This window comes from Trichosurus vulpecula, chromosome 2, assembly GCF_011100635.1.
Source record: "Trichosurus vulpecula isolate mTriVul1 chromosome 2, mTriVul1.pri, whole genome shotgun sequence".
Lineage (NCBI taxonomy): Eukaryota > Metazoa > Chordata > Mammalia > Diprotodontia > Phalangeridae > Trichosurus > Trichosurus vulpecula.
Window position 1 is genome coordinate 30408656 of NC_050574.1, and position 70133 is coordinate 30478788.

The 70133-nt window shown below is 46.2% G+C and overlaps 3 protein-coding genes across 3 annotated transcripts in view; 2 read left to right on the top strand and 1 right to left on the bottom strand.

The window, feature by feature from the left end:
- Positions 1-5105: 5105 nt before the first annotated feature.
- LOC118840050 (transcription factor HES-5-like) lies at positions 5106-5956 on the top strand. Its single transcript, XM_036747553.1, has 3 exons — positions 5106-5159; positions 5278-5443; positions 5564-5956. The coding sequence occupies exons 1-3, from the start codon at positions 5106-5108 to the stop codon at positions 5830-5832; spliced, it is 489 nt and encodes a 162-aa protein (XP_036603448.1). The 3' UTR covers positions 5833-5956.
- A 6900-nt stretch (positions 5957-12856) lies between these two features.
- On the top strand, positions 12857-54862 carry PANK4 (pantothenate kinase 4 (inactive)). The gene is made up of 19 exons (XM_036746189.1): positions 12857-12998; positions 23659-23741; positions 24860-25074; positions 29568-29751; positions 30424-30516; positions 30964-31117; positions 31783-31964; positions 32859-32940; positions 34357-34457; positions 44158-44313; positions 46163-46275; positions 47511-47598; positions 49214-49365; positions 50646-50701; positions 51083-51132; positions 52448-52552; positions 53005-53105; positions 53342-53410; positions 54243-54862. Exons 1-19 carry the CDS (start codon positions 12875-12877, stop codon positions 54454-54456), a joined length of 2322 nt encoding a protein of 773 aa, XP_036602084.1. The 5' UTR covers positions 12857-12874; the 3' UTR covers positions 54457-54862.
- Positions 54863-68672: 13810 nt separating this feature from the next.
- PLCH2 (phospholipase C eta 2) overlaps positions 68673-70133 on the bottom strand; it is a 303179-nt gene continuing 301718 nt past the window's right edge. Inside the window, exon 23 of the mRNA XM_036747264.1 lies at positions 68673-70133. This exon is cut by the window's right edge and continues 622 nt beyond it. Within this exon, the coding sequence (XP_036603159.1) occupies positions 69140-70133 (994 nt within the window). The 3' untranslated portion in view covers positions 68673-69139.

The window sequence follows — 70133 nt, forward strand, 5'->3', positions numbered from 1 at the left end:
AGGGGGGAGGGCAGCAGTGGACCTGGGCTCCCATCCCAGCTCTGCCACTTGTGACCTTGGCCTAGTCTGTCACATCTCTGGGCCTCAGTTTCTTCATCTGTAAAATGAGGGGGATGGATTAGATGATCTCAAAGGGACCTTTTGGCTCTAAATTTATGACCTTATAACTCATGTTTTCACGAGCCTAAGCTCCCCATCGATGGAAATGGATAGAACCATAATGATGAAGCCTTTGGTGTTTTGCCCCAGGGTGAGAAAAATTTAGCTCTAGAGCTAGAAGGGACCCCTGAGGCATTTTAACACAGGTTTAATCCAGTGCTCTTAATTAGGGGTGGGGGGAAGGGAAAAAAATAAAGAGCTAAAAAAATTTTTAAATAAAATAGAAATTAAATCCAATGCTGCACTGTCTCCCAAGAACCTTAACAGTTACTTTTGCTTCTGTTTGCATTCACTCTGGGCTTCCTTGATAAGGTTTGGAAGAGGACCCACCCAGGCTTATCAGCAACACAGGGACAAATGATGAATTGTGGATGTGGGTGGGCACCCACTTTCTAACCTCATTACTAGATCACCACTGTTTCTTCCACTATAAAAAGTACTCCAAATATTATATATAGTATAGTATTATATATTGTATATGATAAGAGAATTGAGTTAAGGGTTCAAGGTAGGAATGCCAACTCTGCCATCTATTATTACCTGTGTGATCCCAGGCAAACCATTTGTCCTTTCTGAGACTCAGATTTTAATCTGGTGGGCCAATCTCTGATTTCCTTTCCAACTTAAAATTAAAAAAATCCTGTTATCCACTAGGATCCAAGAGCATGAGATTTGGCCTTGGAAGGCTTGGGTTTGAATGAACTATCCGTGTGACCTTGGTCAAGTTGAGATTCACTTCCAGGCTCAATTTCCTTCTTAATAAAATGAAGGGGTTGGATTCAAGTCCCTTCTGGCTCTAAGTCCAAGATCCTAAGTCCCATTGAAATCTGCCTTTGGTTCTGGTTCTTTCATCAAGCTTGAAAGGGGACAGGATTGGCTCTCACCTATCACCCCTCTCTGAGGGCAGCAATATGGTACCAATTTTGATGAATTACAAGGTAGCCCCAGTCCAGACTCTGGCAATCAGTATTTGGAATTCCATCTGGCTTTCCCCAGCCTTTGACCTCCAACGCTTATTCATGACTGACCACTCAATCAATTAACAAGCATTTATTAAGCAAAACCATCCCTGCCTTCAAGGAGTTCACATTCCAATGGAGAGTTGTGAATCTTTTCAGCTGTGTCAGACCCTTTGTGGCCCTATTTGGGGCTTTCTTGGCAGAGATACCTGAGTGGTTTGTCATTTCTTTCTCCAGCTCATTTTACAGACCAGGAAACTGAGGCAAATAGGGTGAAGTGATTTGCCAAGAGTCACACAGATAGTAAGTATCTGAGGCCGAATTTGATCTCAAGTCCTCCTGACTCCAGGCCCATGGCTTTATCCATTGTTCCATCTAGCTGCCCAGACTCCTTTCTACCAGCAGCAAAAATAAGTGATTTCCCCTTCCTTGAAGGTTTTCAAGCCCAAGCTGGGTTACCACTTGTTGGATATGGCACAGTGGAGATTCCTTTTGGATATGAGGAGGGCTAGGCCAGGTAGAGATTTGGGCCTAAATAATGAAAGACTTATGGCCTTGGACAAAGGCCAGATCTAGTGGGAAGATTCAAGGGGGTTTCCAGAGACTGTACCTTCATCATTCCCCCCTCAAACAAATAGGACCCAAATTCTTTTGGGGTCAGGAATGAAGGTCTCAGCTTCCAAAACTGCTTCCTGCTGGGAAGGGGTGTAGAGCTGTCCTTGTCTCGATGGGTCCCATTCAAGGGGTATATAGCTTGAGCAGTCATCTGGAAGTTGATGGCTTGAGGCCTGGAGGAGACAAACCTGGCAAGGGGGTTAAGCAAACAACCAAAGGGACAGTATAAGAATATAGAGAAAAGATGATTTCCCTGGTATAAAAGACAATTTCCCTAGAGGAAATTAAAGATGACTATTTTGTACTTAGCTCCCCTAGCCACTTGTTCTGTGTACCACACTGCTTCTGGGTTCAGAAGTGTGTAGCACACCAAAAAAATTACGCCAGGGGTTTCTAAGAGCAAGGCTTGATATTTGGTGGGCCTGTAGCTAGCCAGCTACTGGTGGCCCTCTGCTTCTAGGATGCTCTGAACTTGATGAAGTGTCAGAGATTCTAGGGGCTGGTCAAGTAGAGGTTTAGAAGCTTCCTCAATTAGAATGGCTGTAGCAGCCAGGGAGTCTAATTGTTTTGAAAAATAGGCAGCTGGCTTGGGGTCAGGTCCTGAGGACTGGATTGAGTCTGGCCCACTTATGAAAACAAGAGTCACAAAGGGTAAGATTTCTTGAGATGACCCATCATGGCGAATCTTTAATAAACTTTGCCTTTTTCCTTGGCTGAGAAGGCTTGACTCAAATTCTTTCGGCAGGACCTGGAGTTTCGGTGTTTGGGGTCTTGAGCACCCCTAAAAACCTATGGTTCCCTTATCATCATCATTTTTCTTTAACTTCATCAGCTCTGAAAAGGAAACACAGGGTCTGGTAGAGCACCTATAAGCTTCCAGGGGCTCCTCTTGGTTCTCTAGTCAGATCAGGCAGTAGCTGGAATTCCATCCCAGAGCTTAGGGGAGGGAGAGAAATGGGTGAAAAGAAAGAACCAGGAGCAAAGTATTGACTCTTTCTATTAGGCTTAGTCACAAGTAGCCTGTTACAACTTTCCCAAGAAAGCAGAGATAGCCAAGCTAGGGAAGATTTGCTGGTTTAATCCAATTCGGGAAGCATTTATTAAGCACCTAATGTGTGCCAGGCATTGTATTTGGCACAGAGCAAGACAAAAGCCACTACCTTGACAAAGCCTATATTCAACTGACGAAAGGGAAGAACATGCAATATTTAGAAAACAAATTCAAAGTAAAAGGATTTGTCCATCACTAATATCCTGGGGAACCAAGGAAGGCCTCCTGTTAGGGATGGTACTTGAATTAAGTGTTTAATCTTTAGACTCAAGGGATTCCAAGAGGAAGAGATGAATAGGGAGAGCATTCTAGGTGTGGCTCAGTGCGTAGAGTGCTGGGCCTTGAGTCAGAAAGACTCATCTTCATGACTTCAAATTTGGTCTCAGACACTAGCTGTGTGACCTTGGGCAAGTCACTGAAACTTGTTTACCTCAGTTTCCTCATCTGTAAAACGAGCAGGAGGAGGAAGTGGCAAACCACTCTAGTATCTTTGCCAAGAAAACTCCAAATGGGGTCACAAAGAGGAAGAGTCAGACAGGACTGAAAAAATGACTGAAATTCCAGGTGTGGGGACCAGTTTGTGCAAAGGCCCAGAGGTAGGAAATGATATGTCTTATACTAGGGCAGGTGGAAGGGCAGCAAATAGATCCTTTTGGCTGAAACATGGTACACATGAGGTAGAATAATATATAATTTCCTGGAAGAATTTTCCTTTACCAGATGGTAAAGGGTTTTGAGTACCAAATAGAGGTACTACGTATTTTATCCTAGAGGTAATGGGGAGCTACAGAAGTATTATCCACAAAGTTGGGCACCACAAAGTGAAGTTTATAGGACTACAGAAAGTCCAGGGTGAGAAGAGAGTGGGGGACAGTGGAAGAGTCCCCCACAGACTAGAACCTTCTCAAAATCAGAGAAGGCCCATTCTGCAGGGTAGGGGAAGGACAGCTTGAGGAGGGATTAGGTGACTTATGAATCACTATGGAAACTCTTCTTTAAAAGGTGGGGAGAGGTTTTTAATTAAGGATAAATTTCAGCAGATCTGTGAACTTGGATGGGGAAAAAATACATCTTTATTTTCACTAACCTCTACCTGAAATTGGACATTTCCTTCAATTATTTTAAAACATTATCCTAAGAGGCCCTAGGTGGCATAGCAGATAGAGCACTGGCTCTGGAGTTAGGAGGATCTGTGTTCAAATCCCCTCTCAGGTGCTTCAGGTGCTTACTAGCTGAGTGACAAGTCACTTAACCTTGATTGCCTCCAAAAAAAAAAAAAAAGGACAGTTAAAAATAAAAAAAAAATTATCTTGAGAAGAGATCCACAGGAGTTAAGTACCCCTATTCTGAAAGAATTGGAGAGGTTGCTTGCTATGGTAGAAAGAACCCTCGAACCTGAGATTGAATTGAAACCCTGCCACCTGTGTGAACTTAGACAAGTCACTTGTCTCTGGGATTCACTTTCCTCCTCTGTAAAATGAAGGGGTGGCTAGCCACCCTCTAGGGTTCCTTCCAGTTCTCAAATCCTATGATTTATAAAAGTGGGACCAACATCAATGAGTCCCTAGGGCAGATAAGGTCTGAAAAGGCAGCAACTTTTCCCTACCTCATCCTCTCTTGACTGCCCTCATCCCAAGTAATCAGAGAAGGGAAGCCCAGAGATAGTGCTGACAATCCATCTATTCAGGATTCCTGGGTTAATGTCAAAGAGTGTTTCATGTCCAAATGAAAGATGGATTTCTTCAGCTTAACCCTCCCCCTCCCCCTCCATCCACACTTTTTTTTTCAAAGTAAGTGGGTGGCTAGGGAATTGAGGAGGGAGGAGGGGAGGGGGAAGCTACTCCTTCCTGCTCCCCCCTCCCACCTCCCCTCCCTTCAACCTTCTCCACCGCAGCTTCCCCAGGCCTGGGAAAAGGCGACATATTGAGATGTTCAGCTCCCAACTAGGGGCCCGGCGGTAATTAAAATGATGGCCCACGCTTTCCCACAGTCCCTGCCCATCCCGCCAAAGCTGAGTTCTATTGTCCAGCGGCCTCCCCAGTCCACCTGCTCCTCTGGGAGCAGTCATTACTCCCCAGGCAATTCACAACCAATTTACCATGCCGTAATAGATGCTCTCTCCTTTGTCCTTCTAAAGGCATGGATTGGCCAGGGAGTGTGGGAACCTCGGAAGATCTCTGGCCCCATGCATTTGTATGCAGCACTCGGGGTATAAATAGAGGAGACTCTTGCTCTGAGTTTGCATCCGAAAGGAGCCTAAGCTCAGAACTGAATTATTTTCTGCTGCTATTCCCGCTATTCCTGGCGTCCTTCCTCAAGCCATGGCCCCCAGTTCTATTTCCATGGATATCCTCACACCCAAAGAGAAAAACAGAGTAAGTACCTCCACCCACGGTGGCTGCCCTGTGGCATCTTTGGGGAAGAGGATGTTTGATTTCCCAAATTGTTGGATGGGAATGAGTTCACTTAAGTTTCTCTTTTTCCTCTCAACAGCTAAGGAAGCCAGTGGTGGAGAAGATGCGCCGGGACCGCATCAACAGCAGCATCGAGCAGCTAAAGCTCTTGCTAGAGAAGGAGTTCCAGAGACATCAGCCCAACTCGAAGCTGGAGAAGGCTGACATCCTGGAGATGACCGTCAGCTACCTGAAACACAGTAAAGGTGAGTTCTTGGTGTGAGAAAAATCTCCAAATTTCTGACCCTAAGAGCCCATGATTTCCTGATTCCATTTTGGGCTGTCTGTACCTCTAATCTAACTTCATGTTTTTTCCCCCGGCACAGCTTTTGCGTCCTGCCCCAAGAGCTTACAACAGGACTACAGTGAAGGCTACTCTTGGTGTCTCAAAGAAGCGGTCCAGTTCCTGACCTTGCACTCGGCCAACACAGATACCCAGATGAAGCTGCTTTATCATTTCCAGAGGCCGCAGGCATCTCTGACAGCTATTCAAGACTTGAAACCTCCTTCCTCCTCTCCGTTGTCCCCTGCTGCCTCGACCAAGCCAGCGCCTGGACAGTCACCTTCTGGCAGTAGTCTCTGGCGGCCCTGGTAGGACCAGGAGGACTCTGAATGCTGGGGACCCATGCTTATTTGATCCAGAGGAAAATCCGGACTTGCTTTCCAAGTCCCTGGCTCCTCTAGAATGTAGAGCAAAATGCTTTCTCCCTTTCCTTTACCGAGCACCAAGTGTTCCTTTTTTTTTTTTTAATCTATCCCTTCTCATTGAAGGATATTGATCCTCCTTGCCCAGTCTTATTGGGCGGGCCAGAGAGAGGGCCATTCTAAAAGAATGTAAAGTAATGTTCCTTGAGGGATGACTTGACTGTTGTTGGCCAATCTTCCATGAAGAGGGCTTAATATTATCTAACCTGATTAAGGTTGTAATGTGTTGGTCTGTGCCCCAGCAACAGTAACGTAAGCAGACTTGTCCACATTGTGGCACCCACGGGATCCTAGAATTTTTGTTATCACATGCCGGGGCTATGCTGAGAAAAGTGACTGTTCCCCCACAGGATCCGTTGTAGAGGGTATCCTTCGGGGCATGTGCCAATTTCAAGGAGAGTGTGCAGTGCTGTGGGCCAGATGGACCAGTGTTGATGCCTTTTATAAAGGGAATACCCAGTACATATCCTCATAGGAAAGAAAAGTAACAACTGGCGTTGCTTTTATGCTGGATGTACTTATTGGAAGCCTTTCCAGGAAAGGCCACTGTACAAATTATATTTCAGGGGTGGGGCTTTGTATATTGAGGGTGGGACAATTAAGGGAAGGGGAGGGGAAATTTTTGTTATGCTCCTAAAAGGATCCTGCTGTTGCTCAACTTGCTGGGCATAGAATTTGTAATCAGCGTTCAAAGCTGTCATTGGACAGCATGTAGAAATGGTCTGCATGCTGCAAATGCAAATAAATCTTTATGATCAACCTGTTCAGTGATTACTGGTTTGTTTCTGGTGTAGAAAACTGGGAGAGAGTAATCCTTCAGCTCTGAAACTCAAGCTACCTGGGGGCACTCTGACTTCAGAGTGGGAGTGGGGCCATTAACAAGGGGAGAGAAGAAACAATAAACCCTGTTAATCTGACACTTCGGGTTCTTTTATATGTGAGAACAAGGAAGTTAATCAGAAAAGGTGTAGCAGAAGATGCATGCAAAACAAACTGTCAGCCCCAAACCTGAATCCTGAGACCTGCAATCAGTGAACAGATCAGATCAGACATTCCCATCCCCTCCTTAGGAAGCCAAGAGCACTAGATTCAGCCCGAGAAGACCAATCTCCCAAAAGTTGTGGGAAAGGAAATAGCCTACAGGCTATCTCTTAATTTATTAGTGCCTTAAATTTGCAGAGTTCTCTGAGCAGATATCTGAACGAGGCAGGAGTTGAAACTAACTTTTCTTTTTGCCCTTTATATCTCCAGGGCTTTAGCACAGTAAGCTGTCCTACTGTACATAGTAGGAGCTTTGTAAGTGCTCATTATTGAGTTGACTTCAAGCCTGGGATTTGGCTAATATGCTACATTGGCTTTTGTTTTTGTTTTTGTTTTTCCTATAGCCAAGCTTAAGATTTCATTGATGTAGGGAACTCTCAGTGAGGGAACCAATCAATATAGGTCAGCACCTACTCTTCAGTCATTCAGAGTTTACTTATGACATTAAGAGGTTAAATTGTTTGTGATTAGGGCCAGGTAGGCAGTAGGTTTCAGAGCTCCCTGGTTCTATCCATTACACAGTGGTATCTATAATATTTATTGTTAATGATGATTAATAAAGGCTAAAAACAGCTGACCTAAACTTTGATTTTTAGAGTTGCAAATCATTTTCTTATTCTAAATCTCAGTTTACCCATTTGTAAAATGGAGTGGTTAGACTACAGCAGAGGTTCTTAAATCTTCAATATGTTCTGGACCCCTTGACAGCCATTAAAGGCTATGGACCTCTTCTTGGAATGTTTTTAAATGCATAAAATAGGGGAATTATAAAGGAAACCTATAATGAACTACAATTATCTTTGTTTTTTTTAATAAATTTTTAATATATTTTTAGTTTTCAACATTTACTTCCATAAGCTTTTAAGTTTTCAATTTTCTCCCCCTCCCCAAGACAGCGTGCAATCTGATAAAGGCTCTACATTCATATTAAACATTTTCAAATTAGTCATGTAAAGAAGTATTAGAACCAATGAGAGGAACCATGAGAAAGAAAAAATAAAACAAAAAACAAAGACAGCAAATAGTAGTTCTTTTTCTGGGTGTGGTCGGCATTTTCCATGTGAGTCTTTTGGAGTTCTCTTAGATCCTTGCATTGCTGAGAAGAGCCAAGTCTATGAAAGTGAGTCATTGCACAATGTGACTGTAACTGTGCACAATGTTCTGGTTCTGCTCACTTCACTCAGAATCAGTTCATGTGAGTCTTTCCAGGTTTCTCTAAAGTCCACCTGCTCATCATTTCTTATAGCACAATAGTATTCCATTACATTCCTATACCACATCTTGTTCAGCCATTCCCCAATTGATAGGCATCCCCTCAACTTCCAATTCTTGGCCACCACACAAAGAGCTGCTGTATATATTTTTGTACATGTGGGTCCTTTTCCCATTTTTCATGATCTCTTTGGGATACAGCCCTAGAAGTGGTATTGCTGGGTCAAAGGGTATGCACAGTTTTATAGCCCTCTGGGAATCAAACTACAATCATGGAAATATTTTTAAAAAACAAGTTCATGCACACGAAGTTAAGATACCCCTGCACCACAGCAAGATGTCTAAGCCTCCTTTGGAATCTCTGAGTCTGGGAAGCAGAAACAGTTGCTTATCCATTTTGTGTCCAGAAAAGGTTTGTACTCAGAACTGTCTCTTGAGTAGAAAAGACAGATTTTGTACTTAAAGTGTAATGCAGAGAAAAGTGTGTTGCCTATGGAATCAGAGGATTTCGGTTCAAATGCTACCTCTGACAATAACTACCTTGTGTGACTTTGCCTAAGTTGATTAACATTTTCATGCCTTTGTTTACCCATCTGTAAAGTGATAAGAGTTGAATTCGATGGTCTCCTTCCTTCCTCCCTTCCTTCCTTCTTTCCTTCCTTTGTGAGACTAGCAATCAATGTAGGAATTCAGAGTCAGCCACTAAAACCTGACGAGGAGTCAGCACTAAAACCTCCTTCAGCTGACTCCTAACCCGGTGCACTTTCCATTGCACCAGACTGCCTCACTTTGGATCTCTGTTTTCTCATCCATAAAATGGATGCAATAACACCTGCACTGTCTGCTTAACGAGGGATATTGTAAGAAAAATATAATGTAAATGTCAAAAGATGGGCTCCAGTATTCCCCTTGTTTTTACTCCCCCTTTCTGATCTTCTTCCAGCATTCAGCACAGACCTGGCCACGGGGCAGGTGCTCATACTTGTGGACATTAAATAAATGCTTGGTTATTGAGTGATTTTTTTTTTAAGAATGAATGGGAACTTTGCCTCCCTGTCAGAGTGTTGATTCAGATCCTGTTTACACTGGACATCAAGATATCCAATCAGCTGAAAAGAAAAACCCAGGCATTTCATTTTGGGAAGGAAGATTTGACTGAGTTTGATGTCAGGTCAACAGACTTGAGTGTATTAAAAAAAATTCCTATTCACTAGACTACTAGCTCAATATGTTAATCATATGATATACACAAAAGATAAAATAGAACATTACAATTAAATGAAGCTTTTGTATGAGCAATATACAACTAGGATTCTCAAAAGGGAAGTAGTTGATTGGAGGGGAAATCTCTGCACCAAAAATTTCTAGTAAGGGTTTTATATCCAACATGCAGAGGGAACTAAAAAAAAATATACAACCAATAATCATTGCTCATTGGATAAGGGCTCACAGGACATGAACAGACAGGTCTCAAAAGAATTATTGCACACTATTAACAACTATAAAAAAAAAGATTACTCCAAATCTTCAATAATAGACATGCAAATCAAAAGAAATCTGAGGCTTCACCTCAGACTCAGCAACCCTGGCAAAGATAACAAAAGAAGAGTTATTGTGGGAGGGGCTGGGAAAAAACAGGCATACAGATACACTGTTGGTAGAGCAATGGATTGGTACGAGGACTCTGGAAAGCAATTTGGAATTATTCTAAGAAAATGGCTAAGATGTCCAGAGATCCCACCATTGGGCATATCTACCACAGAGGTCAAAGATGTGGACCAAGCTGTTTATAGCAGCACTTTTTTGTCATAACAAAAAATTACAAACAAAGAAAAGCCAAACAAATTGTGATACATTCATATAATCAGATACTCTGTCACTGTTACAAATGATGCCTCTGAAGTGTAGAAAAAAGCCTGAGAAGACGTGTATGACTTGATGCAGAGGCAAGTGAGCAGAGCCAGAAAAGTAGCACCCAGATGACAGCAATGCAAACAGAAAATTCAGTAAGAAATGAAGTTGAATGCAATCCAATCATACAATCACCATGACTTACATAATGACAACATAAGGTTGAATGGAGTAGGAACTATACAAAGACACCTCCCTTAGTCCTCTGTCTCTTTAAGAAAGGGAGGTGCTCTTTTCATAAAGATGATACAGTCTCAAACTTGGTGGTTGCCTTGGTATGTTTTGCTGAATTGCTTTTTCTCCTTCAGTCTCTCTCTTTTAAAATTCATCATTATAAGTATATTACTCCCTCTGGGCTCATTCTCCCAGCTCCCACTGGCACTGACAGCTTGAGTCCCCAGAGTGTGGCTGACTACCTCTTCCCTGAGGGTTCGAGGAGTAAGCTTGAGAGCCTGACTTTTTCTAGGACTGTCACCCAGGAGCCCCCATATGGTGTGTTCACCATTGATTGCTAGCCTTAATTAGCTCCTAGAAAGTAGTATTTACTAAGCAGGTAGAACAGGTTTGTTTGCTATAAAATCAATCCCTCTACAAGTCTGAGACATTCTCTTAGAGCAATACCCAGGGTCCATAGTAAAAGCAGACTCAAGCTGAGAGAGGGTCCATGTGGCAAAGGGGTAACTCTCTTCTCCTAGATACTGAAATCTGATGAAGTTCCCCCTCAGTTAGTTGTCTGTTGAGCTCTGAGAGTCAATCATCTGTTGGAGTCCTTGAAGGCTGTCTTTCCTTGGTATCTCTAGTTTTCCCTGTTGTTTCTATGTACATGCTGCCATCATCCACAGATGCTCTGGGTTCACTGTGATATGCGCAAAATCCAAATTTTCTCAAATTTACCACTAAGCTGTTCTCTTCCTCCCACCCATCAAAGGGAAATTCTCTCAACTACTACACTGCCTTATTGCTAGAATGCTCTATCTCAACCGGTTTATTAGGACATAGAATATCTATACATGTATATGTGTATAGACTCAGAGGTGTATCTATTTTCTTTTGACTAATGGAAAAGTATTTCCTGTGTGGTGTGTCTGATTTTATCCAATGATCAAGGTCCTTCTCTCCTCCCATACTGATTAAGGACTTACTCACAGCTGTTTCACTCTTTCAATTGATTGATTCAATAGTTCTTGGGTAATTACATTAATTAAGGTAGGATAGTGTTCCACACACTCTTCCACACATTCTCCTACCCTCACATAAGGAAATGCTCTCTGATAGGAGAGAAGGAAAAATATATTTGGAAATGAAAGGGATATAAAAATAAAAGATAGTGACAAAATTCAATAAAAAATAGAACCAAAAAATGAATGCAATCTTGGTCTGCTTTGAAAAAGGTGTCATAACCAAGATGAGGGAGGGGCTAGTTATGTTACCCTTTCTCATGATTAGATCACATCTCCAGTACTAAGTTCAGTTGTAGGTGCTCAATTTTAGGATAAGCAGTGATAAACCGGGGAGACTCTAAGCAAAAAATTCTTAATGGTTGGTCATCTCAAAATGGAACGTGCTGCCTGGGAAAGTGGAAGGTACAAGCCTTAAGGATTCTGCAAAGAGGATTTTTGTGCAGGTACAAATGCTGAGCTCCCCCTTTCACCTCTCTAATTGACTTGACCTTGAGTTCTGGAACCATTGCATTGGACAAGTCACCTAACTTTGCTCTCTTCCGCCTTTCCCCATCTGCAATATGGGGGTAATTAAGGATGTTTGCCTCTACAGAGGCATGTTAGACCCTTAATGCTTGCTAATTGGTCAGTAGATGAGATAATGAATTTGGGAGCATTTTGTAAATTCTAAAGCTTTGTAAAGTCCTTAGACGTGTTCAAAAGTGGGGATAGGAAATCATGGGAAGTAGTGAGCTCCCCATCACTAGGCACCCTCAAGCAAAGGCCATTTTGTTGACTATTTGTCTGGGATGATGTAGAAGGGATTTTGCAAAGGTACTGGTTCTCCCAATAGAATGTAAATTCCTTGAGAGCAACAACAAACCACAAGCACTTGACCCATAGTAGGTACTTAGTGAATTAATGGAGTCATAGATATGATGACACTCAAAAGATCAGCTCATCCACTGCCTCCCTCATTTTACAGAGTAAGAAACTGAGGCTCAGAAGGGAAGGGTGACTTGCCCAAGGTCACAAAGGGAGTAAATGGTAAAGCTAGAATTTGACCTAAGGTCCTGATCAAGAGGGCTGGACAGTCACCCTAGGGACTGAGTGGAGAGGAAAGGAGACCATTTTAATCAGTAACAGAAACTCAGGTCAGGGGAACCTTAGCCAGAGGCGGCCTGCTACCATTTGTACAGTGACCAAGGTAAAGCAGCAATGTTATAGTGGAAAAACATTGGATTTGAGGACCCAGGTTCAAATCCCAGGTCTACTTAGCCCCTTCACTTCTCTCTGTGCCTCAGTTTCTCCCATTGTAAAATTCAGGGGTTTGATTGAATAGTTCCTCTTTGAGGGTCCTTCAACAGCTCTCAGTCTATAACTTCGATGTTTCTCCCCCCGCCCCCCCAAAAAAAACTCTCTCCCCGGGGCTGGTCAAAGTCAGGAGGAGTCGCCCTGGGCTTTAGGAAGCAGAAAGAACGGGGAGGTAGCGAGCCCGGCAGAGCGTCATTAGCATAAACTATTCGTCGAGGGGGTGGGAGTCTATTAACATTCAAATACATGCGCATATATCTGCATGGCTGATGAGGCTGGCCAGGCAGATTCAAAATGGCGGAGCGTGGAGCGAACGGCAGCGGCAGCAGCGGGGACAGCCTGGACAAGAGCATCACCCTCCCGCCCGACGAAATCTTCCGTAACCTGGAGAACGCCAAGCGCTTCGCCATAGACATAGGTAGCGGGGGAGCCGCGGGGCCCAACAGCGGGCCGGGGCTGTCTGTCCCCGGTACCGGTGAACTAAGGGGAGGTGGGGGACGGACGAAGGGCGGGGGGAGGAGGAGAGGCAGGGAAGGGGGGAGCACGGTAGGAGGGCAGCCGCAGGGCCTCATGGGATCTGTAGTTCTCCCGGCAGCTCCCGGGCCGGCTGTGGGTGAGCTACGGGACTGCCGATACCAGGAGGCCTCGCTGCGGGCTGGGAGAACGGGGCACGCCGGGAAATGGAGTCCTCGATCCCGCGCCCTCGGGGCCGGAGAGCGGCGGGAAGACTACAAACCCCGGGAGGCTGCGGGGCCTGGCCGGGCCTGGCCTGCCGTGCGGAACCGGGCTGGAGGGGGCTGTCCGAGTGAGGTGGGGGGGAGGGGAGAAGAGGTAAACAACAGTCCGCTGGAATCCCGGAGGGGGGCCTCCACCCCGACACCCCCTCCCCAGGGTCAGTCACCCCACCTCCCTCTGCCTCTCCTCCCCGGCCCCTCACACACACAGCTCTCCTTCACCGTCCCAGTCCCTCCCCCACTTCGTCCATCTGCCGTTCCCTCCAATCCTCCCATCATCCACCCCTCCCCCTTCCCCCCCCCCGGGCCCCCCACCCCATCCTTCACTCCGTTCGGTTCTCGCACAACTGGGGCCTTCAAACACCGCCCTCCCCCCCGCCCCCGCGCCATATATCCTCCCGCCAGGTCCTTCACATCGCGCCCCCCCAGCGTCCCTCACTCCCCCTTGGCCCCCCCAGCATCCTTTACCCCCTCCCCCCAGGGTCCTACCACTGCTCCCCACTTCACCCCCTTCCACATCACCGCCGCCCCCAATCCAGCCCAGATTCCCTCCCCCACCTCCTCCTCTGCTCCTCCACCCCTTTTTTCCTCCAGCTCTCCATTTAGCTACCGCTCCTTCCAGGCCTCAGACCCCAGCCCTTAGTCCTTCCTCCTTTCCCCCACTCCCCACCATAGCCTCCTTGACCCCCAGTATGCGGCTGCTTCCCAGCCCTTTAGTCCTCCTGCCTCCCTTCCCCCCCAGCAGCTGCTCCCTCCTTGCAGGCTGCCCCCCCCCCTCCCCGTCAGTGGGTTATCCCTGGGCTACAGAACATGGCCCCTGCCCTCAGGGGGCTCTCTTTCTAATCTGAGAGGGGCACGGGCTTCTTGGAAAAGCCTTCTGGAGAAGGAGGGGTTTGACTGACACCTGAAGGTGGGGGGGGGGGGGACAGATCGGGGAGGATGGAGAGCCTGGCCTCTGGGCCACAGTAGCCTCGTCCTAGATTGAAGAGGGGAACAGAGTAGAAGACTGGCAGGGCGGTTAGAGGCAGCCAGGGGAAGGACCTGGGGGCCATAGGGAGCCACTGCAGGTCATTGAGCCCCCTGAGTGACACAGCCAGACCTTAGAAAACCGCTGTGTGGTGGCTGGATTGAAGGGGGACTGATCTCCCACTGCCCCCTCACACCCTCAGCCACCGTGTCTCTTTATCCCTCCATCTCCCTGTCCAGCCACCCTTCATTACTCACTCCCTCCCCCATCCCATCCCCACATTCTTTGTCCTTCCTAGGATCTGGCCCCATTATCCCCGCCCCCACCTTCAGCTACCACCTTGGTCTTCCTCTCCTCTCATCCCCCCAGTATCCACTGGGGTTAAATCTTCTGCTTCTGCTAGTACTTCCTGTGTGACCTTGGGCAAGTCACTTAAAGGCCCTTGGCCTGGGTTTAGTCAAATTAAAATGAAAAGCTCGGTTAAGATAAGGCCTCAGGGCAACTTCTAGCTCTAGATCTGCAAGCCTGTGATCCTTCCCTGTGGCCCACACAGATCCTATGGGAGCAGCTCCCCAGAAAGCAGTGGGCTCCTTGTTGCCCCTGTGTCTATGCCTTCAAGGCTAGAAGTCCTTTGAGGAGAGCACCTCTATCACCTTCAGTCTGTCAGCTCTCCTTCCTTTGGGCTAGGGGAGGCAGGGGGTAAGGAGGACAGAGGTAGGGCACTCAGGGCCTCACAATTTCTGGACTCCACTCAGGGCCATTGGTGTTTATTAAGGGCCAGGTGCCAGGTGCTGGCTTCTGTTTGTTTAATTTATTTGGTTTCCTGGTTTTTTCCTCATGAAATTGTCAACAGCTAAAAAGAAGCAGGGAAGGGGAAAGTGCCCTCTCATATTTTTTGGTGGGGCTACCAGGTGGAGAAGGGGCTCAGGACTAAGACATCAGTGCCCCTGAGTGGCCTGGTTCGTTAATGGAGACTCTGAGTTTGTTGAGGGAGCAGAGAGGAGGGGTGACATTTTCTTGGTTTGGGCAGTTTGGCACTTGTTCCTAAAAGGGAAAGTCCAGACAGGCTCCTCACCTTTCCTCCTGCCGTTTTCTGGGGCAGACTTGTCTAGCTCAGAAAGAAGGGGAACAGGAAGGGTTCCCTGGGCCAGGAGGAATTCTGTCAGGAATCACCAGCATCTGGACACTTTGTCTGCCATCGCTGGTAACTGGAAGTCCTGCCTGGCCTCTCTGGGCTCCACAGCTTCCAAGTTGGTGCTGCCTTGGCCCTCCTCTTCACCCCACCCCCACCCCCACATTGTGGGGCTATTTCCTTTTCCAGATGCTTGTAACAGTCACAGAACAGCCAGGATTGTTATTCACTGCTGACTGGCACCAATTCTAATCTCTGACTTTCCTTTACAAACAACCCTCCCCATGCTCAGTAGAACAGTAGGCCTGGGGAGGAGGAGGAGACCTGAACTGACTTCAGCATCTGGAGCCTCTTTGGGAGGTGTGCAGTCACCCTGCCTTCTTTCTGGGGGCTTCACTAGAAAGCCAGCATAAAAAGAGGGCCTGCCTTGGACCATCCCAGTGGAATTTCAGAAGGGGATTTGTGTCAGAGCCTCCTTAGGAAGCAGAGTGAGGTTTGTTTGCTGTTTTTATGAACAGGAAGAAAAGTGGGTAAGCACAAATAAAAGCACCCATCAGCTTGCTTATGTTGTCTTTGGTTTAAAAAGAGTCCAGTGTCTCACCCCGAAAATACTATGTCTGAATGAGTAGCCAGACCTTTGGTGTTTCTGATTTCTAGCATTTGTAAGTGGCTCATAGTGATTGCAATCATGGGGCCCTGAGGAGGCTATTACTCCATGCCTAGATCTGGAGGTCCCTTGGGGACCGTCCAGGGGCATTTTCCCCATTTTCGATTGCCATGAGCACAGTGCCTTGTCATGTGGCTGGGGATTTAGGGCCACAGCCTTGGGAGCTGAAGGAGACCTTAGAGATGCTCTAGGCCAGCCAGCCTCTGTATCTCGCAGAGCAGGAAGGGACAATGGTTGGTGACATTCTGGGCTGGGGATACAAAGGTAGCAAAGAACAGCTGGGATTTTTGTGGACAGGATATTAATTCTAGAGCAAATGTTTGATGCGAAGAGATGAGCTAAAACCCAACAGGGTCACAGGATCCTTTTACCTTTTAAAAACTTAGAGGGAAGGTGACAGGCATTTCATCTAGGACCCAGAGGTTCTAAGAATTTATATAGGTGATTCCTTATAATTAAACATATCTCACCTTAAATGCTGAAGTTGGAAAGTCGGAGACATAGCTTGGATTTATATAGTACTCTAAGGTGTGCCATAGCTGTTTATAAACATTACCTTAATTGATCCTTATAACAACCTTGGGAGGTAGGGGCTGTTGTTCCCCTCAATTTACACATGAGGAAAATGAGGCACACAGAAGCTAAGAGACTTGTGCAGGTCACACAGAGTTAGGGTCTGAGGCCAGAGAAGAACTCGGGCCTCTTAACTCCCAAGTCTTGTGCTTAAACACTGTGGAGCCTAGCCAGGGGAGTTAGGAAAAAGAGCCTTCTTCTGAAGGAAGTTGGTGTTGAGGGGTAGAGCAGGACGTGTGTCTGTGGCCACCACAAGGAGGCCAGAGGTGGAGAAATTGTAGCAAAGGCCGTATAATTGAACTTTGAGCAACTTGTCCATTTAGTGGGTGGGGAAAATAAGGAGGAAGAATGTGAGGAAGCAGAGAGGAAATGTCCAGAAAGGTGGGGGTGGCGGGGGACAGTGTTGTGTAAGATTCCTGTTAAGGTAGGAGACGGATTGCTGAAAGGGAGTGCAGAATGGCTGGCTGCTTCAGGCCTGTGGGTTCTCCCTCCCTCATCACTGGAAGTGATCAAGCAGCCCCTCGCCCCCCTTTGCTCCTAGCCTCTGCTGATCGCTTTCGCATGGCAGTGGAGGGAAGGGCTTCTTAAACTTTTTCCACTCCCAACTCCTTCAGTGCTTCTTAAACTGCAGGCCAAGACCGTGCAGTTTAAAAAGCACTGTTAGATGACCCACGTGAAGTTGGATTTTATTAGGCCTAGGTGGTTGGTGACCTTTCAGGGCCCCATTTCAGTAGCATGGTGGGAGTTGAAGCTGGATTTCCAAGAACTAAGGGAATGGATAGATAGGTAATCCAGCCCTTTGGGTGGACAGTAAGTGTATTCTTAGAAGTTTGGTGGGAATAGTAAGTGTCTCTTTACTTCAGCCCACAAGAAGTGCTATTTTGTTTCCCCCAAGCTAGAAGGTTTTTCCTCTTGGTTTTCCTGACTTGGGGATGGCGGGAGTGGAGCTGATGTGTCATCTGACTTAACCCAGTGTTGGAGAAGAGAAATGATAGAAGCTGGAGAGGTGATGTGACTCTGGGCAGTGAGGGAATTGGAAAATGGAATTCAACAAGAAGCGTTTCAGCAGCAAGTATATGCACGTGTGCGAAAAGCTCAGAAGGAAAAAATGTTCCCATAGACATGGTGTCATCCCTCGAGGGGTTTCCTTTCCTAGCCACTTGGGCATTTGTAGCATTTTGGTGAGGGGAAGGTCATGGAGAGCCGTGGGTTTTAAAATTAGGCTTGTGGAGGCTGCAGAAATAGAATTCCTATTAATTATTGGAACCAGCTCTGGACTAGAGATCAGAAGATCTGGATACTCAGCTCGGTTCTGCTGCCAAGTGGGAAGGTTACCTCGGGCAAATTTGTTCCCCTCTCTGAGCCTTAATTACCTTACCTGTAAAATGAGAAATATAAAAAGTATTTAAAATATTATTGATATATTTTGGGGTTTTATATCATTTTCAGTTCTGAATCTGTCCAGCTCCCCTTACCTACCCAGTGAACCATCTCCTGAAGGAAAACAATTGCAACCCACTAAGGATAAGGGGGGAGGGGAGGCAGTTCAGCAAAACTAACACATCAGCAGTGGCTGACAGTATATGCAGTGTTCCCCCCCCCCCCCCCCCCGTAGTCCCTCCGCCTCTGCCAAAAAGAGAGGAGAGGTTCATTTTCTCTCTTTTTTTTTTTTTGGAGGGGGAAGGCAGGGTAATTGGGGTTAAGTGATTTGCCCAAGGTCACACAGCTAGTGTGTCAAGTGTCTGAGGCCATATTTGAACTCAGGTCCTCCTGACTGCAGGGCCAGTGCTCTACTCACTGCACCACCTAGCTGCCCCCAAGAGGTTCATTTTCTTATCTGTTTTGGGGGGACAAACTTGAAAACCCCTTCACCCTCTGTACTATGACGTACTAATAGATCGAAGGAATTTTGATTGCTAATACTAAGAGCAAAAATCGTGCAAGCTCATAAAATCACTGAGGAAGGGGCATCGGTTTATGCTGTGCCAGCTGGCTGCGCCAGGCTGAACAGTTGGGCACAGTGTTCTGGCTATTTGGGGTGTTCCGGTTGGCAATCTCTGATCTTTTGTTTTGAATAAGGAAGGAATACTGATCATTAATAGTAACTTGTGTTTCTCCAGTTAGTGCTGTCCAGAGTACAAAGTACTTTTTCACTGTAGCCAAGCCAGAGTCTAATTATTTGCCTTTTCAGATGAGGAAAAAAACTCCGAGCTGAAGGACCGCCGGTAGTCACCTGACGAGCAGTGAGAGAGCTGAGACTCTTAGCCAGGTTTTCCGATTCCCAGCCCAGAGGACTTTCCACTCTCTGCAGCCCTCCTAAGGCAGTCACAGTTCCTGCAGGACCCAGGGAAGCCCCCTCCTCAGGGAGTTATCTTTGGCCTTTTTTTGTAGCCCCAGAGCTTAGTGCCTGGTACACTGTAGGTGCTTAATAAATGCTTGTTGGCTGACTGACCCTTTGAGAAGCAGATCATCTGATCTCTGCCTTTAGAGGCCAAAGGTCTCAAATTCAGTACTTCGAAGTGATTGATAGAGGAGCTGAAAAGCCACCGAGGGCACCAGTTGGAATTAGGGCTTTCCCTTAATGTCAAAGTTGAAGTTCGGGGCTTTCAAAACAGATACACTCAAGGGTGTATTTTTAGTTCTGGTTTTTATTTCGTCTCTTAAAAAAAAAAGTCCTCCTTTCTCCTTATGTGTATTGTTCTCGAGCATGTTGCCAGGAGCAAGTGATTGTATTCGTTAAAGGAGCCCCTATGTGAGTTAAGAACTCAGAGCTGGGGACTTGAGAATTCTGGGGACCAGTGCAGCAGATGGGCTCACCAGCGCTGATTAGGATCTCATTCAAATTTGTTTCCACCATTCCCCGTACCAGGCTTTTTTTATGGGGTCAGAAAACAAATTCAGGTTAGGTAACCTGAATTAGCATCTCTAACTTTCTTGGCAAGACTTTTTAATTTTCTTAGACTGAGGCCAGCTGAGCTGATTCATCTCCTTGAAAAGAGAGAAAGATATTAGTCATTCTGTTTATCATAGTACTGACCTGGCTCAAAAGTAAGACAAAGGATTCAAAACCAAGGTTTTCTGACGGGCGACCTTCCTTGTGGCTTCTCTGAATCATCTAAACGTGCTAAGAAAGTCGTCAGTGGTGTCTGGGTGCTTTGTATTAGGCTTTACCCCTCCCTCTCTTCTCTGCCTTTGTAGACAGTGGGCAGACATTTCCAAGCAAAATTAGGCAAGAGGTAGATGAAGGCAAAGTGGATTTCTCTCTCCCCAGTCCAAGAAACTGGTCCCATGGGGTGCCTGGTCCTAGATATATGGGTCTTACCCGTGCCTGTGGTATTAATATCACAGTCATCCCTCCCCTCATCCACAGGGACTGGCGCGGGGGACTATGCTAAGGACCCCTGAACCTCAACTGGCTTTTGCACTCAAGGGCTGATCCCCAGCCAGATTTGTATGACTCCAGAGGTTGGAACTGGTCAGATCACGTCCAGAGTACCATGTTTATTTTTTATTTACTACGATACAGTAAGAGCATTTGGTACAAAACATGCCCACCAAACTAGGGAGGAGTACGCTCCCTTTCTACACATATGAGTCACATATGACCCATGATATTATGAGATATTCTGTGTGGTAAAGAAGTACCCCCTAGAGGCAGGCATCTGGGTAGGCCAGTGTGTAGAGTACTGGATCTGGTGTCAAGGAGGACCTGAGTTCAGACGTGACCTCAACCACTTACAAGCTGTGTGACCCTGAGTAAGTCACATCAGTCTGCCTCAGTTTCCTCACCTGTAAAGGGGGACGATAATAGCACCTACCTGCTGGGGTTGTTGGGTTCAAATTAGATATTTGTAAAGCACTTAGCACATACTTGGCACATAGTAGATGCTCAGTAAATACTCATTCCCTGCTCCTCTTCCTGCCACCTAGTCCTGGAAGGCCTTTTCTCCCTCCCGGCATCCTTTTAAAGGAGTCTTTCACTGTGTCACCTGGTGCTTGTGATAACAGTCTTCCTCTGCTGAAGCAGTGTCCTCAAAGAGGAGCTCCGAATTACAGAGGAAACTTCCTCTTAGTGACATTGATGTGGAGTGTGTCCGTGTCCAGGGTGACCGAGGCAGTCGGGATTGGAGGGGAGGCTGAAGTAAGTCACTTTATTTAGCCTGGAAGAGGAGAGGGGGTAGGGGGTGATAGCTGCCTTTAGGTGTGTGACAGGCTGTTTTGTGGAAGGAGAGTAGATTTCTCCTGCTTGGCCCCAGAGAGCTTTGATGTGAGGAAGCTATCCACAAGTATACTGGACTTGGTAGAGGGCCTGGTGGGGGCGAGATGGGGGGGAACCACACTACGTGACACCCTTTGCTTTATGGATGTGTTGTGCAAGAGACTTCTGTTGAGCTGTGAGTTGGATTTCATTCGTGCCACCTCTGAGATCCTTTCCAGCTCTGAGGTTCAGTGAGTCATCCCCCACCCCCTGAATTAAGAAGCAGCCGGAAGAGGCCCGCCCTCTTTGGGGATTTTCAGTGCCCATTTCATAGGGAAGATTTCTTTTGGTGCAGTAGCCCTGAGCTCTTCATTGTAAGAAGAAGCCCCCAATACAGCTGCTTCTCCATTGTTTTGGTTTCCTTGTTAACTGAAGGTGACAAACTTTCCCTAGTTTGACTTCTGGGACCAGTGAGTGTTGGAACCAGCATGTGCTATGTCATAGGATCACAGCTGGGAGATCCAGGGGTGTGATACAGTCCGTGTTGGCCCTCTGTGTTTGTTGAGTCACTGAAAATGTCTCTTACCTGCTTTGGTTAGCTCATCTCTGAAGAGCCCTGGTAATTTACAACACTGCATAGGACTCAGGAAGTGATCAGTTCTTAGAAATTCTTTTAATCAACCCAAGATTTGCCATCATTTGAGGCCTGGAAGAGGAAAGATACAAAGACCATCTCTTGTTTCCTTAAGATGCTTGAGGAGTGAGAGAGAGAGAGAGAGAGAGAGAGAGAGAGAGAGAGAGAGAGAGAGAGAGAGAGAGAGAGAGTGTGTGTGTGTGTGTGTGTGTGTGTGTGTGTGTGTCTGTGTGTGTGTCTGTGTGTGTGTCTGTGTGTGTGTGTGTGTGTGTGTGTGTGTGTGTGTGTGGTGGGGAGCAAAGAAGGAGAGATACGGGGCAGTAAATGACAAAGGAAAATGTGTGTTAGTGCATCTTTTTTGAGACTGAAATAGTATTCTAAGTGTGTAAGCTTTCTGAGTATATTTTAATCTATCCTAGATCATTTGGTGTCAAATTTTAATGTGTTCCTTTCCATTTTCTTTTTAAGTATTTAATCATTTGCAACACAAAAGTTTTAAAATGATTTCCGATGATTGCCAGTGTCTTCATAATCATTGTGTTTAAGCCTTTGAAGTATTTTTGTGGGAGAGGGATTAACTTTGCTCTGCTTGGCTCCAAGGTCTGAACTCAGAGCAGTGGGTTGGAATTACAGAGCAGAACTTTATGGCTTGATGTAAGGACAGACTCTCAAGCTGGGCTGGAGGGTAATTGGCCTCCTTGAGGGGGGAGGGGGCAACAACCCAAAAACCACTGCTAGGGGCCTTAGACAAGCTGACCCAGCCCCTTCTCTTCTGGAGAGTCTGTAAAGGATTGTTTCATTCTTTTCCTCCTATATCCTGGGCAAAAAAAAAAATAGCTTGCAAGTCATTTTGGAATGTTTAGGTTTTAGTTCATAGAATAATAGCTGAGAGGAAACTTCAGGATCACCTAGTACATCCCTTCATTCCCAGCTTCTGCTGGGTCATGCTGATGCCCCATTGAGGGACATTGTGGAAGAAATTCCTTTCTTTTTGTTTGCCATCATTTCTGAGGCCTACGAGTCCTTGCATGGACCTGCTTAGCCTTACACACACACACACACACACACACACACACACACACTCACTCACTCACTCACTCACTCTCTCTCTCTCTCTCTCTCTCTTCCCTGCCCTCCCCTTTTCCATCTCTCTCTCCCTCCCTCTCCTCTCCCTTTCCTTTCTCCCTCCCTATTTTGTCTCAAAGTAGAAGCCATTTATCCTTGAAAGCAGATGACTCCTCAGATAATCTCATTTGATCTCCACATTGTTTATTTCAGGAATAGCCTCCTTCTTCTTCCTAGTTTGCTGCCCATCAAGATTAAGTGCCAAAAATTTGCTGGGCAGTAGGATTTTTAAAGAAAGTTGACTTATTTTTGTCAGTGTAGGGAGTTGGGGCTTTGGAATCAACCACTGGGTTGCTTTTGATGATTCTGGGCTAGTGTTATCTTTCTCTAGAGTCAGTTAATCCATCCCCAAGCCTTTTCTGGAGATCCTGCTTTGGATTTGACAGGTCCTGTGTCCCCTAGGCTGGAGAAACAAGGCAATATAGGGAACAATCCCTAGCCTCATGGAGCTGCCATTCTTCCCTTGAAGGGTGATATTAAAACTGTTCATTGGGCTGAGCAGTTCTTTTGGAGTCATTAAAAACAACCTCTTTTCTTCAGCTGTGTATGTTGGGAAATTGTTTCCATTGGTAGCCAGGTCACTGAGAAACGTGGTCAATTAGGAAGCTTTTCAATGAAAACATAGGCATTATGAGCTCTCTCCTTCAAGGACCTAGAATCTAGGTCATCAGCAGGATTTGAGTCAGAGACTCATTTTCTTAGCTCTGAAGTGGAGTGATCTCCTGTGTCATCTCAGTTAAGTGACTTGTATTAGCAAGGGGACAGGAGACATGATGTGTCCTAGAGTCCTGGGTGGAAAGTAGACTTGAGATGGGCCCGTCATGCCTGCTTTTCTCTTTCTAGTTGCTGGGCCTGCATCTTGGAGTTACACCTGCTGCCATCCTGGGCCCAGGGCTTTAGATATGCATGAAGATTGAAACTCAGCCTACACATTTTTTTATTTGCAGCAGAATAGTTTGTTAGTGAAGTAAGGAGATACTAAGAATGGCTGAGAGACAGGTTATTTCCTGCCCTGGTTCTGAATTGTTTCTGATATTTTTATCCACAGGTGGATCATTAACCAAATTGGCTTATTATTCAACTGTACAGCACAAAGTAGCCAAAGTGAGATCTTTTGACCACTCAGGAAAGGTAAAAACTTCGAGTTGTGTTGGCCCCTGACAGTGTCCCCTGTGTCCTGTTTGGAAAGCAGTACTAGTCTGATGCTGGAGATCTTCCACACCTAGCTTGTAGCCCATGCGGAATGGCAGCCAGCCGTAGTTCATGGGCCTTTTTCCTTGGGCTTCCAAGGGAAGAATTAGAAGCAAGGAATTCCATGAAATTCCTTAAATATGCATTATATGCAAGGCAGTCTGCTAGATTCTGGGGAAAAAGAACCAGAAATGGCAGCACGTGCCCTCAAAGTGCTTGGAGTCAGGGAAGCCTTGACAGAAGGGGTGTCAGGGTGGAACTCTGAAGAAAGAGGATGGTTCTGGAGCCGAGAGGAAGAGGATGGCCTTTTCCAGTGTCTGGAGCCTGGAGCTGGAACGTGGGAGTCCTGCTGAGCCTACAGTCCATACTGGGGGCCGCCAGGGTCCCACCCCGTGCCCTGGGTCCCAGCTCAGCTCCTTCTCGGTCCACATGAGCCAGTGGGCTCAGGTGTGGGCCTCTCCTGACTCTTCTTTCCATCCCTCCTCCCTAGACTGAGTGCTTCTTTCCATATATTAGTTTCTAATCAGGCCTGGTTGCCTTTAGACACAAGCCCCTTCTACTTCCTGCCTCGGGCTTGGCGGTGGATTTAAAGGTCCTGCTTCTTTAGGAGTGTGCAGCTTAACAGAGAAAAAGAAAATGTGGAAGAAATGAATTTCTCAGATCCCCTTGCACAGCATAGGCAGGAAGGCCTGAGTTCGAATCCTGCCCCAGAAGCTTACTAGCTCTGTGACTGATCAGATCAATCATCTGTGCTTTAGTTTCTTTATCTGTAAAATAGGAGTGAGAATAATTCTAAGGCCTGTTTCTGAGGCTTGTTGAGAGACTCCTGTGAGATAATAACTGTCACTCTGATAATAGGAGCTGGCATTGACACATCTGTAAGATTCCCAAAGCCCTTTCCATGCGTGCGTTAGCTCATTTGACCCGCACAGCACTTCTGGGAGGTACTTGTGGTTATTGTCCCCATTTTACAGATGAGATAATGTGTAGATAGGACTATGCATAAGTCCTCATCTGCATCTTTTTTATTCCTAAAATGCCGCTGGTACTTTCTGCAGGATGCTGAACAGGAGCATGAGCCTCCCTATGAAATCTCAGTGCAAGAGGAGATCACTGCTCGGCTGCATTTTATTAAATTTGAGAACACATACATTGAAACCTGTCTGGACTTCATCAAAGACCATCTTGTCAACACAGAAACAAAGGTGATCCAGGCGACGGGAGGGGGTGCATATAAGTTCAAGGACCTCATCGAGCAGAAGCTGCGACTCAGGTGAGTGCACATGGATTGGAGTGAGACAAGCATTTGACTCTAGGAAATGGTCGGTGCAGTATTTACATTTGAAATCAAAAGCTTTAGTTACTGTGTTTTGCTTCCGCCCTTTAACATGGCTAGGTGAGTGTTGGGGATCTGGGAGTGTTGGCCCCACCAGCGAGGGATCTAGCTGAAGGATGTGGGGGAGATTTTTTTAAATATAATTTTATGAATTTTAAACTTAAGTACAAAATGGGAAAAGAAAAAAAATTGCCGTGAAGACAGCAGACAATAGGAGAGAATTCAGTATAAAAGAATAAATTTCCATTTCAAGAAAACCTATATGATAAGTACACATTGTTTTCAAAGCTGCCCAGCTTTGCTTCCTTGTTGGTTTTCTTTTGTTCTCTGCTGTGTATTTTTTAACTTTATTTTTTCTCCTCCCTCCCATCCTAAAGAAGGGCTACAATTAAGCATGAATACACACACACACACACACACACACACACACAGACCTATAAACATATGCATATATACATATATACACTCCTCCACATATATGTAAGACTGTACTGTGCTTATTTTCACTTACTGTCTCTTTCTCTGAAGGTGGATAGCATCTTTCCTCATAGGTCTGAGTCTTCCCATGTTTTTCTAAATCAACCAGCTCCTCATTTCCTACACCAGAGCAGCTTTCCAACCCAGTCACATCCCGTCGGAGAGATTGTCTATGTCAGTTTTCTGCATTCCTTCTATTCTTGGCTACATAGGTTTTATTTAAACAAAAAATTTTAATTTAAAATAATCAAAATTAGCCTTTTTATACTTCAACAGTGCTCTCCCTTATAATATAGTTTAAGGTCTGATACTGTTGAATCTACTTCCTTTATATCTTTTTTCCTACTTTCTTTGAAGTTCCTGACCTTTTGTTCTTCCAAAAGAATTTTGTTATTTTTCTAACTCAGTACATAAGTTTTTAGTAATTTAATTGGGATGACATTGAATAAATATATCAGTTAGGTAAAATTGTCATTTTTAAAATTATGTTAGCTTTACCCACCCATGAACAATAAATATTACTTCAGTTATTTAGATCCAAGTTTATTTGTATAAAAAGTGTTTTCTGTTTAATGTTCGCATAGTTCTTATGTCTGTTTTGGCAGCTATATACTGAGGGATTTTGTAGTGTCTAGGTATTTTAAATGGTCTAAAACTGTATTGAATAATATTGCTGACACATAGTGTAGTTTCTCTTTTTCACTTTTGAGTAAATCTATTTTAACTTTAACTTTGAGATCATGATTACTATCCCTGCTTTTTTTATATGCTAAATTCCATTTCTGCCCATTATTTTATCTTAGCGCGTAATTCTCATTTTTATAATGTTTCCTGAAAACAACGTATTGTCAAATTCAGATTTTTAATTTGCTCTCCATTTCCATTTTATGGGTAAATCCGTCCCATTCATATTGTAAGATACATTTACTTGTTGTGTATTTTCCTCCTTCCTATTTTTCCTCACTATCCTTCTCACCCTATTTACTCTCCTCACTCTCTCTGCTTTCTTTCTACCCATTACCTTGCACTTCTGTTCCTTGACTTGCCCACCCCTCTAAAAGCCCCTCCCTTATCCTTGCCCCCCACCCTATCCCTTGCTTTCTTATTTCTTTCTGAATTGAGAAGACTTTTAATACCCTTCTAGATATATATTAAAGGGAACTCTTTAACCTATTCCCGATGAGGGTAAGGTTCCAACACTATGTGTCCTCCCCCTTTAGCTTCTTCTGTATGAACCTTTCTATTTATGCCTCATGTTATGTGAGATAATTACTCCTTTTTATCTTTCCCTACAGTTTTATTTTTTTTAGAATCACTCCATCCCGCTCAGCTCATCCCAAGCCTTTCTTTCAAACTACCCAAATATAAATGACAGTCATAAAAGAACTGATAATATTTTCACGTATAAGAAGTAAACAATTTGACCTTATTGAGTCCCTTAGATTTTGTCTTTAATGTTTACCTTATATTTCTCCTGGATGTTAAATGTTGAATTTTCCCTTAAGTTCTGGGGTTTTTGTCACAAAAAAATGGACAAATGTCCATTTTTTTTCATTCAGAATTGTACTTAATTTTTGCTGGGTAGGTTACCCTTGGTTGTAACTCCAGTTCTTTTGCTCTACAGAATGTTGTTTTTGTTGTCTTTCATTCTCAAAGAGGACCATGACCATAGGAAGGTGATGCCATGACTTGCAAGTGAATTGGATTTAAGTGAGGAAGGACTGTGCAAAGCCACCAGCCTCACTTTCATCTTCAGAGCCATATGGATCCAGTGGCAAGATCTAGATCAGGATGAGGGGGGGGGCCCACTCTATGGAATGTAGTATTCGAAGACCTGTGGTCCTTCCATGTAGTAGGTGCTAGGTCTTGTGTAATCTTTATTGTATCTCCATGATACTTAAATTGGTTTTTTTTCTTGTTGCTTCTAGTATTTTCTTCTTAATCTGGGAGCTTTGAAATTTGGCTATGATATTCCTGTAAGTTTTCCGCCTGGGACTTCTTTCAGGTGGTGATTGGTGGATTTTTTCTATTTCTGCTTTGCCTTCTTATTCTAGAACTTGAGGGCCATTTTCCTTGATAATTTCTTGTAATATTGTATCAAGTTTTTTTATCATGTTTTTCATGTGGTCCAACGATCCTTGTATTATTTCTCCTTGATCTGTTCTCCAGGTCAGTTGTTTTCTAATGAGATGTTTCACTTTCTTTTCTATTTTTCATTCTTTTGATGTTGTTTTATGATTTCTTGTTGTCTTAGAGTGTTATTTGTTTCCCCTTACCCAGTGCTAGTTTTTAAGGAATTATTTTCTTTCTTAAGTTGTTGATTCTCTATTCTAAATTAGTTGACTTTTCATAATTTTCTTGATTTTCTTGGATTGCTCTTATTTTTTCTCATTTTTTCTCATTCTCTCTTAGTTGATTTCCAAAGTCCTTTTTTAGTTCTTCTAAGAGTTCTCTTTGTGCTGGGGACAATTTGACATTTCTCACTGAAAAAGGAGTGTCTTTTTTAGCTCCATTGCCTTCCTCTGAAGAGCTTCTCTGTCTCCATAGTTACTATCTATGGTTGGGTTCTTTCTCTTTTGCTTGATCATTTTTATTTATTTTTTGTTTTATTTTGTTTTTACCAGCTATTAGTGTAATCAAGTTGTAGTCCTGAGGAATGAGGAATGCTATCCCAAGCCTCAGGTCCTCACTGTTATTTTCTGAAGTCTGTCTTGGGGTCCAATCTTGGGCTGCTCTCCTCTCCAATCCTAAGCCATTGCTAGGGCCCCCTAGCCACACTGTCCCTCATGTGATCTTGCTTCCTGCCATCCCTCTGGTGTCTGAAAACTACCCCAGAACTGAAAACAAGCACTCTGCTCTCCTGCAAGTGCCCACAGCCAATAGGGTCCTTGGCACTTGCTGCTGCACTCACCACTCCTTGCAGCTACAGCCTGGGACTAGTCTGGTCAGCACAGTTGTGCTTGGTTTCTCTCAGCAGTGGAAAGTCCTTCAGTCTTCTCATACTCAGCCATCAGACACCCCCAACCCACTGTCTGCAAAATGAAAGTTTCTAAGGCTAAGCCTGCCTCTCAACTGAGCTGCCCTGAGGGTTTGTTGTTTCTTGATTCTGCAGAGTCTGCGTGGGGGTGTTTGTACTTCACTCATGCCTGGAACCTCAGCCTGTGGAGGTCAGGTCTTTCCTGGGGTCTTCTCAGATTGTCTTAGGAGGAGGAGGACCACTTTATCCCATGTTTATTTCTGCTGCTCTGAGGTGATACTCTGCTTTTCTCATGGAGGAAATTTGGAGAGCTGAAAGTTTTCTGACCTACTCTGCCATCTTCCCAGAATCCTCTCCCAGGAGATTTGAAAGAGCAGTTCTATTTGCAAACAAAATTTAGAAAAGATGAGAAATGGATTCTACTGTGTATGGAACTGAGTTTCCCTAGAAATGTCAGCCCTTGAGGCTGGGATCATTTATATTACCCATGCTTGAGTCAGTTATTGTATTGGAAAGCCTCCCGTATTGATGATGTAGCATCATGGAGAAGCAGAAGTACAAGTTTAAGCCACAGAACCAGGTTCTCAGAAACCTCTGTTTTGTTATCACTTGAGTGGGTCCCCCTTCAGAAATTTGCTCCCTAGGTCAGTGCTTGGGAGGATTTATTTAGAATGGCTGCCTTTTATATGTATGTCTGTCGATTGATTTACTATCTATTTATATTTCTCTGTTTACTATATATATTTATTTACTCTCTACTCATTCATCTACCTCTTTCTATGTCATCTGTTTATCTTTCTATGCATCATCTGTTGATCTATTTATCTGTCTACCAATCCATCCACCTATCTCTATCTTCTATCCATCTCTGTCTGTCCTACACACAGACACACACACACACAGACACACACACACACACACACACACATAAAGTTGAAGACTAACCTCTTGAAACAGTGCTTGATTTCCTTTTCAGAGTTGATAAGGAAGATGTGATGACTTGCCTGATAAAAGGGTGTAATTTTGTGCTAAAGAATATCCCCCATGAAGCATTCATGTACCAGAAAGATGCTGATCCCGAATTCCGGTTTCAGACCAACCACCCTAACATTTTCCCATACCTCCTTGTCAATATTGGCTCTGGAGTTTCCATAGTGAAGGTGAGTGGAGGAGTGCAGGAGGTACCACTGGTTCAGTAGGGAGGGGGCTAACTCATGGCTTAGTCATCTTCTGCATCTGGGTCCTAACATTGAGTTCAAAGGAGAAGCTGTTGACTGCTCTAGAGGGTCTTTATTTAGGGGCACTTTTCTTGGCACCGCTGCATCAGCCATGTGACCTCGAGCAGAACTGCCCTTCTGCTTCATCAGCTATGAAGTGAGAGGAATAACCTTTCTTCCCCCTTCTCTCCAGGGTTGTTGTGGAGCTCACACGAGCTGCTGTATGTAAAGGGCTGTTCTAACTGACATACAGAGGGAAGCCAGGCTCTCGTTTCTCCATGATGCCATGGCCTTCTTTGTGCTGTCATGACAGTAGATGCTTCGAATCTTGCCGAAGCTGAGTCCCTGTTTAGCTCTGAGATCCAGATTCATTGTCTCTGGAGAGCAGGGGCAGGGGTGAGGATGGTGGGGCACCCAGTAGGGTATCACTTCCTTAGCTGTCTGCCTTTTCCCTCCTAATGCAGAGCAGCTAATAGAGAAGCAGCCCCTCTGAGCCATTGCCCTCCAGCCCCCAGCCCCTGGCCCGTTCAGAGGAAGGCCCCATGCTCACAGTTCACTTATCGATCAGTTGAGTCATGTTGAACCACAGTGTTAACCAGACTACCCTGATTCTAGGTGGAGACGGAGGACAAATTTGAGTGGATTGGCGGGAGCTCGATTGGAGGAGGCACCTTCTGGGGGCTTGGCGCCCTGCTTACCAAGACAAAGGTATCAGAAGCCCTTTGTAGGGCTATGGTTTTTCTTTCCTGGTTCCTTGAAGGAAAGGGACATTATAAGTAAGACCTCTGCAGCTTGTGGTTTGAGGGTATCTCCCCACCCCCCCCATCCCAAAGGCCCTTTTCAGTAGCTTATGATATGGTCCTTATTATTTTCCAGGACCTACAAAGCCCCAGTTCTTTGTTGGGGAGGGTACTATTGCATGTTAAAGGCGCTTGGTTCCAACAGCAGGTTTATCAATATTAGCACTGTCCTGAGCTGGGCCACCCTTGTTGGTGTTGGCATCCCAGGATGTGAGTCTGGGAGGCGGGAGGTGAGGCCAAGCTCGTGGGGCCTTCACAGGCCTCGGCCATCACACCTTGGGCCTCCTTTCATCATATGATTTTTGGGTCCCGAAATCTAGCTAATCTCTTGATTTCCTCTGTTCTTTGCTTCCAGAAATTTGATGAGCTGCTACATCTTGCCTCAAAGGGCCAGCACACAAATGTGGATATGTTGGTGCGAGATATTTATGGTGGGGCCTACCAGACCCTGGGGCTCAGTGGCAATCTCATAGCCAGTAGCTTTGGAAAGTCTGCCACTGCCGATAAAGGTACCCCCATTGGATGCTCTCCTCTTCCAGAAATCCAGAGGCAGAGTCTGCACTGATTACAGCGAACAGAATGCTGATTCACGAGATTGTTAGCAGGGAATTATATACAGATGTCTGGGGCAATTTCCTTCCCATCTGCTGCTTACAGAATGCTCTGATTTATAAAAAGAAAAAACATTTTTGCTTGCAGCATTTCTACTTTAGTTACTAGGCGGAAATGGAAACCTGTTGGAATGAACCCACGTAACCTTTTCCTTCCTTAAATTGATGATTGTTTTCATTGTGAGAGTTGAACCTTGCTTGGGTGTGAGGCATTTGTGGTCAGAATTTTAGTTCCCCTGTGGGCAGATTAATGTCTGCCTGTGCTTTGTTGGGGGAAGAGGCAGTACAAGAGGCATGTGGGGAAGTCTCCGGGCTGACCTGGGAGGCAGAGAGAACTGGCTTTGAATCCCACCTCTTGACAGGTACTAGCTAGGTGACCCTGGACAAAGTCATTGAACTTCTCTGAGCCTCAGTTTCCCCATTTGCAAAATGGGGATTCCAGTAGCACCTACATCACAGTGTCATTAGAAGGATACGATGTCTATAAAATGCTTTGCAAACCCTTCAAGGTTAGTGCATCTCCTTTGTTGACCTGGCACCAAGATGTTTTTACTCTCTCCTAGAGTTCTCCAAAGAAGATATGTCCAAGAGCTTACTGCACATGATCAGCAATGACATTGGGCAGCTGGCTTGTCTCTACGCCAAAATCCACAACCTGGACAGAGTTTATTTTGGGGGCTTCTTCATTCGGGGCCATCCAGTTACCATGCGCACAATCACTTACAGCATTAACTTCTTCTCCAAGGTAATGAAGAGTGAAGCCCCTTTGTAATCTGGTGCCATGTTGCATTTGGGGATTCATTCTTTACTCTGTCCCTCTTCCCTTCCCTTAACCCAGAATCACTTCTCAGAGAGTTGAGTGTTTCTAAATATATGGAGGCAGCAGAGTAAGACTTCCTCTTTGCCTCTTTGGATTAGCTACAAGTTGGGGCCATCGAATTCTTCACCATGGCCTGAGCCCTGAGTGATTGAGTAGAGTTGGTTTGGAGAAACCTCAGGGAGCCCATGAAGCTGGGGAGCTACCCAGCACTTCTCCTTCTTTCTGGTTTGTTCACTTTGCAACAGTCCTCCAGGAGAAGGACGATGAGGATTCTTCCTCATGTATCTGTAACCCACATTGTGGAGAAGCCACCCATGCAGAGGACCAAAGGACTTGGGCAGTGACCCTTTGGTCCCTGTAGGTGACAGCGTTGATGTCAGCGTGCCCTATCTGGGAAGCGTCTGAGCATTCATTGCCTTCGCTTGCTGCCGTTCTGTGGCCCTTTTAGTGTCTTCCGATGCCCCCGTGTTTTGGTTAGCCTGGACAGGTGACCTTCCCCGTATTCCGAGTCTGGCTGTGTATACTGAGAGCTCCCAAATAGATACATGGGGTAATTCATGATTTTGTTTACAAACGGATCTTTGCCTGGCAGAAAGATGTACCTTGGAACTTCTGTAGCTAGCAAACTCCCCTATTGCAGTTCATATGCTCTTCAGCTGACAAAAGTCTATTATGCACAACTTTTCAGGAATGCATTGACTGTGTGAGGCGAGGTACCCACGTGTATTGTAATTGCCTTAAACCACCTAGTGAGCACAAAGTGCCCATGCTGGCTGGCCATCAGGGACCATCCCAATGCAATATTTCATCTTGTGGCAGGGAGAGGTTCAGGCATTGTTCCTGAGGCACGAAGGCTACCTGGGCGCCATCGGAGCATTCCTAAAAGGAGCAGAACAAGACAGTGAGTAGAGGGTTACTCTTTTTTTCCTAATGCACTGTTTGGAAATGTTGGTGGATACAGTGGGATGGCATGTGTTGATGAAGCGCTAGGGAGCAAGATAGGGTGGAGCAGGTCCTGGGTGGTGTAGGCCAGGGGCAGAAGATGCCATCAGCAGGGAATGGCTAGGCTGTTAACAGTTGTGATTTTATTGGGTTTTGAAAAACCAAACCCTTATCCTTTCCCATTTCCATTCTTTGAGTTAAGTGCAATTGGTAGAACTTGGCCATCTTATTTCTTGCCTCTGCCAATATTCTCTTCCTCTAGAGAATGGAAAAAGCAGGACCTTTGATTGTGATCATTCCAGAGAGGCCTAGATGTGAGAATTTGGCTGACACATTCCTATGTTTGGCTTCCCTGTGATTGCCGGGGGCTTCATGTAGTTGTATCTCTCTCTTTCTTTCTCTCTGTCTGTCTGTCTGTCTCTCTCTGTCTCTCTCTGTCCCTTTGTCTGTGTCTCTCTCTCTTTCTCTGTCATTCTCTCCCCTCCCTGACAAAAGAAACCATTAGTCAAGGTAAACAAGAATGACAGATATCTCAAATTCTACTAACTGCTTCTTTTCCTTTTTCCCATCATCAGTCTTGGGCCCTCAATTACCTTTTATCCTGTTTCTCTGTGTCTAATGACTGGTTTTTTCCTAAAGTCATAAACTGCTTCTTAAATGAGAAATATATTTTAAGTGATCCCAGCAGTGTCCCCTGCCTTACAAAAATTAGAGAACTTAGTTCTACCGTTGGGTATCTTATTTTCCCAGAAATTAAAAGAACTATTGTTCTCGGATCTTAAAGATAAACCTGGTGACCAACTTCTGTAATGTCTTCCCTGTAAGTTTCCTGATTTAAATACAACAGGAAGTTTTCTCTGGCCTTGCTTATTTTTCTAATAGCCTATCCCTAAAGAAATCTGGCTAATTTGACATTACCTAAACAGGGTTCAGGGACAACTAGGTGGTGAAGTACATAGAATGCTGGGCCTAGAGTTAAGAAAACTCATCTTTCTGCGTTCAAAGACACTCCTAGCTGTGTGACCCTGGGCAAGTCACTTCCCCCCTTTGCCTCAATTTCTTCATCTGTAAAAAGAGCTGGAGAATGAAACGGCAAACCACTCCAGTGTCTTTGCCAAGAAAACCCCAAATAGGGGCATGAGGAGTTGGACGTGACTGAAAAATGACTGAACGACAACAAAAGCAAGGCCCAGTCCCTTGTTTTTTTTTCCTTAGCAAGCAGAATTTGACTCCTTAGGTGTTTTTAGATAGTTTAAAGGATTCGAGTTTCAGATACTTGAGGCAGTCTTTCTGCTGGTCTTCTGTTCCCTGGATGTGTAGCATGTTTTAGAACCTTTTGTGTTTGAGGACTTATCACCTTCTCTTATTCTCCTAGATCCTAACCAGTACAGCTGGGGAGAGAATTACGCTGGAAGTTCTGGTCTGATGAGTACGTCCCCAGAACTGTATCCTATGCAGAGAGCTCGGAGTGGCACTGTGAGTCCCTTGGGGGATGCCCTGGTGGGAGGCAGCATCAGCGTTCCTGATGGGGCTCTAGGTGGGAAGGCCGGGTGCCAGCCTCATGTTCACTAGCTGTGTGACCTTTAGTGAGCTACTTCCTCTTTCTGGACTTCAGCTCCTCGATGATCCTGGCCATGTGGTCTCCGTTGATATTAATGTTAAGCCAGCATAGAATTTTCAGGCTCCTTCTCTCTTCAGGCTTTTACTGTGGTGGGTCACCCATTTGGAGGTGGGGTATATTACATGTTTTAAAATTATCTCAGCCTCCCTATTTTTAAGGCACTTTTCCTCGTCTGTCTCAGAAGCTAGCTGTAGCATGACAGTCCTTGGAATGAGTCAAGCTTACATGGAGAGGAGTTATGTCCCTGTCATCCTTGGTCTTAAGGTGGGGTTTGGGGTACAAGGTCTGTGCCTTCTAGAGTCACCTTGAGGGAAATAAACACACCCAGAACAGCTGGGGAGCAGTTTTAAAACACCCCCTACCCCTGTTTTCGATTACAGTATTTACATCTTTAGTAGGTTAAATGCCATATTGGGATGGGCGGGAAGGGTGAGCATATGTTTGGAATGGGGATCAAGGGTAGCCCTGGTAGGAGCTCTTGGGCTGGCTCTCCACCATTTTCTCAAGTGACTTTGAGCCACACCTTGACCTCCTATCATTATTTCTCCTCCCCTGACAGCTCACCTCTACGCAGAATGCTTAGAGCATTTCTCTGCGCTCTCAGAAGTCTCAGGTTCTCAGATTTAATAAAGCCTCTCTAGTAGCAATTGATTCCTCTATATAGGCCATAGGGAGGAAACATCAGCCTGGCCATCTAAACTTACTTGGAAAATTTTTTTAAATTAATTTTTTTTTCAGTTTGAAATTTTCTTCCTTCTCCATTCATTGAGAAGGCCAGAAAAACAAAACCTGTTTACACATATGTATAGTCATGCAAAACATTTCTGCCTTAGCCATATCTAGAAAAAAAATGAGAAAAGAAAAGAAAATATGCTTCAGTTTGTGCTCTGATTTCCATTAGTTCTCTCTCTGGAGATGGATAGTCAGTTTCATCATGAGTCCTTTGGAATTGTGGTGGGTCATTATGTTGATCACAGTTACTAAGTATTTCAGAGTTGTTTATCTTCATAATATTATTGTTAATGTTTAAATTATTCTCCTGTTTCTCCTCACAACTTCACAACAGTTCATACAAATCTTTTCAGGTTTCTCTGAAGCCATGCCCTTCATTAATTATTGGAGCACATAGTATTCCATCACCATCATACACCACAACTTCTTCAGCCATTCCTCAGTTGATGGACATCTCCTCAGTTTCCAGTTCTTTGCCACCACAAGAAGAGCTGCTATAAATATTTTTGTACATTTTTCTCTTTGAGATACAGACCTAGTACAATATTAAATAATAATGGTAATAATGGGTATCTTTGTTTTACCCCTGATCTTACTGGACAGGCTTTTAGTTTGTCTCTGTTACAGATATGTTTGCTCTTGGTTTTATATAGCTAATACTTGTCATTTTAAGAAAAGCTCCATTTATTCCTATTTTTTTTTTTGGAATGGGTATTATATTTTGTCATAAGCTTTTTTTTTTTGCATCTGTTGATATAATCATATAATTTTTATTGTTTTTGTTATTGATATGGTAAGAAATAGAATTTTTCCAGTATTGAACCAGTCCTGAATTTATGATATGAATTCAGCTTGGTCATAGTATATGAACTTTGTGATATATAGCTATAATCTTGCTAGTATTTTATTTAAATTTTTTTCATCAATATTCATTAGGGAAATTGCTCTATAGTTTTCTTTCTCTGTTTTTACTTTCTCTGATTCTATAGAAAGAATTTGATTGAACCCCTTCTTTACTCTTTTTCCCAACCAGTTTGTGTAGGGTAGGAATTAAATATTAACTATTTGGTAGAGTTCTCTTATAAATCTGTCTGGTATCATGGTTTTTCACTTAGGGAATTCATTTATGGCTTATTCAGTTTATTTTTCTAAGATAGGGTTATTAAAGTACTCTGTTGTTCTATTAATCTGGGCAATTTATGTTTTTGTAAATATTCATCCTTTTTGTTAAGCTTATCAAGGACAGCTAGATGGTTCAGGGGATAGAGCACTAGTCCTGGAGTCAGGAGGACCTGAGTTCAAATCTTACCTCAGACACTTGACACTTACTTGCTGTGTGATTCTTGGCAAGTCATTTAACCTTGATTGCCTGCCTCCCTCAAAAAAAAAACCTGTCAGTTTCATTCGAATATAGTTGGGAAAAGTAGCTCTTAATAATTGCTCCTTTTATGTCATCCTTATTGGTTGTGAAATCCCCTTTTTCAGTTTTTATACTGGTAATTTGATTTTCTTCCTTTTAAAAAATCAAATTAACCGATGGCTTGTCTATTTTTTAAACAGCTTCTAGTTTTATTAATTAGTTCAAAAATTTTGTTTTTTTTACTTTCAGTTTTGTTAGTCTTGCTTTTGATTTTCAGGATTTCCACTTTGGTGTTTAACTGGGGTTTTTTAATTTGTTTGTTTCCTTATTTTGTTAGTTATATGCCTTATTTGTTGAATAGCCCTTTTTTTCTTTTATTGATGTAAAGCATTTAGAGATAGAAATTTTCCCCTACATACTGCTTTGGCTATATCCCATAAGTTTTGGTATGTTGTCTTATTGTTATCATTAACTTTAATGAAATCATTGATAATTTCTATGGTTTTTTGACACACCCATTCTTTTGAATTGTGTTGTTTAGTTTACAGTTAATTTTTAATCTTTGTTTTTGAGACCCTTCATTGAACATTATTTTTATTGTATTGCATTCAGAAAGAGATGCATTTGATGTCTGCTTTTCTGCATTTGTTTGTAAAATTTTTATACCCTGATAAATGGTCATTTTTTTTTTTGAAGGTGCCATGCATAGCTGAGGAATAGGTATTATTCCCATTTAACATTCTCCAGAGGCCTATCTTATTTAATGCTTCTAAAATTCTATTCAGCTCCTTAACTTCTTTCTCATTTTATTGTAAGATTTATCTAGGTATAAAAGGTGTAAATTGCTGTACCCCACTATTACAGTTTTGCTGTATACTTGTAACTCATTTAATTTTCCTTTAAGAAATTAGATGTTATGCCATTTAGTGCATATGTGTTCAGCACTGGTATTAATTTATTGTCTATAGTATCTTTTAGTAAAATGTAGTTTACTTGTTTATTTCTTTTAATTAGTTCTAATTTTGCTTTGCTTTCCCCAAGATCATGATTTCCATCTCTGCTTTTTTTACTTCAGTTGAAGCATAATAGATTCTGCTCCAGCATCTTATTTTAACTCTGTATCTTTCTGTTTCAAGTGTGTTTCTTGGCAACAATGTACAGATTCTTATTTCTAATACATTCTGATATCCTCTTCCATTTTATGAATGAGTTCATCCTATTTACATTCACAGTGATGGTTGCTAACTGTATATTTCCCTCTGTCTTTTTTTAGTCTTTTATAATTTCTCACTCATTGACCTTTTTCTGCTTCTCTTGAATCTTGCGTTTGAATGTCAAATTTTCTATTCGGCTCTGATCTTTTCGTAGGGAATGCTTGATAGTCCTCTGTTACACTAAATATCTATTTTCCCCCATGTAGGATTATACTCATTTTTGCTGGGTAGGTTAATCTTGGTTGTAAGCCTAGATCTTTTGCCTTCCAGAATATCCCTGTTCCTTTATAGTGGTGGTTACTAGATCCTGTGTGATCTTGACTGTGGGTCCACAGTACTTGAATTCTTTCTTTCTGACTGCTTGTAGTATATTTTCTTCTTGACCTGGAAGTACTGGATTTTGGCTTCACTTATTCCTGGGAGTTTTAATTTTGAGGTTTCTTTCAGGAGATAACTGGTAGATTCTTTCAGTTTCTATTTTGCCCTCTGGTTCTTAAGATATCTAGGCATTTTTCCTTTATAATTTCTTGAAATATGATGATTAGGCCCTTTTTTTGTTCATAATTCTCAGGTAGTTCATTGATTCTTAAATTATCTCTCTTTGTTCTATTTTCTATGTAATTTTTCTTATGAAACATTTGACATTTTCTTGTATTTTTTTCAGTCTTGATTTTGTTTTATTGTTCCCTGATGTCTCATGGAATCATTAGCTTCCACTTGACTGATTCAAATTTTCTTTAAATTTATTTTTATTGTTTTTTTTTTTTTGGATTCAGATTTTTAAGGAATTATTTTCTTCATTTCATTGAGGTTTTGTGCTTCTTTTACAAAGTTGTTAATTTTGTTTTCATAATTTTCTTGCATTACTCTCATTTCTTTTCTAGATTTCCCTTCTATCTCTTACTTGGTTTTTTGAAGTCTTTTTTTTTCCTATTTTTAAAAATTTTCTTTCTTTAGCTCTCCTGGGAATTCTTGTTGGGCTTGTGTCCAATTTGCATTTTTTCCTTTGAGGCTTTGCTTGTAGATGTTTTCAAGTTATTGTTTTCTAAGTTTGTCTTGAGCTTCCTGTCACCATAGTAGCTCTTTAAGGTCAGGTTTTTTTTTTTTGTTTGTTTGCTAGTCTCCTTCTTGACTTTGGGCTTCATGTTGATGTTGAGCTCTGCTCACCTGGGAGGTAGGGGGGATGTTTTGCTTGAGCATATGTCCTTTGATATCCTGCTGCTGCTTTTGCAGTTCAGTCTGGGGGGCCCTTCAACTTTTCATTGTCTTCAGAGTGGTCTGACCATAGAGAGATCTGTTCACTGAGCTCTGCATGTTCCTCACCCAGGTTTGAGCATAGTTGAGTTTCTGTATACTTCAGTTGGGCTTGGTCGCTCAATGTTAGCCTGCTGGGAGGTTCTACAGGGTCAGAGTGACGGAATGGCTAGTTCCCCTTTGGTCTTGGTGCCCTGCCCTGGTTGCTCCATTGCAGGCTTTTATATGGCATATATGTAGGGCTAATGGCTAGAAATGAGTCATTGCAGTGCTCTAGGCCTGAGAACCACCCAGTGAAGTTTCTGGAACTTTTTCTTGCTCATTCTTCAGCTGGGCTCATGTGCTTGGTTGCCACCACTCTTTGCCCTGGATCTGTGACCTGGCTGCCAGATGGTCCCTGTTCCTACTCCCAGAACTTAGCAATTCCAGGACATTTCTTTCTCCTCGGTGATCCCTGCCTGTCGCTCTGCCTTGGTTCCTTTTCATCAATGGGCTCTGGAGCACTCTGCATTCTTGGCCAGCCCACACCCAGGAGTCCACTTACTGAGCCCTCTGTCTGTCTTCCTAAGCTGTCCAGGATTGGGCAAAGGACTCACTAACACTTTTTCTCAACTTTGCTGATCAGAATTTGGTCTGGTGTGTTTCTCAGTTGTTATGAAGGTGTGCAGGGAGAGGTAGGCAAAGATGCTGACTCTCAATCTGCCTTCTTGACTCTGCCTCCCCATTTTGTTTTCTTGAAAAGCCACGTCCAGGGCTGGTCCCTCCACTATGTCTCTCGCATTGCCCATCACTGACATTTCTGTACCAGGTTTGCAGAACTCTTGACACGTTACCCCATTTGATCCCCACAATGGCCCTGGGAGGCAGGTGCCGTTATTATTCCCACTCCACAGTGGAGGGAACAGAGGCAGACAGAAGTGAAATGACTAGTCTAGGGTCACACAGCTAGGACGTGTCTGAGGGAAGATTTGGATGTTCTGACTCTGTCATCCCCAGCCTTTGCTTTCCTTGGAGGGACGGCGTTAATGTCTGGCATAACCATTGAGCCACATGACTTAGCTTGCCAGGTTTTGCCACGGCCCCACCATCACCTTCTAGAGCCTGTAGAGACTCAGTGGCCCTGCTTGCTTGGTTGGCCGTCGAAGTCCAGTCGACATCCGAAGGATTAGATCTGCTGCCAGTGACCTTCTTACAGTGCCGTCCTTTCAAACCCATCCATGCCAGCTTGGGCCCACTTCCCCAGAGTCGGGGCCTTCCGTGTCCTCGTAAACAGACGGCTATTCTGAAACAGAGATGGTGTGAGGGCATAAGAAAGAAGCATAGGACGTGGGCTTTTTTATTTCCCTTTTAGTTCTCAGTCATCAGCCTTTCTGAAAATGACTGGGTTTAGAATCTGAAGCAGTCTTAGAGATTATCCAGTCTACCCCACCCCCCACCCCCCAGGTAATGAAAGCAAAGCCCATTGAAGTTACTTTGTCCCGGATCACATCATGGGCAGCTGAGTAGCCAGGTGGGTTGTGTCTGGACCAAGGAAGACTTGAGTTCAGATCCCAGCTCAGGCATATTAGCTGTATGATCCTGGGCAAGTAATTTCACCTCTGTTTACCTTAGTTTCCTCAACTGTAAAATGAGAGTAGTAATAGCACCTATATCCTAGAGTTGTTGTGAAGATCCAATGAGGTAATATATGGAAAGCACTCTGCAAACCCTGAAGCACTTTATTAATTCTAGTTACCATCGTCATCACATAGTGGGTTATTGGCTAGAACCCAGGTCTCCCTCCCTTTTGGTCCAGTACCTTCTTCCATGGAAGTATTTCTGTCCGTAGGGTTCATTTGTCCCCCATTTCATCCCTCCTGTGTTTCTTGTCTCTCTCCCAGCATCTCCACCCTGCCCATTTTTGCTGAGGCCCAGGGTGGACAGATAGTGGCACACAGGCCCGCGTTCAGAAGGAGGCCCAGCCCACTGGCCATGCCCAGACTCGGGCTGGACTCTGCTGGACTCCAAAGGCAGTCGGCTGCCAGGCATGCCTTAGCAGACCTGGAAGATGGCCACAGCAAATGAACAACAAGGGACAATGGTTTTTTTTGAACCTTCTCTCGGTGTCACCAGCTAGGATTGGGTGTTAATCAGTGACAAGATGGCTGATTTCACAGCTCTGTCATGGTGGAAATCACCGATTTCATGGGCTGTCACAGGTTTATTGAATAACCATTTCCAAAATGACACATTACTTTTGTGGCCAAGGAAGCTTAGCACAAGTGAACCCCATGCATTGAAAAACAAGAAAGGGATGGTTATAGCAGTTACGTTGTGAATTGAATATTAACATACCTGTGAAATAAAGGCCTTCCCACCAGGCTCACATGCCAAGATGGGAATGTGGCTGAAGCCAAATCCAACCCACATTAACCTAGAAATTGCTGAGGTTGCACGTGATAGTGCTCTAGCTTTCTTAACAAAGAAGCAGCTACTGAATGACTTGGGGCTGTCAGATGGCATTCTCAGGACTGACTAGATTAAGGACCTAAAGTAAATAAATTAATTAGTTCTGAGTTGGTGATTGATTTCACCACCCTGCGAAAGCCAGACTGAAGGACTCCCTCCAGCCCTGGGCTCTAACCCTTTTCTGTCATTGACCCCCCGCAGGCAGTGGGCAGTCTGGGGAAAATCTAGGGACCCCTGCTCAGGACCAGAACATGAGATAAAGAAAATTACCAAGGGAAACAAGAGAGAAGTATGGTGATCATACTCATAAACAATCAGGTTCTTACCCCCTATTCTGGATGTCAGCAGAAGACTTTCTTGAGCTCATGGACTGCTCACATCTAGTTGGGCCAGTCCTTGGGCCAAAAGGACCCAGTTTGTTTCTGGGCTTGTGCTGTGCTGGCAAAGCTATCCAGAGCCCTAGGCTCACCTTTGTTCTCCAGTGAAGCATCTTAGTGGGAGGAATTATTATAGACTTAAGTGTCAAGTAGATTTCTTGCTTGGTGGCATCAACATGGAGAAAGTCTTTGGAGAAACATAATGCAAAGTATATCCAGTCTTTCTTCTTTTATTCTGAACTTTTAAGAACTAAAACCAAGCATTTTTCATAACAACATAGGATAGGAAAAAAAAGATGAGTGCTCATAAAACTGCAAATCTATTGTGTACAACTTGCTATTTCTTTTAAATACATAATAAAGTTAGCATGTAACTTTTTTCCCCATTTTTTCCTCCTCTCCCCTCCCCACCCTAGAGATGGCTACCATTAGACACATTCATTTATATTTTTATATTTATGTAATTTTTTGTAATTATGGAAGTATGTAATTATGTAATATATTTATGTAAAATCATTCGATACATAATTCTGTTCATCAGTTCTTTCTCCGAATGCAGGTAGCTTCTCTACAGGTCCTTTGTAGTTCATTGGGGTATTTACAATAGTCAAAATGATTGAGTCACTCAGAGTCATTCCTAAAACACTATTGCTGTCACTGTATACAGTGTTCTCTTGGTTCTGCTCAAGCCTATCATCCAGCTCATCACTTCTCACAGCACAACAGCGTTCCATCACAATCATGCACCACAACTCGCTCAGCCATGCTCCCACTGATGGGCATCCCCTCAACTTCCAGTTCTTTGCCACTACAAAGAGAGCTGCTATAAGTATTTTAGAACATACAGGTTCTTTCCCTTTCCCCCTAGTTATCTTTGGAAATAGACCTAGTAATGGCATTCCTGGGTCAAAGGGTATAAGCAGTTGGGCATAATTCCAGATTGTTTTCCAAAATGGTTGGATCAGCTCATAATTCCACCAATAATGAATTAGTGTCCCAATCTTTTCACATCCCCTCCAACGTGTGTTGCATTCGCCTTCAATCATTTTAGAAATCTGGTAGGTGTAAAATGATATCTCAGCATTGTTTTAATTTCTGTTTTTCTACTCAATACTGATTTAGAGCATTTTTTTCCTAAGGCTATAAATTGTTTTGATTTCTTCATTGGAAAACTACCTCTTCACATCTTTCGACCATTTATCAGTTGGGAATTGACTTGTATTCTTATAGATTTGACAAAGTTCTTTACGTATTTGAGATATAAGACCTTTATCTGAGACTAAAATTTTCCCCCCCATTTTCTGCTTTTCTTCTGATCTTGGCTATATTTGTCCAAAAAACTTTTTTTTTGTTTTGTTTTTTTTTTGGCAGGGAGAGGAGGGTAGGGCAATTGGAGTTAAGTGACTTGCCCAAGGTCACACAGCTAGTAAGTCCAAAACACTTTTAATGTCATTGAAATGACCCATTTTACCCCTTCCACTGTCACATGCTTCAGCGCTTGCATGTTCCTCATGCAATTATTCTTTGTCATTGACTTGGAAGGCTAATGGCCCATTCCTCTGTTGGGCAGTCACATTTCCAAATTGGGGTATTTGAAAGCCAGACTCCTTCTTTGGGAAGTTATCATTGCTTCATCTTGCACTGGGCATTTGATCGACTTCCCTATATGCCAGGCAGAAGGAGAAGTAGGTTCTGTGTCTGCTCACTGGCCAGGAGCTCTAAGATGCAGGCTTCCCTGCCTGAGATCACTGCCTTCCTGGGAAACAGGCAGATGGGGACCCAGGAGTGAGTTCCAGTAAGAAAATACATCCCAGCTGCCCTTGGAGTGCCTCCTTTCCCTGGAACAAATCGGTTGTAGAAGGACAAAGAGAAAACCAATCCTGCCCTCAAGGATCTGACCCTCTAATAATAGAGGATACATGATAGAAATAAATAGATGCATAAAAAAATACATGAGAGGAGATGGAAGAAAACACTGGGTTAGTTAGTTAGTGGCAAGAAGTTAGAATATAATTTTTTCGCCATGGCACAAAATAAGAATATAAAATTCAACTTTCTTTTTTCTCTTTTGTGGAAGACTAATAATTTTAAAACAGTAAATGGGAGGTTTGGTTTTTTGACCAAAACATCTAAGTGACCTCTTTGGGGCTCCTCTTCTCTCTTTCCCCAGTTTGATTTGCTGGAAATGGATCGATTAGAAAGGCCATTGGTTGATCTGCCCCTCCTCCTAGACCCATCTTCCTATATCCCTGACACAGTTGACCTCACGGATGATGCCATGGCCCGGAAATACTGGCTTACCTGCTTTGAGGAAGCGCTTGATGGGGTAAGTGCTCCGAAAATGGAAAATATTAAATACATACTTTTGAGCTCTATTGCTTGTTGGGAGAGGAGAATGGAGATGCCAGTGACACTGAGAAAGTGGGTCCCTTGGGCCTCCATGCAGTTTCTCTTGTTTTCCAAAGCATCATTTCCTTGCCACGGGCCATTCCATTGGTTTGAACTCTTGCTATGTAACCTTCCTGACATGGTCAATAATAGAACCAAAAGGAGGTGCAAGCAAGATAGTGGTGTTTCTTGGTAACCATTCTACCTCTCAAATAAGGTTGGTTTCAACCTCTTGGATGAGAAAAGACTTCTAAAAGGAAGTGGATTCCATTGGTTAGTGCATGTCAGTAAAGCCAAAGTGGAGACCAAGCTCCAGGTAGCTTCCTGTTGGGTTCACTGTTCCCCACCCCTTGGTTGTGGGCCGTCCACTGCTAGCCAGCATCAGCCAACACTGGGCCTTGGGTCAGAAGGGGGAGCTGGTGAAAGTGTGTGAACATGTGGCCTTGGGTCAGCCAAGCAATCACCAAACATTGATCAAGCCAGTTCTGCGTGCCAGGCTCTGTGCTAGGGTTTGGGGATCCAGGGAAACAGAAGGAAGCAGCTCCTGCCCCAAGGAGTTTCCATTCCAGTAGTGGCAAGAGGTGATTCTGGGGAAATACTCAATTGTGCTCTGTATGTCCAAGATGGCCCCAGAGGTGGGCTTGGGTTTGGCCTCCTCTTTCTGTTCTGCAGGGAGCGGCTTCTGGGAATTCAGAATGACCTGCTTCTGCTCCTATTTGGCTACAGGCTTCCAGAGCCCATGTCGGAAGCGGATCACTTTAAATAAGGGAGGGGGGCAGGAAGGACATTCATTTGTACAGTCCCTACTATGTGCCAAGTGCTTTGATCTTACTTGATCCTCACAATAACCCCTTGAGGTAGGTGTTGTTATTGTCCCCATTTCGCAGTTGAACCTGAAAGTAGACAGAGGTTAAGTGATTTGCCCAGCACAGCTAGTCAGCGTCTGAGCTTAGATTTGAACTCGGATCTTAAATAAGTCATTGCAAGAATGGCTGGCAATTCAGCCTTAATTCTTTCTCTCATCGGGACGAGATGACACCTTTGACGAAAAGGAGACTTCAGGGAACCATACAGAGTCGCACAGTCCAGTTCCCTCATTTTACAGATGAGGATACTGAGGCTCAGAAAGGAGAAGGAAGTGAGGTCAGTTGGCAAGATGGTGCCTGAGCTAGGGCTAAAGCTGGGGAGGCCCAGCTTGGCATTCTTTCCTTAAGTCCATGTAATAAATAGTCCACAAGTTGTGTACTGTGGCCCTTCTTGGGTCCCAGCAGTCACACCTGCTGATTCTTTCAGGGCCATGGGTAGAGCCCACCCGGGCCAGGTGATTCCCAGCAAAGCTATCCAGGACATCCCCAAGTCCAGCCTTCCGCGTTCCACACCCATCATCCTTCTTGAGGCCAGCGGCCATTCTGATTTCCCTGCATTCATTCAGAATGTCATGACCCTTCTTTCTGTTTATATTATCGGCATCATGGGTTTCCTGACTCTGCCTACTTTACTTGGCATCAGTTCACACACCTTCTCCTGTGTAATATCCCAGTAACATGGCACAGTGATTCGTTCATGTCAGGCCAGCGTGCATCTGAAGGGTCTCGGGTTCTTTGTTGCTGTTCTGAGTATTTGGGGCCCAGGGGCCTTTCTTTCTGTTTTTGGCGCCCTTGGGGCACCTGCCTTGCAAGGAGATTTCTGGCCACCACCACCACTTGGAGTCCTCATGTAAGCAGTCTCTTTGGGTCCAGGGGCACCAAGCACACTTTCATTTTGAAATGACTTGATGCCTCTCCTAGGTTGTGAATCGGGCTATAGCCAGCCAGCCAGATTCCATCGATGCAGCTGAACGGGCTGAAAAGTTCCGACAGAAGTACTGGAATAAGCTTCAGACGCTAAGACATCAGCCATTGTAAGTTCCTGCATGGTTCCTCACATAACATGGCTTTCTCCGGCCCTAGGCAGGAGAAGAATAGGCTGTTCCTTCCTATTCTGTCCCTGCCCTAGTCATCCAGATGCCAGGCCCTCCAGTGCCTTCCTGGCTTGCTGACCCTTGGGGGCTGCTCAGCCCTGGGCCTTCGCAGGTCTCCATGATGTGGTGACCCCAGGCTGTTTTCCCTCCAGACAGAAATAGCCAGTCGGGTCTTAGAATATAGAGTTCTCACTTGGCAGATGGAATGCCACTCATAAATCATTTTCCTTTAAGGTGCATCACACGCTTATTAGACTCACTTCTCGCTGTCCCCCTCCTCCATGATAGCACTCGTTTCAGGAGACCTTCAAGGGTTCCTGGTTCTTTGTCAACACCCACCTTTGGAGCAAGAGGCACCTGTGTGCTTGTTGCCACTTTGTTATTCAGTCCCTACCCTGAGGCCACTGGGCATAGTGCACAGACTGTGCATCAGCAAGACCCATACTCAAATGAGGCCTTAGACACTGATCAGTCAGGTAACCTTGAGCAAGCCACTTAAACTTTTGCCTGCCTCAGTTTCCTAATCTGTAAAATGAGGTTAAAAGATACCTTGTTGTGAAGGTCAAATGAGGTAAACCTTAGAGTTCTATATAAATGGCAGCTACTGTGTGCCAGCCACTGCACTATGCTCCCAGGACTATAAATGCCGAAAGAAATGTAGTCCTTGCCTTCAGAGAGTTTTCATTCCAATAGGGGAGACACCATAGAGAGGAGAGGGGGTCAAAGAAGGGTATTTTATGTGGAAAGTAGAGCTGCAGGGGAGGAAATAGGCAGTAGCCCTGTTGGTCTGGTAATGGCTTAAGTACTGAATGGTACTGGGGTGATGAGGGCAGCTGGTAAGAAAATGAAGCATCCCTACAGTGTGCTTGGCTGGAGTGGGCTGTACTGAGGGGCTCTTATAGTCAGGCCAGTGGGACTCCAGGGGGGCCTGGGCCTGGGCCTGGGGTTCATGCGGCTGGGATGGGGTCACCCCTGGTGCTCTCTGTGGCTGTACCTCCTCAGACCACGTGATATCTTTGTGGTTTATGCCTGAAACAAGTGTTTGTTTTTATCCAAATTAAATCATTCCAACAGTTCCACCAAGGTTCCTGCTTACAGGAGGTAGCACACAAAGGTGCACACCTAGTGGCATTGGCTCCAAGTGTTCATCCATTCTCTCTCCGTCTTTTACTTAGTGCCTATGGAACCTTGACGGTGAGGAGCCTGTTAGAAACGAGGGAGCATTGTTTGAATGAATTCAACTTCCCAGACCCCTATTCAAAAGTAAGTCCTGCTTTCCTTACAGAGTGGACAGAAATGTAAGTCTGCAAACTTTTGCCTCGGTTTCCTGCAGTTTGCCTGATTTGAATTATGAAGGGAGCTGGGTCACTTTTGAGACTGGGAAAGGGCGAGAGACGAGGGGCCTTCTAGTCTGTCACCAGGTTCTGATCAGCTCCCTGATGACTGGCCCCAGTAACTAAGCAGCTGCTCATGAGGGTGTCCATACCCCTCCCCCCAAACTAAGTCGGCCCTCTCTGTTGGCAGTGTCTGCTGAAAGCCTGTGGATTGAAGGCGCCACGGTGATTTCCCCCATAGATCACATAGAGGTATCGTGTGGGGTACTCTTACACCCAAGATGACCAGGTAGGGGGGAGGAAGGAGGGCGGATAGAGAAAGGAGAGAGAGCCAGCTAGATCTCAGTAGGGATTCTTAGGGTGAAACAAAGCCTCTGGCTCTGTTGGGGGATATGGAGTTACCCAAGCACCCCCTTTTGATCCCCAAAACCAGCCAAGTGGAAGAAGGCATACTGTATCTCACAGAGAGAAATGCTGCTTCTCTTGCAATCGATTGGCCAGCAATGCCTTTAAAAAGACTGCTGTGACTGATGTGTGGGCTCTGTGCTAACCCCAGGCCTTTGGGGCTTCATCCTGGGACAGAAAGAAGCCAAGGTTAGATTCCCCAAGTGTTCCCCAGCTCCTGTCTGGGGAACTGGGCAGAATCCAGAAGTCTTCTCCTCATCCCCTAGTTTGTGGATGATTATGCCACTGGAAAGGTGTTTGGCATTGGAATGCCAAAGTGTATGCTTATCTGTATTTTAAAAGTTAAATGTATAGTGACTAATCATAGCAGCTGCTATTAGAACTCTTCCCACTAAATTATTAATAAATGGGATAAGTGGGGCATAGTCTTGGATGGGGGGTGGTCATCCATAGTATAGTCAGGAATGTTGGGTTTATGTGGCAGTTTCTTCTGCCTGAGAGGCTCAAGTTTGGCCCTCTTCTGAGAAACATGGCAGGTGAGACTCCCCCAACCCCTCAGGCAGGTTGAGAGAGAAGACCTGCCCATAACAGACTTTCCTGGCCAAGAGCAGAGCAGCCTGGGTGTGTAGGGAGAACTTTGCAGCCTGCCTTGTCTCCCTCCCCTCCCCTTCAGTGCTGTCATGCTGACCCACCCTGTGGGACTGCCCAAGTTCACGCACCCAACCGCAGGGGAGTCCAGTGGCCATCAGAAGCCCTGGGCTCCTGGGCTTAGCGTTTTTATGTTATTCCTGCTTTGATCTCTCATTTTGCAAACATGTGGTTTGTATGTTGGTATTTCCACCCGCCAGTGCCCTGGTGGTGGCAAAGGAGGGAAGACACCATTAGAACAGTGTCCCCTTGCTTAGAACGGCTTCAGCCCTGGTCACTGCTTGATGAGGCCCCAAAGAACAGTCGTTGTGTTTGTTTCCTTGCTTATGCTGAGCGCTGTACTGATAACGGTGACTTGCTGGTCCAGTAGAGGCCATGAACCTAGAGGACAATGCTTGAGTGCTTGGAAGTGGTCTTGGGGACTGAACGTCTGCAGCTGGGTAAGGATGATTTCTTCATCTGTATATCCAATGTCTCGTATCTTTCTACAGGTAAAGCAGAAAGAAAATGGCATAGCGTTAAAATGTTTTCAAAGAGTAATCCAATCTTTGGATTCATTAGGCTGGGAGGAGAGGCAGCTTGCTCTGGTGAAAGGACTTCTTGCGGGGAATGTCTTTGACTGGGGAGCAAAAGCAGTCTCAGAGTAGGTGTTTCACCCTTCACGGCACCGTTTCCAAGCACCTTCCTTCCCTCCCGCTTTGGTTTTTTTTTTGCCCAGCCCCAATTGAGTTGAATGGTGTGAATGTGACGTCCCCTCCCGCCCCTGTGCGCCCACTGATTCTAGGTCTAGAATGGTTGTTGAGGCCAAGGCCTGGGTCCATCCCTGCCCATGGGTGCGCCATGTGGAGAGCCAGCCAGCCTGACATGGAGCAGGCTAAGGGGCTGCTTTCAGCCTTTGTCCTGAACACCTGGCTGTGCTGAGCTGGAAGCTCACTTTTCATCTACACCCACAGGCCTCCACCAGTTGAATGAAACCCGCTATGATGTTGGGGAGGGGCACACACACTTTAAAAAACAATTAAGAATGAAATCTGTTCCACTGGTAAAGCCCTCACCTTCAGTGATTTTATTTTCTTTTTTAAAAAAGCACTCTAAAAATGTTCCCTAGGATTATATAATTGGTCACCCTGAGAAACCCATGTGAAATGCACTTATTTGTAGTTTCTGTCTAGTTTATGTTGTAATATTTTTATGTTTTTATTCCCCGACACCTTTTTAATTGTTAAAGCAACTTAGATTTGTACTGAACTACAACTCTTCCCATCAGTGTGTGTGCAAAGCTAGAGCAAAGCATCTGATTTAAGCTAATGACATTTCCTGTTGGTTTGAAATGACCCTGCCTTGCCGTCCTCTTCTAAATATGCTTTAGGGAGTGAGCTGAGCTTTATAACCCTTTTTCTTTCTTCTTTTGAAACTACTGTTGGGTTTAAAAGAAACCTAAAACCCAGCAGCGTTGGTGTGTGTTCTTCCCTTTTGGAGCTCTCTCCCCCCTTTCCCTTATCCTCTCACTGATGTTTGGAGTCCCTCTCTCTCTCCATCAGTGTGGGGGACAGGACACGAGGGCCAGCTGTGCCATTGGATTTTTCCACGTTCTCAACATGACCTGCATGTCATGGCCTATGATTGAGGATTGTGTAGGTCTTAGAGACACATGCCATTTAACCGCCATCTACTGCCCCCGGAATATGGAGTCCCTTGTTGCTAGAGACAGACTTCATTATCTCCCGTAGCCCCACACCTGTCTGGGGCAGGACCCTCTAGCACAGCCCCTGGAGATGGGCTTGGGCATCCCTTAGGCCCTCAGCCCCCCTGCCCAGAATCCAGGCCTTAGGAGGCTCCGCTGGTTCAGCTCTTAGGGTTTAATCTCATTCTCCATTCGAGCTAACAGGCTTTTTATTCATACCTTTTTTTCCTTTTGTGTAGTGTTCTGGAATCTGAGCCACAGTTTGGATTTGAAGAAGCCAAGAAGAAATTACAAGGTATGGATGCCCTAGGGCAGGTGGTTGGCACTGGGGCAAGAAGCCTGGGATAGCCTGCTGACTGACAGCCAGCACTGCCTGGGATAGCCTGCTGACCTATTGATTAATGGCTAGTGCTTCATGGGATAGCCCACTGACTTATCTTCTGTCCTGCCTGGAATAGCCCTCTGACTATGACTGACTGATAGCTGAAGCTGCTGGGAGGACTTTAGTAAACTGGAAAGCCTCTACATGGCTTAATTTCCCTTTTTCCTCATTAAAATGGACTAGTCACAGAGTCATAGAGACAACCCCCCCCCCCACCCCCAGCCTGGCCTGAGCTGTGGTTGCCCGGTGGGTGGCTGGGAAGATCTTGCTAATGGGGCTTTGTCTCTCCTCTAGAGCGTCCTTGGCTAGTGGACTCTTATGGAGAGTGGCTGCAGCGGCTGAAGGTATGTGTGTGGTACTGCAGACTGTCCAAGTGAGCGCTGGCCCAGTGCTGTCGGGATGGACCCAAGACGGGGCCAGGCTTCCTTGCCCTGAGCATGCTGCTCCACCCTGGGGATGGGCATCACCTAGACTGCTGTGCTTCTCTGACCCTCCTGTTCTTTTACCTCATTAATAGGGGATGAGGAAGGGCAGGGCCAGGCAGGCAGTGTGTGGCATCCTGGGAACATGGCCTGGGCTCCACCCTGGACACGGGGCACAGGGCATCTCCTTTTGGGCCTTGGCACATGAGGGAGTCTCTGAAAGGCCTCTTCCATTCTTCTGTTCTGGGCTCCTGTGTGGTAGGGAGGGAACGGCCCTGATCAGGACGGGAGGGTGTCTGTTAGACATAGCTGACTGTGCATGCAGGGGGCGGGGGGGAGAAGTGCGTGTGCATGCCTGTGAGCACATGTGCGCATGTGTATACACACACATACAGAGGTGTTTTTTAAAAATATTTTTAATTCTCCAGTAAAAGCTTGGACTCTAGTGATCATTAATTCCTTCAAGGATCAGTTTGCTCCCACCTTCTGCAGAGCCCTTTGCCAGTCCCCTCAGCTGCTGTTGCCCCTTTCAGATGACTTTTATCCACTCTGTGCTTCTCTATGTGCCTAATGATTCACATGTTTCTCCTGTCAGAATATTTACATCCCTCCTTTGCATTCCCAGCACTTAGCTGGCACATAGTAGGGATTTAACGAATACTTATTCCTTCTCCCCTTCTAGCCTCAGTCTCTGGTGTGCAGAGGCTATGTTTGTCTGAGTCTGCAGAAGAGTTAGAAATAATGGGGAACATTTGTGATGGCGGAGTTGGTATTAGAGACCATGCCGTCAGAAAACACTTGGGAGGAACTGGGGCCATTTAACCCAGAGAAAAGAAGCCTCAGGGCTGACTCTCTGTATGTCTTCAAGTCCTAGGCTGGGGGCAGGGGAGCAGTCATGTGTCAGGAGGAACAAACCTCACTCTGCTTGGCCTCTGAGGGTAGGGGCAGGGAGAGGGGGGACAGGACAGGCAGGCAGGAAAGATCCTGATGATTGGAGCGGCCCTATCCAGAGTGGGGGGGGCTGCCTTGGAGGGCTCGAGTTGGATCCCCCTCGCTAGAAATTTGTAGACTGAAGCCGGAGTGCTGCTTGAATGTGAGATTGGGAAGGAGCCTTGTATGGGTCAGACCATCAGGCTGCCAAGGTCCTTCCACCGTGGCCATTCTCTGCTTCTGTGATGATTATTTCTGAATTTAGAAACTCCTGTTCCAAACTGAACATCCTGGTTTTGTCTTGCAGGGTCCCCCTCATAAATGTGCCTTAATTTTCGCAGATAACAGTGGAATAGACATCATTTTGGGAGTCTTCCCCTTTGTCAGGGAGCTACTCTTTAGAGGAACAGAGGTGAGTGTGTGCCGTCCAGTAGTGGGGACCTTTTTCTTTGGCCAGAGCAGGGCATGTGTTCACTAGCTGCTAAAATTGTGAGGTGACCAGGGGTTCTGGCAAGAGTGAGTGGGAGTGGAGGCCCTCCAGACCTTGTCACGCTTTTGGCAGTGAGATTTTCCCATGTCCCAAAATTTAGGACATAGCTTGGGGGTTCTTAGAGATCACATTGGCTTTTTTGTTTTGTAGCAAGTTAAGGTGACTCTCTCAGGGCAGCCAGAGCTCCCAAGCCTTCTGTTCCTTAGTTTTAGACTTTGTGTTTGCTTAAGGACACTGGCTATTGTCTGTTCTTAGACTTGTCTTTAAATGCCAAGCAACCGAAACCCCCATTAAAGCCTAAGCGGAAGGCCTTATTAACCTTACCCTCAGTGCCAGTGGTTGCTTCCTTGCTGATATGGCCCTTTTTGCTCCAGGTCATATTAGCCTGTAATTCTGGACCCGCCCTCAACGACGTGACCTACAACGAGTCTCTCATTGTGGCGGAGCGGATAGCAGCGATGGACCCTCTCATACAGTGAGTGGCCTCCCAGCAGCCAGGTTTTGTCCAGCTGAGCCCCCTGGCAGGTGGGCGTGGGGCATCCCTCCTGTACCTGTGGGCGGGCTACCTGGCCTGGGAAAGCAGGAGACTGAGGCAATGCTGGGCTCGTATGTGTCTGTGTTTGTCTGAGTAGACATAGCTGCTGTGCCGCCCTGTGGGGCTTGTGTGTGTGCTCCCTTGTGGTATTCAAGGGCCTGTTTTGTCTCCTCTAGATCTGCATTGAAAGAGGACAAGCTGCTTTTGGTACAGACGGGCTCAAGTTCACCCTGCTTAGATCTCAGGTAATCCAGGAGCTTTGGCTGGCTCTGCATTGAGATGGGGAAGAGGCTGGAGACAGCTCACAAGCCTGGAGGGCCCTTATCGATCACCTAGTCCTCATTCTGTTACTGAGAGTAAGGTGCTGGGGCGTGTGTGTGTGTGTGTGTGTGAGAGAGAGAGAGAGAGAGAGAGAGAGAGAGAGAGAGAGAGAGAGGGAAGGGGGACTGTGGTGACGGAAGTCCTTGGGAGCCACTACGTAGCATCTGCTGACTTCAGTCTGGGAAAGGGAGCACCTGGCACTAACCATTGGGCAGAATTTTTTTCAGTAACTTTGAACGCATTATTGTTTTATAACCATGACCTACTGTGCTTGCACATCTGAGTGTGTCTTAGCAGTTTGTTAGCTGGTAACCTCAGCCTCTGCCACCCAAACATGTTATGTACATGGGATGGGAAGCAAGGAAGTGTGACCAAGCAGTTCCCCTCATCAAGGTGCTCAGCGGGCAGAAGATGCCAAGAGGCACATTAAGGCTTGAGGCCAGGAAGACCTTGTGGCAATAAGGGCTAGTCCACATTGGCCAATGGTCTTCCTTAGGAGGTAGTGGGCTTCCCTTTGAGGGAGGTCTTCAAACACAGGCCATCCAAGTACTTCTCAGGTATGTTGTAGGGGAAATCCTTTCCTAGACTGATAGAACACTTTAGAAAGGGAACATTTAGAATTTGGTACAGATTAACAAAAATGAAAAAATGGAGGTTCATGTCAGTTGCACAGGTGCCAGTGAATGACAGCTCGTCGTAAGCACACACGAGTCACGTCGGGTACCCAGCTCACCTTGTTCCTTTTTTCCCTTGCAGCCGTCTGGACAAAGGGCTGGCAGTGCTGGTTCGGGAGCGCAGCACAGACCTGGTGATCATTGAGGGCATGGGCCGTGCCATCCATACCAACTACTATGCAGCCCTGCGCTGCGAGAGCCTCAAACTCGCCGTCATCAAGAACTCTTGGCTGGCCGACCGGCTTGGGGGCCGGCTGTTCAGTGTCATTTTCAAGTATGAAGTCCCAGCCAAGTGAGCAGCCCCTCGGGGGCTGGGAAGGGGGGCCGCCTGCCCTACACTTGCACTAGCTTTATTGTCAGTGGTAAAGAATGTATTTTTATTACAACAGGGGAAATGGAATTCCAATCAGATTGTGTATTTATATTGTGCTTTTGTGACTCAAAGCAACAATATGACTAACTTGATAGACTATACCCACAAACGTATATATATATGTATATCACTCATATTGTTTATTTTGGTGTTTATTTTAATGCTGCAGTATTTGTGATGGAAAGACTTGACTTTTTTGTTCTGTGAGACATTCATATTGAAATATATTTAAATGTTAAAGAGACTTTTTAAAATATATATCTATCTTTGACTAAACTCCGCCAGCAGTCGAATGGCCCGTACCAAATAGAGTTTTTAAAGTGTTCAGAGTTGCTTTTGCGTGTTCGCCCGCTCCTTTAGACAAGGCTAGTTCTTCAGGCCTTTCTCAGCCTACAGAGCCTAGTTTCCAGGCTCCATTCTCTTTCATGTCATCCTGGGCTTCCCTGAGGACCCAAGACCCTTTAGGGAAAGAGCTCCAGGATGCTGGCAGTGAGTTGGCATAACAAAACATGGCTGCCCTTAGTTTCCAGGGCCCTGAAGCAGGGTGTTCATGGTGCCACCCGCAGGGAGAGCCTGGACAGGCCGGGAGCACTCAATGCCCCTTTCAATAAGCTTGGCCAGCAGCAGGGGCCATGCACAGGGAATCTTGGTTCTTTTCCTTGTGGGCTTTCCAAACCGAAGGCCCATTCTTACGTATTGTCCAAACTGGACTGCCAAACTCCAGCTGAAAGGGAGGAGGAATGGGGCAGGGTGGGCAGCATGACTTTGAAACAAAGCATCTCCTTGCAGGCAGGAACTGTGAGTCTTGCACACATATCTTATAGACACTCGATAGATGTTTGTGGACTGCTTGATAGCCCTTCAGAGTCAGGAGTGGTGTCTGAATGAAGAATGAGGAGGTAGCTCTTCACACTCAGCCCTGGAGCAAGCCAGATATTCTCTCTCTCTTATTCTCTCTCTCTCTCTCTCTCTCTCACACTCTCTCTTTCTGAGGAGTGATGATAAATCAGCCTAGGAAGGGGTAGAGGGAGACTGTGAAACACTTTAAAGGACTAATGGGATTGTTGGAGGCAGTGGGCAGCCAAGGAGGCTTCCTCAGCAGGATAGCAACTGGCATTTTTAGGGAATTCAGGCTGGTCTCTGGGTAAAAGAAGGGTTTGTGGTGGAGGGAAGTGTGTGAGAGGGTTAGAGACGAGGAAGCCTGTTATGAGGCAGTGGTGACCATTCGGGTAAGAGGCAAGCGGAAAGGACCATCTTGTGGGATGTTGAGTTAGAGTGGGCAGGCCCTGCTGCTGTGCTTCGGTGAGTGGGAGTATGGCACTTCTCTAGACAGGAATCAGGAAGCTGGGAGTACCTGGAGGAGTTCTGATGTGGACATGTAGAGTTTCCCCTCAGGAGATATCCTACCAGAATTGGAATGAGACTAGACCTAGACCCATCAGGGCTCTTACAGTTCTAAATTGTTTGCTCCTAAGCTGTCATAAACACAACTTTGCAGTTATAGCCTAGAATCCAGTATATTGTGACTAGTTACCAGCCTGCTGGCTGCTTCAGTGAACACAGGATTTGGAGTCGAGGAACTGGTTTTGAATTCTAGTCCCGCTGTTCTCAGTTTCTTCCTCTGTAAAATGAGGGGATTAGTCCCAAGAGACTCTGAAGTCTCCAGCTCTGAGATCTAGAGTCAGCTCAAGCAAGTCATAACCCACTCTGTGGGGCTTGGCTCCCCACTTTGTAAAATGAGGAGGTTGGATCCAGTGGCCTCCCGAGGTCCTGGCCAGCTGTAAATCTACAAAATTCCTCCCCATCCAGTAAATGGCACAGAGTTTCTTCCTTGGAGCCTTCTATTTGTGGGGATACAGTCTCCAAGGGGTTTGTTAGCCAGGGCCAGTAGGCAGGATTTCTGAAAAGCCTAGACATTGTTGGTTTTTATAAGTTTTCTATGGCCAGCCTTAGTTTGCCTGTGGAGCCAGGTGTCCACTGCCTGGGAAAGTGCATTGCCCCAAGAAAGCAGTATGGAACTTGGGTTAGAATGAGAGAGGGATGGCGTGGGATTTAATTAGTGTCAGGAGCTCCCGGTGAGTAACTTCCTTTACCGATGTTCATTGGGGCTTGCCAGTCTTTTGTGAGTGAAGTGAGCCTTAGGAAGCATTGCTAACGGGAAGCCTAGTGGAGGTGATGGAATTGCAGCTGAGCTGTTTAAAATCCTAAAAGATGATACTGTTAAAGTGCTGCACTCAGTATGCCAGCAAATTTGGAAAACTCAACAGCATCTGCTGGATTGGAAAAGATCAGTTTACATCCCAAACCTAAGGGAGGGCAATGCCAAGGAATGTTCAAATCAAACAGTTGTACTCATTTCATATGATAGTGAGGTTATTCTTAAGATTCTGCAAGCCAGGCTTCAGTAACATATGAACCGAGAATTACCAGAAGAGCAGGCTGGTTTTCAAAAAGGCAAAGGAACTAGAGACCAAATTGCCAACATTTGCTGGACTACAGAGAAAGCAAGGCAGTTCCAGAAAAACCTCTATTTCTGCTTCATTGACTTCGGTAAATCCTGTGAATGTGTGGCTCACAACAAAATGTGGCAAGGCCTCAAAACAATGGGAGAACTATATCATCTTGTCTCCTGAAGAACCTATGTGAAGGCCAAGAAGCAACAGTTAGAATCAGGCATGGAACAACTGATTGGTTTGAGATTGGAAAAGGAATTAGACAAGACTGTATATTGTCTTATAGGTATATTACATGCAGAGTACATCATAGGAAATGCCAAGCTGGATGAATAAAAAGTCAGAATCAGGGTTGCTGGGAGAATTATCAACAATCCCAGTGAAGAAGAATTAAAAGCCTCTTGATGAGGGTGAGAGAGGAGAGTGTAAAAGCTGGCTTAAATTTTTTTTTTAATTTAAATTTATTTATTTAACATATTTGGTTTTCAGCATTGATTTTCACAACAGTTTGAATTACAAATTTTCTCCCCATTTCTACCCTCCCCCCCACTCCAAGATGGCATATATTCTGGTTGCCCTGTTCCCCAGTCAGCCCTCCCCTCTATCACCCCCCTCCCCTCTCATCCCCTTTTCCCTTCCTTTCTTGTAGGGCAAGATAAATTTCTACTCCCCATTGCCTGTGTATCTTATTTTTTAGTTGCATGCAAAAACTTTTTTTTTGTTGTTGTTTTTGAACATATGTTTTTAAAACTTTGAGTTCCAAATTCTCTTCCCTCTTCCCTTCCCACCCACCCTCCCTAAGAAGTCAAGCAATTCAACCTAGGCCACACATGTATCATTATGTATAACCCTTCCACAGTACTCATGTTGTGAAAGACTAACTACATTTTGCTCCTTCCCAACCCATCCCGCTTTATTGAATTTTCTTCCTTGACCCTGTCCCCTTTCCAAAGTGTTTTTTTGATTACCTCCACCCCCATCTGCCCTCCCCTCCATCATCCCCCCCCTCTTTTATTTATTTTTTTATCTTCCTCCCTCTTCTTTCCTGTGGGGTAAGATACCCAACTGAGTATGTATGGTATTCCCTCCTCAGGCCAAATCTGATGAGAGCAAGGTTCACTCATTCCCCCCTCACCTGCCCTCTCCCCTCCTCCCACAGAACTTCTTCCTCTTGCCACCTTTATGCGAGATAATCCACCCCATTCTATCTCTCCCTATCTCCCTCTCTCAGTATGTTGCTCTCTCATCCCTTAATTTCATTTTATTTCTTTTAGATATCTTCCCTTCATCTTCAGCTCACCCTGTGTCTGCTCTCTCTCTTTTACATACACACACACACACACACACACACACACACACACATATATATACACATACATACACATACATACATATACACATAGATATATACATACATACACATTCACTTCTATATATACATAAACATATATATATATATATATATATATATATATATATATGCATATTCCCTTCAGCTACCCTAATACTGAGGTCTCATGAATCATACACATCATCTTTCCATGTAGGAATGTAAACAAAACAGTTCAACTTTAGTAAGTCCCTTGCAATTTCTGTTTCTTGATTACCTTTTCATGCTTCTCTTGATTCTTGTGTTTGAAAGTCAAATTTTCTATTCAGTTCTGGTCTTTTCACTGAGAAAGCTTGAAAGTCCTCTATTTTATTGAAAGTCCATATTTTGCCTTGGAACATGATACTCAGTTTTGCTGGGTAGGTGATTCTAGGTTTTAATCCTAGCTCCACTGACCTCTGGAATATCGCATTCCAAGCCCTTCAATCTCTTAATGTAGAAGCTGCCAGATCTTGGGTTATTCTGATTGGGTTTCCACAACACTCAAATTGTTTCTTTCTGGCTGCTTGCAGTATTTTCTCCTTGATCTGGGAGCTCTGGAATTTGGCGACAATATTCCTAGGAGATTTCTTTTTGGGATCTATTTGAGGAGGCGATCGATGGATTCTTTCAATTTCTATTTTGCCCTGTGGCTCTAGAATATCAGGGCAGTTCTCCTTGGTAATTTCTTGAAAGACGGTATCTAGACTCTTTTTTCGATCATAGCTTTCAGGTAGTCCAATAATTTTTAAATTATCTCTCCTGGATCTATTTTCCAGGTATATTAGGAAGGCAGAATTTATGATTTCAAAGAGAATCTCATATGTGCCTAAAAGGTCCGGAACCGCAAGATATAAGGAATTCTCTAGGCAGAAGGCAGGAGAACTAAAGCATGTATTTACACTCCATAATAACAAGCCCACAAACCAGCATCCCCATTTTGATATTTTCATCAAAAGCTTCCAGGTCCAATAAGTCCGCCTTACAAGGGTAATCAGGAGGCCACAGAGAAGCGAGATGGTATAAGGCAAAATCGTATACATGCTTCCCCTCTACGGTAAGAAGATTACCCACTAGCCTCTAGTCAGCTCTGCTACCGGCAGCTCAGCTTCGGCTGTAGGTGTCTCTGGCTCCAACCGGAAAAGGAAAGGAGGATCTTCAAGCTGTCCTCTCCCCTCTTATAGAGTTTTTGACATCATCAAGCGCCGCCTGAACGACCAGGGCCGATTGGTTCTTGACTTGGCCCCTCCCCTTAGCGTAGACCACATTAACACACCTCCCCTCAGCCAGCCCCATGACTCATCACACAGGAAGCTCTGGTCCTGCCCCGGAAGAGCAAGCATCCAGGGAAGCTCAACGAGGCAAGCTGAGTCATTCAAAGAAAACAAAATCCATTCTGGCTACACCAGGTCAGTGGTTTTTCCAATGAGATATTTCACATTGTCTTCCATTTTTTCATTCCTTTGGTTCTGTTTTATAATATCCTGATTTCTCATAAAGTCACTAGCTTCCACTTGCTCCAATCTAATTTTTAAAGTAGTATTTTCTTCAGTGGTCTTTTGGACCTCCTTTTCCATTTGGCTAATTCTGCCTTTCAAGGCATTCTTCTCCTCATTGGCTTTTTGGAGCTCTTTTGCCATTTGAGTTAATCTATTTTTTAAGGTGTTGTTTTCTTCAGTGTATTTTTCAGTATTTTTTTGGGTCTCCTTTAGCAAGTCATTGACTTGTTTTTCATGGTTTTCTTGCATCACTCTCATTTCTCTTCCCAATTTTTCCTCTACTTCTCTAATTTGCTTTTCCAAATCCTTTTTGAGCTCTTCCCAGGCCTGGGACCAGTTCATGTTTTTCTTGGAGGCTTTTGTTGTAGGCTCTATGACTTTGTTGTCTTCTTTAGGCTGTATGTTTTGGTCTTCTTTGTCACCAAAGAAAGAATCCAAAGTCTGAGACTGAATCTGGGTGTGCTTTCGCTGCCTGGCTATATTCCCAACCAACTAACTTGACCCTTGAGTTTTTCAGTGGGGTATGACTGCTTGTAGACTTAACGAGTTCTATGTTCCACGTTTGGGGGGGAGGTGCCAGCTCTGTCACCCCAGCACTCCTCCTTCCCCAAGAACCCCCAGCCCGAACTGGACTTAGATCTTCAGCAGGCTCTTCACTCCTGCTCTGATCCGCCACTTAATTCCTCCCACCAGGTGGGCCTGGGGCCAGAAGCAGCAGCAACTGTAGCTGCCCCACCTCCGCTGCCCCCGGGGCTGGAAGCTGAACCGCGAACTCCTTCCGCTCCCGCAGCTTTTCCCACTAACCTTCTCCGCAGTCTTTGGTGTTTGTGGGTTGAGGGGGTCTGGTAACTGCCGCAGCTCACATATTCAGGGCGCTAGGGGCCCCATCCGCCCGACTCCAAGTTTGGTTGTTCCATGCCGCTCAGGCTGGGCTCTGCTCCACTCCGTTCCCAGCTCCCAGCTCCCAGCTCCCAGCTCCGTGTGGAATAGACCTCACCCAGAGACCATCCAGGCTGTCCTGGGCTGGAGCCCTGCTTCCCTCTGCTGTTCTGTGGGTTCTGCCGTTCTAGAATTGGTTCAGAGCCATTTTTTATAGGTTTTTGGAGGGACTCGGTATGGAGCTCATTCTAGTCCCTGCTTACCAGCCGCCATCTTGGCTCCGCCCCCCTGGCTTAAAATTTAACACAAAAAACCCAACAAACTAAGATTATGGCACCTGGTCCCATCACTTCTTGGCAGATAGAGGGAGAAGCAGTGGAAGCAGTGTCAGAGTTTATATTCTTGGGCTCAAAGATCACTACAGGTGGTGACTGTAGCCATCAAATTAAAAGAAGCTTGCTCCTTGGAAGGAATGTTATGGCAAACATGGACAACATACTAAAAAGCAGAGCTATCACCTTCCTGACAGGTTTATGTGGTCAAAACTATGATTTTTCCAGTAGCAATGTGGTTGGGCTATGTGGAAAGCTGAGCACCTGAAGAAGTGACTCTTTTGAATTCTGGTGCTGTAGAAGACATTTAGAGTCCCTTGGACAGCGAGAAGATCAAATCAGTCAATACTTAAAGAAATTAATTCGGGCTGTTCACTGGAAGGTCACATACTGAAGCTGAAGCATAAATACTTCAGCCACATAGTGAGAAGACAGGATTCTGGAAAAGACCCTGATGTTGGGAAGGACTGAAGGCAAAAGGAAAAGAGAATGGAAGAGGATGAGATGCATAGATAGTGTCGTGGAAGCAACAGACATGAGCTTGGATGGACTTTGGGAGATAGTGCAGGATAGAAGGGCCTGATGTGCTATGGTCCGTCTGGTGACAGATTCAGACACAACTGGATGAATGAACAACAATGATTCTTAGCGAGCTGCCTGGGTTCCAGGAAGTTGTGATTTGCACAGGGTCTAATGGCCAGAAAGTGGCCCAGGCAGGGCTGGCTCTGAGACCAGATTCTGACCTGGCCCTGTGATTTTCCTGGTCCAGGGAATTCCCAAGGAGTAACCTCTGGGCTCCTTCTCTGTAGCTTACAGCCTGAGCCACTGAGAGGTTCAGAGATTTAGCCAATATGTGACCCAGGTAGGACTTGAACCCAGGTACTCTTGGGTCTTCTTGGATGCTGAGGCCATGCCAACTTCTGGACTATAGTTTAAAAGATAAAAAGTCGAGTGTAGCTCAGGAGCAGTGGAAACCAACCTTGGCTTTCACCGAGCCCGGCCTTCCCTTCTCCATTTTGCAGGTAAGTTCAGTGCCAGGTGGACCATGATATGAGGTGACCAGAGTGGTCAGTCCTAAGGAACCAGTTTGTGTGGCCAAAGGTTCACCTTTGGCAAGTTGACAGTGAGGAAACAACCCCTTTTTACAGAGGAAAGGACTGAGGCCCAGACAAGGGGAGGAACGGATTCAGAATCACAGAATGTCAGTTGGAAGGGAGCTCCGGGGCCAGTCAGGTAACCAGGCCGCCCTGTGCTTGGCTAGCAGCCTTAGAGCCAGCCACTCGATGGAGATGCGGCCCGCTTTACCCCACCTGTACAACGGGCATGATGGCACCTACCTTTGTGGTACGAATCACTCGGCATCCTGTATGCTTTTATTTATGCCTAACCTGCCTCATGAGATCGTTAAGAAACCCCGACCAAGCAGTTTCTAGAATGGAGCCTGTTCTTGACGAGCTTAAACCTCAGCCCCAGATCTGCTCATCTGCCAGCCATTGTAGATGCCCCATCTCTTCCCTCTCTCTGCTGCCAGCTTCCTCCCAGGCCATCCCCCGGAGTTATTGTCCTAGCTGCCTGTTAGGTCTACCAGCCTACCAAGCACCTGCTGCTGGCCAGCCCCTCTCTTGACCCCCCTCCCCCACCCCCATCCCTGGACAGTTTGAGGCAGAACAGTGTGAAAGGCCCCACGTAGGCCTGGTACGGAGTGGGCGTGTCCCGTGTGTGGAGTGAGGATTGGGCATCGGCTCATGGGAGAGGGCAGAGTATGACGCCTTCCAGCTGTGCTCCCTGAGTGACCCTCTGTCTTCTTGGAGCCCTGGAGTTACGAGGAGGGAGAGGGAACATAACGTGTGCATTCTTATTTGGAGCTGGGAGGGACCTTGGAGGAAGAAAACAGGCCTCGAGGGGTTAAGTGACTGATGGGGAGAACAGTGCCTGAGGCAGAATTCAGACCCAGATCTTCCTCACTCCAAGTCCAGCTCTATTCACTGGGCCATGCTGCCTCTAACCTCTGATCTCCGCGGCCCCTCTATTGACAGCAGAGGAAATGACAGCCCTGGAAATTACAGTGATTTGCTTAAGGTCACACACGTAGTGAATTTGCTTCAGAATTTGAACCCAGCTCCAGGGGAACTCCAAATTCAGTGCACTCTCTGCCAGCTAATGAGTTGTTCATTCTCCCAGTTTGAGTGGAGCTCAGGGGCTGCTGGGGGGGTGGGGGGGGGTGGGGGCTGTCTGCCTACCCAGGTGCCTCGGGGACTGGGTCTGTGGTGCCTGCCTGTCTCTTTGCATCAGGACCAGGGGGATGACAGCCCCGGGGCTGGGGGTTCCTCACAATGACTGTGATCCAGGGACTTCCCCTCAAGAACCACCAGGTGGCACTCAGGAGACAACTGGAGAGCCTGGCTGGGCTGGGAAGCAGCACCTGGCAGAGGTGCGGTGAGGAAATCTACTTAGGAGGAAGGTGCCATGCTGGGGGTCGGGGCCAGGCAGGAAGTGTCCCACATCTGACTCCCTGAGTGAGATAGCGGGGAAGCGCTTCCTGGCCTTCCTTACTCTATAAACGTTGGCTGCCATTGCCAGTATTTTGTTGCCTGAAGTAGCTGTCTGGTCTCTGGGCTCACCTAGAGGACCCCCACCCTGGCTTTCTCTTGGCCTCTGGCCCTGGGGTGGGGGGGTGCCAGCGAGCCAGCCAGGAGCTTCCGGGGCCCTGGGGTGGGGGGGGTGCCAGCGAGCCAGCCAGGAGCTTCCGGGGCCCTGGGGTGGGGAGGGTACCAGCAAGCCAGCCAGGAAAGCTGGGGCCCTGGGGTGGGGTGCCAGCGAGCCGGCCAGGAGCTTCCAGGGCCCTGGGGTGGGGGGGTGCCAGCGAGCCAGCCAGGAGCCTCCGGGGCCCTGGGGTGGGGAGGGTACCAGCGAGCCAGCCAGGAAAGCTGGGGCCCTGGCTATGGCAGGCACACATGCCCATTCCACCTGCTCTGGGGGTGGCAGCTCCGGGGAGAGAGAGCAGGGGAGGACTGCCCTCTCCTGCTCTGGGCTAAGCTGTGCCCAGAGCTACCTCAGCTTGCCTATGGGCTGGGGCTTCCCCATCCCTCAAGGCCTGAGGGGCTGCAAACAGTAACGTGAATCCCTAACCTCTGTACCGTGCTTTTTTACTGGACAGTCTTAGAAGGCGATAGGGTACTGTTCCCATTTTACAGATGAAGGAGAAAGGCAGGTTGGGGGTGGGGCAGCACAAAGCTTCAGTGATATGCCCAAGGAGACAAATCAGAAGGTCTGCATCTGTCCCTGGAAATAATGCAAAGACCACCGTCCCTCCTCAAAGAGCCCATCAGGAGAGGTGAGTGGGGTCAGGCCTCATGGATTGCTTCCCGCTGGCCTGTCAGCAAAGAGCTGGCTTCACAAAGACTCTGTATCCCTTCACCATCCCACCTCCTACCTCCCCTCCTTCAGCTGTCTGCCCTGCCCCTCGAACCCCAGCCTAGAAAAGTCAGCTCATTTCCTGTCTGTCAGAACCCAACCTCCCTGACCTCTCTTACCTCAAGAGCTAGTAATGGGAGAGCAACCCTTCCATGAACAGTGCTTTAAGAAACAAATTCTTCCAGTTTATGGCCTGGTAACCTGAGGCATTTATTATTTCAGAGGAACCAAGGCTTGTCTGCTGCCAGCCTGGGTCCCGTACAGACCCTCTGGGGAATCACTGCTTTGTAACCCGTCCATCCATCCCCCAGGTGGCTTCTGTAGGCCCAGAGAAGAGAACCTATCTGTCTCTGTCTCCCCCAGACTTCCTGAGCCTTGGTGAAGGGTAGGAAGAAGCCTTATTCTTTCCTTATTCTAAAGGATCTCCTGACCACCCAATCTAACCTGTGCCCACTTCCAGAGGAGCCCTGGGCCTGGCTGCTCCCTCCTGGGCCCCTGCTGGGAAAAAGGCTGTTCTCAGCTTGCTGCAGCCTGGTTGGGGGAGGATGGTCTTTGCACTGTTGACATGGGACATCCCTTTCCACCCCTATTACAGCCCTCACATCATTGCTTCCTCCTTGTGCCTAGAAGCCTTTCCCCTCTTCTAGGAAAATAGGGAACTGTAGATTTGATCTAAGAATTGGGGAGGAGTGGACAGGATGTCAGGAGGTATGGGGAGGGCCAGCTGGGGAACCAAGCAAGTTTCACCCTCCTTTCTTAGTAGAGCAAGGCAACAGCTTTTCCACAGGCCAGCAAAGTCCTATAACTAGAACCCCATGGAAGGAAAAAGAAAGATTTGGTCTCCTATACATACTCCCTCCCAGCCTTTAGGCAGTGGAGCTGGGCGGGGGTGGGGGCGGGGGTGGTATAGCAAAAGGAAGTGCTGCCCTTCTTTGAAAGCCAGGTTCAAGGCCCACCAGCCGAAAGTCTTCCTTGATTTGTTCCCCTTTCTTTTCATGCAAGGCCTTGAAGTCAGGTCATATGAGGGTTCTCCCTGAGGGAATAGGGTTGTCTACCCTGAAGAAGCAGCTTGGTGGTACAGACCTCGGGTCAGGAAGACCTGAGTTCAAATCTAGCCTCAGATACTTCCTAGCTGTGTGACCCTAGGCAAGTCACTTAACCCAGTTTGCTTCAGTTTCCTCAACTATGAAATGAGCTGGAGAAGAAAATGGCAAACCACTCCAGAATCTTTGCCAAGAAAACCCTAAACGGGGTCACAAAGAGTCTGAAATGACTGAACAACAACTTAAGGAGGGTGCAACAGCTGTCTTCAAGAATCTGAAGGGTGGTCATGTGGAGGATCAGCCGTGTTCCCTTGGCCTCAAAGGATGGAACCAGAAATAGGGGTAGGGGTGGGATGGGAGAGAAGGAGAGGGACAAATTCAAGCTTGAGCTTCTAACAATAGCGCTGTCCCCAAACAGAATGGACAGCCCAGAGGTAGTAAATTTTCCCTCTTTGGAGGTCTGCTGGGGAGATGGCACAGGGATTCGTGATGGGGTCTCGATTGGACAATGGCTGCAGAACTCTCTTCCATCTCTGAGACTGTGGGGTCCCCACTCTTCCTTTTGGGCTCCAGGCTGGTCTAAGCACTGAGGCCCTAGTGGACACACCCTGGGCATGGCTCTCTCGACTCTCCACTGATATGTCCTGATCCCGGCTTTCTTTAAATCCCATGGAGATGGCCTTGCCCCCCACCCCCCCACCCCAAGACTTGACAAATCACTTACCTTAACTCCTTTGGGGCTCATGATACCAGCTGTGAGGGAGATAGTCCCAAGTGTTGACACCAAACCCATTTTACAGAAGACAAACAGGCTCATTGAGGTAGGTACTTACCTAATTTGGATCACACAACAGGCCTGGGACGCAGGCAGGACTAAAACCTGGATTTGGTGACTCCATGTCCTGGGGCTCTTGGGAACACAAGGGGGTGAAAGGGGTGGGGCTTCCAGGACCTTTGCAACCCACCTCCACCCAACATCATCCACAGACTGATAAGAAGAGCCGGAAGAGGCCATCCTGTCCACTGCCCTCATTGGACAGTCCAGTGAGGAAAAGGAAGCCTGGAGTGGACCTGCCTAAAGTCACACAGGGAATTATTGGCGGGGACAGGCTCAGAGTCCAGGTTCCTGGAGCCTCAGACCTTCAGGCAATTCAATCAAGCTCAACTGAGAGCATTTATCCATCACTTCCTACATGGGCCGGGCAGGCACTTTGCTAAACTCTGGGAATACAAAGCTGAAAAAATATGGAAACTTCCTATTCTCAAAGAGCTTATTTTCTACTAAAGAGAAACAGTATTCAAACAGGCAAGTTAAGCCAAAATAAAACACCAGATAGCTAAATATTGGAAGAGGGTTTCGCCTGTCCCGTTCTGCTTGACACTCCCCCTCCCCCCCACCACACACATCCAGAGGACAGAATTCGGTGCAATGGTACAAGGTAAAGATCATAGAAAACTTCCTAAAAATGAGCAGAATGGGCTGTACCTTGAGAGCGGTTGGGTTTTTCCCCACCCCCCATCCCCCACTGGAGGCCTTTGAACGGAGGATGGATGACTACTTGTCAGTAATTTGCAGTGTAAAATGCTAACTCCTTGGGACAGGGACTATATTTTTTTGTCTTTATACATAGTACATAGTACACAGGAGCTTACTAAATGTTCATTGGTTCATTCCTCGATTTTTCTCCCCCTAGCCAATCATCCAATCTGCCTCTCAGCCTAGTCTAGTACCCAGAGCCCAGTGCCTGAGTCCCAGATCCAATTCAGCCCAGCACACTGAACCCGGAGTCCAACATGGCCCAACCTAGCCTTGAGCCTGACGCCAGAGTCGAGTCCAATCATCTGGACTCCTGAGGCAATCACCGCCAACTGTACCCAGGGCAGGAGGTGTGAAATGAGCCCCCAACTCAACCTTTGAAGAGAAATCCTATTTGGAGGAAGGAGACCCCAGAATTCTAAGAAGTCTCAGCGAGGAGGAGGATGCAGGGCATGGCCCTGACTGAGGAGCATCCCATCTTCCTCTACTATGAGGAAGCACCTGGAAGTTGCCCATTTTAAGTCATTTTTCTTCCTAAGTTAGCTCTGTTGTTTCTAGAATGCCAAATGACAGCAAGTTCTGTCAACCGCCTCTAAATGTTAGAACCCTGGGGCAGAGACCTGTCCAGTGCTGAACCTCAAACCACTGAGTTCAGATACTCTCCGCCCAGGGTCCAGCATTCATGACCAAACCCAATGCTCATTTCAAACTCAATCCATCCCAGCACTAAGGAGTCTCCAACTTAGCCCAGAGCCCTGAGATGAGTCCCCAACCCAACCCAGACTAGAAAGGAGACTCAAATTCAGCCAATCCAAAGCCAGTCCAGAGGGAAGTGAGTTCCAAACCCACCCAGTCCAGGGTGGAGTCCCAAACCTAGCTCATCTCAGAAAGGTGTCCCAGCCCAGCTCAGATTCTGGAGAGGAATGAGTTAACCCCGAGTTTCCAAAGCAGACCAGAGTTCATAGCCCAGCTACAACTGAAAGAAGTCAGAAGCCAAAAGGTTGAATGCATTTTATTGGAGTCATTTAAGAGCTTACAAATTGGTTTTTTAAAATGTTTCAATGTACAGAGAAAATTCTTATACAAATAAAACAAGATGGGGAAAAAGGAAGGTTGGGGGTGGGCACGGTTCCAGGGGAAAGTGATTGCCTTCTCCTGGGACTGGGGTGGGCTTGGAAGCCACTGTGGTCAACATTCTCCCCACCAACAAGGGTTAGTATCTTCATGGTCTCTCACTGTCCTGAACACACACACACACACACACACACACACACTCATCTGAGCATACACATGCACACACATGCATGTGTAAGTACATACACATGAGGCTAAAAACAAAGGTAAAAATGGGGTTGAAGAAGGATAATTTTGGATAGTTTCATATTCCATATGTGTGTCTAAAAATTTAAATATATATGTATATAATCTCATTTAAAACACATGAAAATCCTGGCATGGCAGTGCAAACATGGAGAGTCCCCGAGAGCTCCCCCTCCATGCGCTATGTACAGCAGCATCGTGGGGAGCCAGACCCCCGCCCAAACCCCCACATTTGAGCCAAAGGTCAGCTGCCATCCCCCCAGCCCAAACCCTCCCCACATTTGAGCCAGAGGACAGCCACCTTCCCCCAAGGAATGCCACTAGTAGCAGAGACCAAGAGCCCCATGTCCTCCCTCCTGCCTTGATTGCAGAGTGAGCACCTCAGAGCCCTGTGGAGCTGGCAGATTCAGGGACCAAGTCTTGAGCTTCCCCAGGCCAGCCCAGGTTTGGGAAGGGGGAGGTGCTAACATGCGGGATTTCACCCAGTGTTCGTGGCCTGGGTGTTAGGGACATTGGATGGAGAAGGGTGGGTGGGAAGAACTGGGGACAGAGAAGGCCAGGCCCAGGCAATGCAAGAGTGGCCAGTTCTGGACCTGCCTCACCACTCAGCCCCAGCCTGAGCCCAGAGGAGGGGCAAGTGACCCTGAGCCAGGACTTAGCTGGTGGACACATGCGAGTAAGAACATTCCTCAGTCTTTGCAGCCCAAACCCCAAAGGCCTTTCCGTCACTGGGCTTTCTCTTCCCCCAGTTCTGCCCAGATTAGAGTTTCAAAAGAACGGGACCTGAGTTCAAATCCTCGATGAGGCCCGGGGTGAACTTGGAAGAGGGAATCAGAAGAGCCAGAGAGTCCACACACCCCTCCCGGCTAACAGAGCAGGCCCCCTCTGGGTTGCCCCGTTCCTCCAGGGGACCCTGGACCCCCAGACCCTGGAGCCGCTGCCTCTCCTGGGCCTGCCTGGCCCGGGTGGCAATGTAGCGCACTCTGCTCTGGCTCCGAGAGGAAGACCTGCGAAGGAAGCCGGGTCCCTGGCCCGCTGTGGCCGGCCCGCTGTCATCCTCCTCCTCGTCTTCCGCGGGGCCCAGGCTGGTGGGGGATGTGATGTCGCCGGCCAGCTGGAAGCCGGTCAGTCTCCTCAGCTGCTCGGTCAGCTCATCACGAGGCCTGGCCTGCAGCCTGGGTCCCAGCGGCCTCCCAGTCCCGGCGGCAGGAGCTGGGCGGGGACCAAAGCTGCGGCTGATGCTCCTATACGTACTCTCGAAGCCGGGGGCAAAGTCATCCGACGTGAGGTCGCCCAGGCTCTTGGACTTGGCAGCGGCCCCCATGTCCTGAGCTCGGGGCCCCAGGGAGGATCCCTCTGCCCGGAGGCCCTCCATGTACAGCCTGCTCCACGTGGGCCTCCGGCGGAGGGAGGCCAGAGCATCCTCGGGCCTGCGGGCCAGGGGCCGGGGCTGCAGCTCATCCGGGGGTGGTGGTGGGGCCACTCCCGCCCTCAGATTGGGGTTGGACTTGCTCTTGGTCACGGGGGGCAATTGGCCCCCACCTGAGGCAGCTGAGCGGGGCCAGGGGCCCTTGTGTACTCCTAGCCCCCCCAGCTTCTCCCGGCTGCCCGTGAGACAGCCCAGGTTGGGCAGGCTTTTCCTCACCAGGTTGGGCATCGAGAGGTCGATGACCGTGTCGTTGGAGGACATGCTGGAGGAAGAGGACATGCTGTCTCGGTGACTGCCTGGCTCCAACTTGCTCCACAGCTGGTCG

What these genes read in the sequence shown, in the direction of transcription:
- LOC118840050 (XM_036747553.1), top strand. Translation starts at nt 5,106, where the DNA reads ATGGCCCCCAGTTCTATTTCCATGGATATCCTCACACCCAAAGAGAAA. An exon ending in CACCCAAAGAGAAAAACAGA is followed by an intron (nt 5,160 to 5,277) that starts GTAAGTACCTCC and finishes TCCTCTCAACAG; the next exon opens with CTAAGGAAGCCAGTGGTGGA. An exon ending in CTACCTGAAACACAGTAAAG is followed by an intron (nt 5,444 to 5,563) that starts GTGAGTTCTTGG and finishes CCCCCGGCACAG; the next exon opens with CTTTTGCGTCCTGCCCCAAG.
- PANK4 (XM_036746189.1), top strand. Translation starts at nt 12,875, where the DNA reads ATGGCGGAGCGTGGAGCGAACGGCAGCGGCAGCAGCGGGGACAGCCTG. An exon ending in GCGATGGACCCTCTCATACA is followed by an intron (nt 53,106 to 53,341) that starts GTGAGTGGCCTC and finishes TGTCTCCTCTAG; the next exon opens with ATCTGCATTGAAAGAGGACA. An exon ending in TCACCCTGCTTAGATCTCAG is followed by an intron (nt 53,411 to 54,242) that starts GTAATCCAGGAG and finishes TTTCCCTTGCAG; the next exon opens with CCGTCTGGACAAAGGGCTGG.